We start from the raw sequence: 70,136 nt of genomic DNA on the forward strand, positions 1-70,136 counted from the left end.
ATGGGTTAGGCAGTTTCCAGGTGTTTGGAGATTTCACCATTGTCTTCTTGCTATTGATTCTTGATTAGATCCCATTGTGCTGGAGAACACACTCTGATTTCAATTATTTTTATTTGATGAGGTTTGTTGTATGGCCCAGAACATGTCTATCTTGTATATAGTCTGTGGGCACTTGAGAAGAATGTGTAGGGTATAATGTCATGATTCGGTGGCATGTTCTATCAATGTTGGTTAGATCCTGTTGGCTGAGAGTGTCGCTAGGTTCTTCTATGTCATTGCTTATTTTTCTGTCTAGTTGTTGTATTGTTGGGACAGCAGTGTTGAGGTCTCCAACTGTAATTGTGGATTTCTATTTTGTCTATTTATCTTTTTATCTCTCTAAGTTTTTTTCCATATATTTTGCAGCTCTGGTGGTTCATATACATTTAGGGTTGCTATACATTCATGGTGGATTGACACTAATATAATCAACTGCCTTTCTTTTGATTAACATTAGCATGCTGCATCTTTTCTCATCTTTTACTTTCAGTCTGCTTAAAATGTCATATTCAAGCGAATCTCTTGCAGAGCTAATATAATTCAGTTATGTTTAGTCTACTCTGTCAATCTTTGTATTTTAATTAGTATATTTAGGCCATTTATATTTAATATAGTTATTGATATGTTAGGGCTTAAAGTGGGCTGTCATTTTATCTCTGGTTTTCTGTTTGTTTCTTTCCTGCTTTTTTTCTGCTCTCTTTCCTTTTTTATGACTCCCTATGGGTTACTTGAACAGTATTTTTTTAGACTTCCATTTTGATCTTCCATTTGATTTGTCTATCTTTTAGAGTATGTCTTCTTTGTATACTCTGTGTATTGTTATATGTACACAATTTATCAGAGTCTGCTGATTCACCATTCATCAGTTCAAGCAAAGTGTAGAAAACCCACTTCCATTTTGTCTTTATTTATTTGTTTGTTTATTTGTTTATTTATTTATTTATTGTCCTTATTTATAATACTTTAAAGTATTTTCTGTACAAGGGTAGACCCTTAGACAGTGTTATAATATTTGCTTCACTTTCAATTTGCTTCAGGCACAATTTAGGAAACCTAGAAGGAGAGCAAAATGTATTGCATCCAGTCCATTTTTACTCTCTCTGTTGTTCTTCCTTCCTTCCCGATGTGCCATAATTTCTTCTCATGTTGTTCCCTTTCTATCTGGTGAATTACCACTAGCTATTTCTAAGAGTAGGTCCACTCACAAGACAAATTCTCTTACTTTTTTGCACCTGAGATTCTCTTGATTTCTCTTTCATTCCTGAAGGATACTTTTGCTGGATATATAATTCTAGGTTGACAGTTCTTTCATTTCAGTACTTGATAAATGTTTTGTCACTTCTTTCCAGCCTCCATGATTTCTGATGAGAAATTCACCATCATTCTAATTGCTTTCCTTCCGTGGGAGATGTGTTGTTATTTTCTGGCTGCTTTCAAGATTTTATTTTATTTTTTAACTTAAAAAATTTGCTTAGTTTTCTGAAGGTTGACTTTGATGTGTCTTTGTGTGTATTTCCTATTTGGGTCTCCCTGACCTTGAATTTGTATGTTTAGGTCTTGTCTAATTTTGGAGTTTTTGGTTATTATTTCTTTAAGTACATTATCCAGCTATTCCCTCTCTCCCATCTTCTGGGATTCTGATGACAGAAATCTCCTGTTATCATCTTACAAGTGCCTGGGGCTCTGTTAACATTTTTCAGTATGTTTTCTCTTTGTGTTCAGATTCAGTGATTTCTATTGTTCTATCTTTAAGTTCACGGACTCTTTCCTCTGTCTCCTCCACTCTACTGTTGAGCTCATCTACTGAGTTTTTAAACACTTCAGTTCTTGTATTTTTCAGTTCTAAAATTTCAGCTTGCTTTCTATATAACTTCTATTTCTTTGTTGACACTTATTTTTTCATTTGTTACTAGTTGTTTATCAGAGTATTTATTGATGGCTGGCTTAAGGCGCATGTCAGATAATTAGAACATCTCTGTCATCTTGGTGTTGGCATCTACTGATTCCTCTTATCATCACTTTGAGATCTTCCTGGTTTTTTGGTATGATGAGTGTTTTTTAGTTGAAACTGGGACATTTTGGGTATTACGTTATAGACTCTGGGTCTTATTTAAACCTGTTTTAGGGAGGCCTGGGTGGCTCAGCAGTTGGGCATCTGCCTTTGGCTCAGGGCGTGATCCTAGGGTTTGGGATCGAGCCCACATCGGGCTCCCCACGGGGAGCCTGCTTCTCCCTGTGCCTACATCTCTGCCTCTCTTTGTGCCTCTCATGAATAAATAAATAAAATATTTAAAACAAAACCCATGTTTTAGGTGACTTCTGATACTGCTATGGTATGGGATGAGGGTACCACCTCCTTGTTGTCAGTGAAGGGTAGACATCAGGTTCCCTTCTTGGTCTCTGTTGGCATCTGATGGGGGACTTTCACTGGGTGACAATTCAGGCTTCTCATGTCATCCTTGTTGAGACCATCTGGGGGTCTTGTGGATGAGAATTCTGGCTGCCAGCTTGGCCTTCTCTGACACGTCCCCGACAGGAGAGGGAAGGGGAGAAGAGAGATGTGACAAGGACATTTGGGGTGGGAGACCAATAACAGAAGAGCAAGAAGAAAGTGGAAGAAACAGCAAATAGTGAACTGAGAAAGTAGAGCCCCATTTCTGGATTCTGAGGGAGGTTTCTAGAGAGAAGGTGAAGTCAAGGCACAGAGCATGGAGAGGAGACTGGTTGAGACAGAGACAGTCTACCCCTATTCCCGGGCAGGGGCAGGACAGCAACATGCACTCCTGGGAATGAGGGTAAGCCAGGGACTTTGCTCCCATCCGGGAAGAAAAGAAGGTATTCTTTTCACACAGAGGCCCTATAGGCCTGGCTGGTGAGCTCAGGTCCTAAGATAACCCAGAGTCCTCCAAGATGGTGAGGGTCTTCCTGCTTTATCACCCCTTCCCCACCCACTCATCAGTTTGTTCATTTCAGACCTTAGGTGGTCTCAACAGGTCGGGGTAGCAGTAGCAGGCTGTGTTATATCAGTGGACGTGTCCAAGAGGTGAGGGTTATAAAGTCTGGTGGTTGCAGGAGTGGCCTCCTGTTTCTCCACTACTCTAGGTACCAGTTCATTGTCACCATCATCCTTGTCATCGTCTTTATCATCATCACCATTATCACCATCATCATCACTGTCATCACCATCATTACCATTGCCATCATCACCATCATCATCACCATTACCACCCTCATCACCATCACCATCATCCTCATCACCATCACCATTATCACCACCACCATCACCATCACCATCATCATCACTATCACCACCAAGATAATCATTGCTATCATCACCATTGCTGTTAGCATCACAGCAACAGTATAACAACCATGGTAACAACAAATGTTACATTTGTTGCACTTACATGATTGTATTTCCTTTTAACCACAACACCATGAGGGAGGAGATTTTTGTCTTAATTTTTTCAAATGAGAAAACCTCAAGCTCGGAGGGGTTCAGTAAGTTTCTTGACCTCATTCAGCTAACTAGTGGTAGAGCCAGGATTTACACTCTTAGTCTATCCATTGCCAAAGACTTGGCCCGATAGAAGCTGGTAGTTGAGGCCTTGAGTGGGCTGGAGAGTGCTGGCTTTATATCTCTTGTGTGCTGCCCATAGTGGGGCCTCACTCACCTTTGGCCCTGGATCTTTTCCTGGCCTCTGCCCTACATACACATGCACTGGAGGAGAGAGACAAGAACCAGGTGTTCAAAGTAGGGCTGGCCTGAGCTCATCTTCAGGTGCCCTTGCCCACCTGCTGTCCTGTATTCCTGCCCCCACTGCTGCCCCAACCACACAAATGTTCCCTCACTCTTCATACAGCCAAAGTGCAAGGAGCTAGTTTCCCTCCCTCAGCTCCTTCTCTTTCCTTCCCTATTTTACCCTGTTAAATCCTCCCCATCTTTAGCACATAGTGAGCACCGAAGCCCTCCCCTCCAGACTTGCAGAATGAAGTTGCTCCAAGGGGTGGTGGTACTGTCTGACTAGAGGGGTGAGTCTGTAGCTCCTTGCCCACATTGCAGGGAGATAAGCCCCTTTCTTCCAGGAATGTGTGTGAGGTCTCAGAGAGCTGTCTGGCCTCTGCTTGGGCCATGACACTTTCCCGTTGTTCCAGGGTTGGGATTACTACCTGCATGTTCTGGGTCCCATGTGACGATGGGAATGGGCACATGCCTGGCAGCCCCACCCGGACCAGATGGAAAAAGAACACGCATGTCTCACGAGGTGGACAGACTTGGGCTTAAGCCCTGGCCCCATGGTTTACAAGAATGGAGTGAGTGCCCATGTTATGGGCCAAGGTAGGGACCCAGTGACTGGCACACGTAAAGTGCTCCATGCAAAAGCTGGCATGTAGTGAGTGCCTACTAGCTGCACGTCACCCCTCCTCTGGTCCCTGCTGCATCTTTGCAAGTGCGCAGGGTTGTGTGAGGCTGTCCTGGCCCCGGGGCCCCTTGCACAGGGCAGGAGGGAGCTCCTCCGGTCCCACTTGTAATGTCGAGAGCCACCCCCTCCCATCTCTGGTCACACCTGCAAGTGCCGGAATCCAGAATGCCCTGGAGAGGCCGGGCAGAGGGGCCTATGAATATTTCATGGTGAGATTCTCGAGGAGAGCCGCTTCACAGGCAGCCCCGCACTGAATCCTTCCATCTCAGTGACTTATGTCTTCACCCTCTCTCTCCCCTCCTGTCAACAGCGGACGTTCCAAGGAGCCCTTCACTGCAAAGTAGTTCACAGCGGCAGAAACAGAAAGTAACAGCCGCTGACGTTTGTCCCACACGTCCCCGCACAGAATCCTTCCTCAGCCATTAACTCAATCGAGCCTCCCTCGAAGACAGAGATGCTGGGATGATGATGACACGGGCCTTAGAGACGGGGAGTGGAGGCGTCCACAGTGCCTCTGCCCCAGCCCCTTCTCTGCATGCCAGGAGCCCCGCTGAGGCTGCCAGGGGCCCTGACCCAGAGTCCCACACGGACCCGCTGCCAGGCCCCTGCCCCGTGGGAGGGAGATGGTGCTCCCTCTCTCCCTGTTTCCTCCCTTCACATGTGGGGTGGCAGGCTCCCCTGTGAGGTGCTCGCGGGGTGAGACACGTGCATGGGCACCGTTCATGGCACCCCAACCACTTTCTGGGCGGTACGCTGTTGGCTCATGGGACTGCCCGCCCCGCTGCACGGTGAAGGGCCATTGCTCCGTTTCTAGGGGTGAAAGCTGGTGCTTGGGAGGTGTGAGTGTCTGCGGCATCTTGGAGGTGAGCTCCAGAGCCTGGCATGTGAGCTGTGCCAGGACGGCACTTATCAGCTCTGTCTGCCCTGCCGGTGCCAGGCCCAGTGTCTGAGCAGGAAACGGAGCTTGGGCGGGTGCTTGGGCAGAGGGGAGCTGGCAGGAGAGGTGCCTGCGGTCAGCCAGGAGACCTTAGGGCAGATGAGCTACAAATGGCTTTCGTTGGCTGTGCCTGCACCTGGACCCAATGCCCAGGATGGAGTGGCCCTGTCATCTGTCCCCTGGACCTTCTGCTCCTGTTCATATCTCCTGAGCTCATGATGCATCCTTTGGCAGCTTTATGCACAGAGCTATCAAACCTGTCCCTGCTCCTGTGCCCTAAGCTCTGCAGCTCGGGATGGAGGATAGGGGTCCCTGTGGGGCTGCCTTGCCTTGGGTGGGGAGAGGCTGGCCTTAGCCTAGTTTGGGGACCGTGGGTTCCATGTAAGGTGTGTGGCTAAGTCAGCGGCAGTGCAGAGTCCTCAGGGTGGCGATGCCCCCACAAACCCACAGGTTGACATCAAACCTGCCCGGACCCTGGTCTGCGTCTCACCTGTCGCCATTTCCTCCGCAGAATAGCGACAGTCTCTGCGCTGAGTCCACGGTGGGTGGGACGGGGGAGCGGGGTAGACGAGCTGGTGGGCTGCGTTCCCAAAGCCAGTAGCCTGCAGCCTGCAAGGGAACAACCACATTTTGAGAACATTTGTTCCTTCGTGGCTACGAGCACCCTCTCCGGCGGCTCTGGTACCTGCTGTGTGATCATGGGTGCCCCTGTGTGCGTGTGCGTGCACGCATCGGTGTGTGCATATGCGTGGGCATGCGTTATCAGCTTTCCCTCTGACAGTGAACTGGGCGCAGCCCCTACTTGGATTGCTGTTCTTTGTACACATGCCTTTGACTGTCACAAAATAAGGGAGCCCCAAATCTCTCAGATGAGTAACCTCCAAGCAAGAAACGGACCAAGACAGGACCAAGTTGATTCCCCAAGAAGGACCTAGAAACAGATATGGGGACCTGCCTCGGGTTCAACATTCGTCAGCCAGGAGGGTGATACCTCTCCCACCGATGATGAGCTGCAGGGCTGATGGGAGGCGGGGGGCGGGTGTGGTGGAGGGGACCAGGGCTCCACCCGCTGAGGGGCAGGGGAAGGCTCCGGGGAGGCAGTGTGGCCCAGCGCCGCTGACTGCACAGGGCTCGCAGCCTCAGGGGATGTGTCACAACAAAATAACTGGGGGATCCCTGGGTGGCTCTGCGGTTTGGCACCTGCCTTTGGCCCAGGGCATGATCCTGGGGTCCCGGGATCGAGTCCCACATGGGGCTTCCTGCATGGAGCCTGCTTCTCCCTCTGCCTGTGTCTCTGCCTCTTTCTCTGTGTCTCTCATGAATAAATGAATAAAATCTTAAAAAAAAACCCAAAAAACCTGATGTCCAGCACATGGAGGTGATACCAGGAGGCCGCCAGCAGGTGCTCTGAGGATCGTTGGCCATGGTACGGTCCACGCTGGAAATGCACTCGACGTGCATGGGCAGGAGGGTGCTGAGCGGAGGTGGTGTGGGCTCTGGGCGGCGCGGGTTTGAGCTTCTGGACGCGGAGAGATGCCTGCGGTGGGCACTGCGGCTCGGAAGGGCTGGCCACGGGCAGCGCGTCCCAGATGGGGCCACTTGGTAAAATTTTTTCTCTCTCTCTCTCTCTCCAGCTCTCCCGCTTTGAATCAGAATAATACAAAACACGGAATTTAAAAACTATTTACTATTTAAAAGACGTTTTAACAGCTCCGGGGGGTGCGAGTGCCGGCAGTTTGCTCTCAACATCGTCATTCCTTTAGGACCCGTCTTACTTTTTTATTTTATGTTGTTTGCAGTCAATGCTTATTACCTTAATAACCGTAAAAGTGTTATTTTTATATTTTAAGTGATTCTTTTGCACTCAAGGATGGATACAGGGGCTTTGTTTCCAGAACGCCCCCTTGACTCACCATCCAAGAGGCAAAATTATGCCAAGGACTTACCCACTTACGTCCCATCAGGCGAGGTGCCGAGGAGGTGGGTGTTCTGGAGGTACAGGCTCGCGCCTGGGCGGCAGCTCAGGAAGGCGGGGGTGCATCTGCATTTCAGAGGAAAGAAAAGTGGGGCTGGGAGAGGTTAGAGGCCCCCCAAAGCCACACGGCTGGGGTCTCCCACAGGAAGGAGGGCTCACATGCCGCGCGTGCCCCGGGCTGTTGCTTTCCGGGGGCAGGGGGGCCCAATGCTGCTCAGTGAACATCACCAGCTGGAGGCTCCTGATCAGCCCGAGAAACGTTGGGGAAGGCAGGGGTCACAGCTGCGAGTGAGCGAGGGGGTCAAGGAGAAGAAGGGATGAACCGCCAAGTCTGGGGGTCCAGGTGGGAGGGGGATGGAGGTGGAGACCTGGCTCCGGGCAGTGTGGGCGAGAGGGGACCAGTCCAGGGTCCTGGATGGGAGTCTCCACTTCCCGGGTCTGCAGTTTCTCTGGCGGGAAAATGGGGCCACAGCGCTGCAGACCCCTCCTGGGGCTGCCCGACCGATGCCCACGTACCTGATGGTCACGGCCGCTCTGCCAAGTGGATTAGCGGGTATTGACCACTAGTCTGCAGGCGCTCTACGAAGGACACAGCACAGTGACACCCGTTGTCCACATGCTGCGATGGCCCAGAGAGGCTGAGACGCTATCCCAAAGCCACACATCTCTCCAGAAGCTGCTCTGTGCCGAATGCTGCACCCTGACCCCCACCATTGGGAAACTCTGACTCCCGGTGAGATGACATCTGGGGAGGGGGTTGGGGTCAGAGCAGGTCCCAGGGTGGGTAGATAAGCACCCTCGCCCTTGTAGGAAGAGGAAGATGCATGAGACCCAGCCCAACCCCGCCAATGACACGAGGCTGTGGCAAGGAGTCTGCAAACCGGGACCCCAGCACGCCGACCCCTCGGTCCTGGGCCTCCAGCCTCTGGAGCTGCAGGAGGTGAAGCCCGCGGCCTCAGTCGCCTGGTCCTCGGCAGTCCAGCACCCTGGCTCCAGCCCTGCGCCGTCCGGCCCTGGCGATGCGCCCTCCCAGATACCTCCGAGTCCCTGCCTGGGCTGGCCAGAAGAGGACATGAGCCCCGCGCTCCTGAGCACGTGTCTTAACCTCTCTGGTTTGCAGATGCTTAGCTGCGAACGAGGAGCCGAGCTGCTGTGCTTTCCCTGGTCCTCTGAGCACCGAGTTGGGGGGATCCCGGGAGCACATCGCGTGGGGGTCCCAGGACTGTCATGGCCAACAGGCGGCATACGACAGGCAGCGGGGACTCCGTGTCTCAGGTTCTGGAAGCTTCTACCTCCGGAATCACCATGTCTGCAGAGCTGCGCTCCCCCTGCGGGCTCCTGGGGGGCGGATCCGACCTGCTGCTCCAGCTCCTGGGGCGCGGGGTCCCTTTTGCTTGCTGGCTTATGGCGCCTCCCCGGGCCCGTGGTGTGTGTGTGTCCCTCTCAGTCTCTTGCAAGGACACCGGTACTTTCCATGCTTTGCCTTATTGCTGTAACTTCACTGTGGAATTTTTTTTTTAATAAAATTTTTATTGTAGAATAATGGTAGATTCATAGAAAAAGTTCAAAGACGACCCAGAGTTCGCACATACCCCACACCTTGTCCCTGCTCTTCTTAGCCTGCGCTGGTCACAAGGAACGACTCCACATGGACACGTGACCATGGACTAGGGTCTTGTCCTTTTTCCTAATTTTCTTGGGTTTTACGTGACATATTGTTTTCTGCTCCGTGGTGAGGTTTCCCTGGATTGTGGCGGTTTCTCAGACTTCCCTTGTTTTCGCCGGCTTCAACGGCTTTGAGGAAGTCAGGGATCTCGTGGTGGAATTCGTCTGGCGTGTTTCTCGTGCGCGGACAGGGGTCGTGTGTTTCTGGGAGGAAGGGCGCGCAGGCAAAGTGCCGTCTCATCTCACTGCGGGCGCTGACCCGACTCACGGGGCCCGTGTCGACCTTGGTCACGTGTTGGAGGCTGTGCCTGTCAGGGATGGTCACCTCCCTCCCTGCCCTTCTTTCCAGTGTCCGCTTGGGCAGGAAGGCGCCGTGTGCAGCCCACGCCCAGAGAGTGGGGGGCACGCTCCCCCACCCTGATCCTTGAGGGAAGAGTGTCTATCCAGCTTGTTTGGGATTTTCTGGCCTGGGGGCTTTGTCTGTTCTTATTTATATATTTATTTAGCCAATCGTGTATTTATGTCAATATAGACTCAGGGATCTTTAATTGATTCTTTGGGTGACAATCCATAACCACTTTGTTAATTTTTGCTGCTGGAGCCATCCCACCTCTGGCCGCCAGGCGCTCGTCCAGCTGGCTGTGGCCCCGCCAGTCTGCTTCCGTCCCCACACGGCCTTCCTTGCTGGCACACGGGTTGCCCCAAGGATGGCCCTTGCTCACTCTGAGCGCTCGTGTCGCGTCCGGGTCCTGGAATCGCCCGTTGCCCCCCGGCGCCCTGCCTCTCCTGTTGCAGGAGGCTGGAGGCCAATATCCAGGCGCTGGGTGTGCCTTTAGCTGTGGGAGCATCATGCTCCCGGGGTCCCAGCCGGCAGAGCAGGGCCCGTGCGTGTGCACAACGACTGAGCGTGCACACACACTGGGGAGCAGCCGCCCGTGTCTGCATGGCCTTGACGGGAGCGCACCTGACGCTCCTGGTCTGCGGCCCGAGGTCGGCTCCACCCGTGGTGAGAGCCCAGCTCCCCACCCGTGTCTGCTCGCTGAGGGTCCTGGCCAGGCCGCGGCACAGCAGCTGGTTGACCCGGGCCCCCAGCCCCCCCGGGACCGTGATCCCCGTGGGAGCAGAGTCACGGCGGCACCCCGGCCTCTGATGGGGGTTACTCAGGCCAGCTTCTTCCTCCTCTCACTTCTCACTACAGGTTTTTGATCAAAGATCCTTCTGTTCAAAATGCTGGAAATGAAGAAAAGCACGAGAGGGAGATTCTCAGCAGCATGTGGCCTTCCAGGAGCTTCACGTCTGTGTCCACCCCCCACTCGTTCCCCCGGGCTGTGTCCTCATCTGTTCAGAACGTACTTTCCAGCACTTTATCAGTGAGTGCCATGCCCACTGCACCCCGAGCACAGAGCGAGGGTCCAGAAAGTCCACTGACGACCGAGGGACAGGGGCGTGGGAACAGGTGTGCGTTAGCCTCAAGAAGGAACGAGCACACGGTCGCTCCCAGGATGAACGGCCCCCGGAGCTCTGAGCCCCTGGCAACGTGTCCCTTGTGGCCAGGAAAGCCAGGGGACTTCCCTGGGAGGGCCCTTGGGTGAGGATTAGAAGCGTGAGAGGGGTTGGTGGACGGGGGCGGGTTAGGGCAGAGGTCCCAGTGCCGAGCAGAGAGCGCAGGGGTGGGGACAGGAGCCTGGGAAGCCCGACGTGGCCGCAGGGCCCTGAAGGGTGAGGGCGCGGGAGCCCTGGAAGAGCTGTGAGCAGCAGAGGGGCACCATGCGAGGGGGACTTTGAGGACATGGCCCGACTCTCCTGAGAGGAGCGTGGAGGCTGAGGCAGGCCAGCCGGGAGGTGCCTTCCCAGGCTTCAAGTGTGGGGCCGGGCTTTAGGATTGCGGGCACCCAGACCTCTAGTTGGAAGGCGTCAGCTAGGCCCTTCTCCGCCTCAGGGCCTTTGCACTTGCTGGTCTCTCCACTTAGGTACCCTGACAGAGGCTGGAGACTCTTGGTTTTGACTCCAGGTTCAGAGGAGCCAGCGCTTGGGCTGGATCACAGATGGGACAGGGAACCGGCTTCATTATTCAAAGGGAAACCTGCTGAGGCCAAGGTGGGAACTGAGGGTGGGGAAGGCCAGCGTTTGCTTCTGTCACATCTCAGGGGCCCTCCTGCTCCCTCCCTTGCTCGGTGCCCCACATAAGCAGCTGCTCTGGCTCCTCACGGCTCCGACTGCCTCAGGGGGGTGTCTGGGGTTCCCTGGGGCTCAGGCCTCGGGCTCTGAAGTTGAGGAAATGATAGAACTTCAGCTCTGGGGGGCCTCATGTGTCTGGTGTCCTCCCATTTTATGAAGGAAAACTGAGTCCTGAGGGCTGATAGGTCATCAGCATGGATTTGGGCGCTGAGGCTGCCCCTTGGGGGACCCCTGGGCTCAGGCCTGGTGGGGAGTGAGGGGAGGGTGCAGGGGGAGCCCTGGGCTCAGGCCTGGTGGCTGGAGTCCACCAGGACTTTGTTTGGTTGCTACCGTGACTGGGTCTGGGCACAGCAGCCGCAGGGTGGGCGGGGGGACAACGACCATGTCAGGAGGACTCCCCAGAGGACCCCGTGTCTTCCTGCACACCTCCTCCCCCGGGTGGGTAGCCTCAGGCTCTGAGTTCTCCAGTCCAGTGGTGGGTGGAGGGGACGGCAGGGGAGAAGTCAGGGAGGTGGGGAGGCGGGAGGGGGCGTTCAGCACACCCAACTCTGCTGGGATCTTCCTCAGGCGCCGCCCCATTTACTCCCTCAACCACTAGAGCCCAAACCATCGAGCACCTATTTTGCGCCGGCGGCTGTTCTGGGTGCTGGGGACCGAGCGGTGAGTGAGGCTCCACCCTCCCACCCCATGGCCTGCTGAGGGGCCACGTCCCACACGCTAGAGAATAAAACAGCCACCGGGGGAAGGCGCCCGATGGCCCTTCTGAGGGATGGGGACGTTTGAGGGAGGATTGGCCGGTGAGGGGGTTGGGGGGTGGGGGGTGCCCGGCACCAACTTCTCAGCTGCTCTGAGCCCTCCCGTCCTCAGAGCCAAGGTGGACGACCCTCCAGCACGGGGGTCCGGGGGCAAAGGCGCCCACGGGCAAGCCCAGGGCCTCGCTGGGACCTCGGGCCCACCTGCTCCAGCTTCCCCAGTGACCCCTGCGGGCCGGGCATTGGCCCATCATCCCTCTCGGGTGCACGAGGCTGACACCCAGGCCCACATGGCCCCCGGGAGCGCCGGCTCCGGGCCTGAGCCTGGGAGGCTTGGGGCGGGCACCTTGCAAACCACGAGGACGCCACAGCGACGAGGTGGCAGGTGCCAGGGCTCAGAGTCATCCTCCTTCCTGGAACTGCCGGGAGCGCTGACAGGAAGGACTTCACGATGTCTCCTCCTCCTCCTCCTCCTCCTCCTCCTTGAAGCCTCCCAGCGTCACAGATGAGGAGGAGCTGGCCGGAGTCCTGCAGAAAGTGGGCCCAGATGTCACCTCCGGGCTGCACGGGCTGGGGGGGCGCCCGGAGCCCCCACCTGAGGGCCTCGGCTCCCACACCCCGTGCCGGAGGGTGCTGCAGGACGGCCGCGGCTCCTGGCACCTGTTGGCACTGTGGCGAGTGAGTTACAGCCCGGCCCCGGGCTGGCCAGCGCGACTGGGGATGCACGTGCTCTAATTACCAAATGTCCTGCATGATTAACTAGCAAATTAATAGGCTGAGTACTCGGTCTCCACCTGGCGCGCATCTCCGGAGCCCATGAACATGCCGGGATCCAAATGCTGCTGGTGGCGCGGCCCCGCCCCCTCCCTCCATCAGCTCCAGGCGATTTACGGGCCTTTCCCGAAGGTTTCTCGGTGCCCAACCTCCGTCGGGAAGCCAGGAGCTAGGCCTCAGGGCTGCTGGGCAGGACCAGGCTCTGCTGCCAGCCTCTGCCCTCCGTGCCCTGACTGGGTGCCCCTCGGCAAGTCTGGCCCTGCCTCTGACTCTGTTTCCCTGTTGGCACGGTGCAGCAGTCTTGCCCGGCATGGGCCCGTCCAGACGGTGAGACGAGGGTGCAGTGATGTGTGTGGCTCCTGCCTCTCTTGGCCCTTCCGCGGTGCCCACCGGAGAGTCACTGGCCTGCTGACTGTCCAGGCGATCTGAGTCTGGGGCTTCGGCTGGGTCCTGGGGGCGGCACTGCCCATGTCCCCAGGCCACAGGTGGGCACACCCTCTGGCTACGTGTCCTTGTCCTGCGTGTCCCTGGAGGGGCTTGGGCAGGCGGGGCGGGCCTCCCTGCTCCTTCCCTCCCTGCTATTGGGGCCTGGCCTAGCTGCCTGCTCCTCCGTGCTCACCCGCTCCAGCTGAGCCCGTCTTTCACTCCATCCATGTGAAGCCTTTGATCCTTCGGCTTTTTTACCCTCGTGGGAGGAGCAGAGGCGATGAGGGTGCGAGGGAGGGCCCAGGCCACTGAACCACCACGCTCAGCAGAAGCTTTAGGGCCTGGCAAGCTTCGCTGGGTGGCCTAGAGGGTCTCGGGAGATCAGCTGCCCAGTCCTGGCCTTGCATTTTCCTGGAAGCAAACTGAGGCTGACAGGGCAGAGGTGAGGCCTCTGGGCTCTAGGCCCCCCTCTGCACCCTGTCCCCAGGAGATGGATGGTGGGTGGTGACTGCAGCAGCTCCAGGCCCGCCTGCCACCTCCCTGCTCTGCCAGCAGAGGCACTCTTGCCTGGGGCTGGCCGGCCCTGGGGAGTCACGCAGAGGCGGGCAGACCTGGCCCTGAGTCCCAGCAGCCTGGCCTGGGGTCCAGCGCCACCACTCACTCCCCCTGTATTCATCTGCGGGGTGGGCGATGGTGCCGCTTCCGTGCAAGGAGGTCGTGAGCCGTGACCGAAGTCCCGGGGGTGCAGCGGGCATGCTCCCTGCTCGGGCAGCTCCTGGGGGGGCCGACACCGCGGGCCGGGGGATGGGAGCCAGCAGGGGTGAGGCTAGAGCTTCCGGGGGGGGGGGGGGACAGGCCAGGAGCAGAATGCAGATGGAGGAGCCTGAGGGGGGAGTTCCTCACCAAACATGCCACATTAGCTGCAATTTGGCCCATTTTGAGGTCATTTTCTACTTTTGCACATTTCGAGGATTTTAGCCCATTTGTTCTCTGGGAGCTCATTCTAGCTGCTGGGCAGGGAGAGGTTGGCAGGGAGGGGGCAGCGCTGGCAGGGGCCGGGGGGGCCGGGACCTGGTGGGGGGCGCCCAGGAGAGGCTCGGTGCCCATCGGAGGTCCCTCCTCTGCGGAGGTCAGGGTGGCAGGCTCACCCGCCTCCACCACCTGCTCACAGAACTGAATTCCGTTGGGATTAGCATTAAGTATATTTAAAAAAAAAAAATCAGGGCCCAGAAAAGTGAGAATTAAGTAGAATTTAATATTCATCATGCCTCAGGAGAGGGAAGATTTCCTAAGTTTAGAACTAATACAAGGAATCAGGAGAGAAAATATGGACAGATTTGACTGCATGAAAATGAAAATCTTCTGCATGTCAGAATTAAACCACCAAATAAAAAGGCAAAAAAAAATTATGGCCTGGGAAATATATTTGCAGCAAATATGACAGACGAAGGCTTAATTTCTTTATTAAATAAAGAGCTTATAAGAATATCTGCAAAGACACAGAGATGCACAGGATGTAAAGTTTAGTATTTTTTTAGGCTATTTGAGCAGTAAGGGGAGAGCGTGGAGGGGGCAAGCGTGGCCATGGCGAGGTCGATGGTGAGTTCCAGGGAGGGTTTCGCTTTACACACTTGATTCTTTTGTCTTCCCAGATTTTTCACATTTTTAAGGACTGTTCTTACCTTAAAAACCATGTGCTGTGAGTCAATTGATATTTTGACTCATGATCATCATTATGGGTAGGACTGTGGTGGTGGCCAGGGCGTCGGGCGCATCCGCCCAGCCCAGGCGGGCGCACAGCTCTTACGGGAAGCGCTGTCAACCCATCGTTTGAGCGGCCCAGCGCCTGGGGAGCCAGTGGTCATGGTCTTCATTTTAAAGATATAAAAATAGGCTCAGGAGATGGGGTTTGCGTGGGAGGCGCTGCCCCGGAGTCGTGGGGGGACGTGAGCCGAGGACAAGATCCAGGGAGGTCCCCACCCCCCACCCCCTGCAGCTGTGCCGGGGACTCAGCACTTACCCCCCCCTGGCGTGCGTGGACAGCACGTGTCACTCTGGAGGGCAACGCGTCCCATCCTCAGACTGTCCCGCTCCCCTCGTGACAGCACAGAAGACGCAGGAAGGCAGCGCCGGGAGCGGAGACGGCATGGGGGGCGTCAGCAGGAGGCGAGCGTATGCCGCCTCGCACGTGTGCTAAATGCTTATTAGAAATATGAAAACAAGGCCGAGGTATTCTTAGACTAATTGACTGAAAATCCTTGAACTTGACACAAGTTGGAGAAAAATAATAGAGCAAACATGCAGAAACGCTGAGAAGGAGCTAAACTCCTGTTACCGGGATGGCACATGCTCCATTTGGTGATTCCCGTTACAGCCGCGCTGTGGAGGAGGAGGCAGCCCAAGATGGATCGTCTAAAAACGTCCTTGAAAACCTGTGCAGGAAAACAAACTACGGGATGGGAGGCCCCAGACAGAGAGCCCGGGGTGGACGCTGAGGGGCGAGTCACCCACACAGAATGAACCCTGCGTGCTGCCCCGGGGCTCACAGGCAAACGTGGCTCAGCCCCAGGGTGGCATGAGCCCCGCCTTGGCACACGGGAGGCCTTCACGGAGGAGGCGTTTGTGTGACTGAGCCTGGAGTGGGAGGAGGACCCAGGACGGTGTGAGGCTGGGATGCAGGGAGGATTGGGATGACGCAGTGGGTGGTCTGTTGGGCGGCATTCGGGACCCCGGGGTGGGCAGGGGGAGCAGTGGGAGGCTGCACAGGCAAGCAGGAGGCAAGTGGGCTCTGAGGATCAGAAATGATCACTGTGCCTGGGCCTCTGGCCTCTAGGGGACGAGAAGGTGGCCCAAGACCTCTGAAGTTTGCTTTGAAAATCCCAGTGTCCAGTCAGGGGAACTGAAAGGAAACATCCAGCCATAAGGGGGTGGGGGTCGTGGGGAAAGGAAACGCTGACCCCTCCTCTTCTTGCGTCCCCTCCCCCAAGGAAGCTGATTGTCCCCATTTTACAGATGAGAACACTGAGGCTCAGGGAGGACACGGAGCCCAAGCCCAGGGCTGCCGGGCTCTCATTCCTGTGGCCCCAGACCACGAGCCACCATGCCCTCCTGGGGCCCCCTCTTTCCTCCTTCAGGACTCAGGCCTCCCAAGGGCTCCTGAGAGCCTGTTTGCTCCCCCCTGGGCCCATCTCCAGCCCCCCAGGCTCACAGCCAACCCTGGGGGCTGGGCAGGGCCAGGTGTCTTCGTGTCTGAGGCCCTGGCCCTGCGCCTGCATGCAGTAGGAGCTCCATGTGTGCTCTCGAACTGGATCCATGGACCAAGTGCATGTTAGCCGGGGGGATCTCCGGTGTGGGCTCCCCAGCTCCAGGTAAAATTGACGCAAGCCCCCCAAAAATGTCGTTCAAGGGGATTCTCAGAACCGGCCTCACTTCTTGCAGCCCCTGCCTTCGGCTCAGCCCCAGACCTCCCCTCGGGTGCGCACGCCGATGCCTCAATTCAAACCAAATCGGGCCAATTTACCTTCAATTGCGTTCTATTGGATTCCTTCCGTTCAATCCGATTTCCTTTCCTCAATCCGGTGAAATTCAATTCCTTCAATTCATTTCAATTGTCCTCAGTCCCAGTTCTGGACTTTAACCCAATCCTGGCCGACACTCCGGCTTCGATCAATCTTCCAATCCTTCCTGAGACGACTCTGCTCGCCCCGGCCTGGGGCCAGTCCCTGGGGTCCCCACGTCCACCTTCCCGTGTCCTGACCACCTGAGCCCCGCCGGGCGCTGTGCCGGCCCTGGTGGGAAGACAGGGAGCAGCCCCCTCCCCGCCTGGAGAACCGTGTGGGAACATCGCGGCTCAGTGTCTGTGGCCTGCGGCAGGCCTGCGTGTTCAGGCCGTGGACCTGGCTGTCTGATGGCCGAGCTCTCAGTGGACGCTTCCATGGGAAGTTAATACCTCGTTACTCAATGGTCTTTTTCAGCAATATCAAGTGATTCCTGTGTGCTCATCATTGTTCCAGGTGGTGGGGATGTAGCTGCGAGGGCTGGAGCCACGGTGCTAGCCCAGTGCACCTGCGGCCCAGGTGTGAGATGCGACCACAAGAGCAATGCGTGGTGGGGGGAGGGGTGGCCCAGGAATCCGTGGCACCAAGAGCGCACACAGTAAGCACCGGACAGACACTGCAAGGAAGGAAATAACGGAGTCATGACCTCCCCTGAGTATCAGGGCAGTGATCCTGACCTGGTGCCAGGTCCTTGCTGGAGCCTGGACTACCGCACTCCTGCCCAGGGGTCACCGAGGTGACCGGGGCCGCCATTACTTTGGTCACGGACTTTGTTCTGTGTGGCTTCTCTGCTTCCATTCATACCGCACTTCACTCACCTGCTCCTTGTCACCCACCTCCCCTTGTTCTTGGCAACAGTGTGGCCACCATGGCTTCAGCCTTTGCTGTCCTTCTGGGCTCGCTGGCCTCAGCTTCTCTGGCTAACCCCTGTGCCCGCCCCAGCCCCGTGCGGTGGTCATCTCATGCCTTTGCCTCCCCGGATGACCCTGGTCCTCCAAAAGCAGTAGGACCTTGACAACGGAGCATAAGTGCACAATTAGAAAGGTGGAAACAAAGGCTTGGGCGTCGGTGAGGTAAAAGTAGAAGTGGAGTGAGGGCAGTGGGAAGAAGGGGCCAGAGGGGCCGCAGGGAGAGTCTGGGGACTTCGACCTTTCCTGGGGGAAGTGTGCATCCAGGCCAGAGTCCAGGGGTGGCCCAGCATCTCCACCCCCGATCTCACCCGCCCGGCGGTGGGCGTCCTCTCTGCCCTGGGGGCTCTTTCTGAACTTCTCCTCCCAACACGGAAGAGCAGGTGCTTCAGCGCCCGCACCCCAACCCCGCGGTGCCCTCTCCCTCCACACAGCCTGTTCATCTCATGGAGACTCTGGCCAAAGGACCACTGAGAGACCCCCAGAAAGGGTATGATTCCCCAGAGACGGGCGGAAGGGGATTCGAACCCAGCTCTGAGCAGGGGCGTGACCCCGACCTGCAGCGCCCCGCCTGTCACAAGCGGTGGCTGTGATGAGTTAACCAGGGACGTTTGTCAGGTGCTTGGCCAAGAGCAGGGCTTCCACAGCTGCTCGTCCCCTCCTTCTGAGGAGCGTGTTTCCGTTTTTCTGGGGATTCCTGATGCCTGAGCCAGATGGTTGAGGGGCAGACGGCACGGCAGGCCGGGGGTGGGGGGGGGTGCATCTTTAGCCAGCTCCGTGCCAGGGCTCGCCCGCCTGGAAGGCTGAGCAGGGCCTCTGATGTGACAGCCTCCGGGCTCTTCTGGGAATACGGGGATCCCGAGGGTGCATGCGCGTGTGTGACGTGGGTTCTCTGGAGGCAAGGCCTGACCCTACGAGGTGCACAACTAAAGGTAAGTTTCGGGCGGTGTGGGCAGACACTGGGGACGCTGGAAGGCAGCTTGCCTCCGCCGTCACCGCTCACTGGCGGCCTGCCCGCTCCTGAGTGGCGCTGGGCCCTTCTGAGAGTGAGCCCCCGGGCCCCGTGAGAGGCTAGCACAGACCCCCAAGGGGGAGGAGCACTGCCTGCCGGGGACGCACCGGGAAGGCCCTGCGGCCGGGTCACGGCGCTGGTGGGGCTCCAGGGAGGTGTCGAGGCTCAAAATTCCTCTGGTCCCTTGGCCCAGCCTCCTGGCTTGGGGGCATCCTGTCTGTCTTGTCCACTGCTGTCGCCTCTCAACCAAAGTCCTCATTGTGCGGCTGCCTCCTGTGCTGGCTGGTGCTGCCCAGCTCTTGTGGCCTGGCCTCTGTGCCCTCGCGGCTTGGCCTCTGAGCCCTTCCAGCCACTGCCCAACCAGCATGAGGACCCAGGATTTCAGGGCCGCAGCCCCACGGACAGCACACCCCCTGCATGCACGCCTGCAGGCACACCCGGCTCCCACACCCTGCACTTCACGCCTGCCTGCCTCGACACAACCTCGGGGCCGGGCATCGCCAGGCCCGCCTCGCATCAGCTCTCAGGAAGTAGCAAGAAAGCGCCGGCACATTCAGAGCTCTGAGCAGGGCAAGCCACGGCTGCCTTTAGGAAGCCAGGTGGTCCTCGGAGCTTCAAGGCGGGCACGGGGTGAGGGGTGGAGAGCTCAGAGCCACAGCAGGTGCAGGGTCCCCCAACCAGAGATGAAGGGCATGGGCAGAGGCGAGGAGAAGCTCTCACGGCCAACGGGAGACCCCGATTTCCCCGCCACCCTGGGCGCGTTCCGCAGGCGGGGCGTCCGCCTCTCCCGGATTCCCCAGCCGGTCAATCCTCTCTGCATGGCTGCGGGCGGGGTTTCTGCCGTTTGCAACCACAGGGCCTGGGCAGTCAGACATCCGGGAACCGGGACAGGCCTTCCCCTCGGAGCCTCAGGGTTTTCCACTCGCAAAGTGGAGACGACGGGAGGGAGCACTGGGCTCCAGCCCTTGCCGTGTGCGCGGTAGGGAGCCTTGCTCAGGTGCCAGCTGCCCCTGTGGCCGCGGGGAGTGTGTGCGGGCCTGGGACCTGGGCCGTGTCCCCCCCCCAGGGATGGCCTGGTGGGAGAGGAGATTCGCCCCCCTCAGCCGCAGCCTCTCCACCTGGCAAATGCAGGACTCGGTGAGGTCAGCCTTCCCCTCGCCCCTCGGGATTTCTGCGGGAACCCAAACGAATGCTCGTCACGCTCGGAGTGCAGAGTGCGTGCAGCTCTCCTGTTTGCAGAGCACCTGGCTCTCCCTGAGAACCGGCCCAGAAGGAGGTGAGCCAGGCCACGCACCCTCCATTCACGTGCCGGGGGTGGCTCTGGGGGGCAGCCGTGTCCTTCCCGCGTCACACAGCAGGTTTGTAATCAGCCCAAGACCTTAGCTCGTGCTTGGGCCCCTCTGGGAACGCCCCCACCCCCTCATGAATCCCCACGATGCTGCAGCTCGTCCCCTGACATGCCACCTGGATGCCAGAGCTCCAGACTCCGGCCAGAGAGGTGAGTTCACGAGTTGGGCGTCGCACCGCGAGCTGGGCGGAGAAAGGTGAGGCCAGCACTGTGCTCTGCGGAGTCAGCAGACACGGCCCCCAGCCCGCAGGCCGCGGGGGGCCCGGTGGCACGTCACGTGGCAGGTGCGGGGGGACACGGAGTGTTGGGGGGGGCGGGGAGAGCCGGTCCCTGCTGCTGGGCCACGTGCTGGTGTGTGTGAGAGTGACAGAGATAATTTCCTAAACACCATCTGAGCTGAGTGCATTTTGATGAGGATGATGATTTTTTAAATTTTAAATTAGAAATTACATTTTTTTTTCCCCTGCCAAAATAAAGATGAGAAATCAGAGGAATCTGGTTCAAGAAGGGGCTGGAATGGGGAAAATGTGTCTGACAGACTCTCTGTTGAACAAACAGACCGGGTGCCAAGTGTATGCCTGGGGGTTGGTCCCTGGGACCCTTGGCTCCCGGACCCCGCGTAGCCGTGCCGGGAGCCGTGCGGGCTGGTGCTCGGGGCCGCAGCCCCGGCCCCTCGCTCACGGGTGTGGGGAGCTGGCTGGGGCTCGAGAGGCTTGCGCGTTCTTTCCTAAGCAAGCAGGCTTGCGAGTCTCTTTTTTAGGAATCGCCGTGGATGAGCGCGTGGGACGCACGTGGCCAGCTTGCTTCCGTTTTGTCATCGTGTCTCTTCCCGCGCACCTGCAGCAACACAGCCCCTGGGCGCGGGGGGCTCGGGGGGCGCGGGGGGCAAGCAGCTGTGTCCCAAGCGGACAGGTGGCATCTGGAGGGGTACAGCGGCAGGACAGGGCCCCCGAGAGGCGGCGGCCTGGACAGCGGCAGGGACTCGCTCTCCCAGGCTCGGGGGGCTCACCCATCTGAACGATGGACCTCGGCAGTGACCCTGTTCCAAATGTGCCCCCATTCCGAGGTTCTGGGGTGAGATTCTGGTGTAGCTTCTTAGGGTTCGCGTCCGCCCATACCGAGGGACCTGCCCAAGGCCCGGCTGGAGCGCGGCGGTCGGAGGGCCTGAGCCCACCTTCTCCTGCCTCCCTGCGGGACGACCGTCCCCTAGAGGCCTGCTTCCAGCTTGGGACCCCAGGACCCCTGCGTGGGGCTCGGCCTGATGCTTCTCTGGGTCTCTTCCTGCCACGGAGCCCTGGGTCTGGGCACCGCCGCCCCCTGCCCCTCCCCCTGCCCGGGCTCAGAGGAAGCCCCCTTCTGGCTTCCTGCGGCCCCCATCGGCCCAGTGTCTCCACAGGGGCTCATAGGGACCCATCTCGAGTGTGGCTGGTCTATTTTTCTGGGGGAAGAAAAGGAAGAGCACTCTTTGATTTGGGGTAGAGAAACCCCGGGGGTCAGGTGCATGGCGGCTCTGGCCGCAGACAAACCCTGGCTGTCCACGGGCAGCCTGTCACCCAGGCGGGCTCCCCAAGGCTCAGAGGCTGACGGGGGGACAGCAACAAGCCCAGGACGTGAAGTCATGGGAGCGACCCCTCCTGCCCCACCCCGCCGTGTCCCCCGCGCTTGCCCAGCCCCTGCCCCAGCCCCCAGCGCTCCTGCCCTGCTCGCCTCCTGTGTTCCCAGGCGGCTCCTTCCGTGGGGTGGGCAGCCTTCAGTCCCTCTGCCCGCCCCCGCCCCGCCCCAGGTCCGAAGCTGGCACTCAGCAAACGTCGGTGATGTCGCTGTCACAGACGGGAACCCGCAGGAGGACGGCGGGCTGATGAAATCCGGCTGGGAGACGCAAAGGGCATCAAGGCACCCTCTGGGGACGGCTGGGCCTCGACTATGCCCAAGTTCACGAGGCCCAGGAGGGGTCAGGGCATCTCGGAGGGAGGGGACAGCATAGCAGTGAGGCCTCGTCCTGGGGATGTGTGGACGGCGGCGGGTGTCAGGTGGCGTCAGGCTGGGAGGCGGGTGATGGAAGAAGCGGGGTGCGGGGCGGGGAGCTGGGGTGCCAGCCTGCAGCAGGTGGGCCCTGGAGACCGGCCAGCGGTCACTCCAGCCGCCAGCGCCCGGCCAGTAACAGAGGGGCTCGGGGCGGGGGGCTTGCAGAGGGAGGGGCTGGTGCAGAGCCTCGGTGACTGCGGGTGACGGCGGGAGAGGAGGGCCCCCCCCTCCAGCCCCGAGGCACAGGGATAAGAGGGTGTGCTCATTTGTGACTTTAATCCGCTGCTGTGATCTTATCTCTGCACGAGAAAGCTTCCTGTCCATCGATCCTGCGCCGCATCAGCAGCGGAGCCTGGGCTATTAGTGGCGATGGCTCGGGGGCTGCGCATCCGCTGGCAGCAGCCGCAGAGCCCAGCTGGCCTGCCGCGCCCTCCCCGGGCCGGCCCCCCACACCCAGCCCCGCTGGGACAGAGCCCCGCCGTCCCCGGAGCCCGCGCCCGCCTGCAGGTGCCCCACGGCTCTCTTCCCAGGGTGGGACCCCCTGTCTGGGTGGGGCGGTGGAGGCCCAGCCCGACCCCCGAGGGGCCCAATGTAGAGGCCCCCCCCCCCCCCGTTCCCTGTCTGGTCTCCAGGGCATGTGCTCAGAGGCTTCAGGACGCCCACGGGCTGCTCGCTAAGCGGTCGCCGGCTGGGGATTGGTGAGGTCCGCGTCCTCCCCAGAGGACCGTTAGGCGGCCCAGCGCTGGGCTCGTCCCTCGTGGCAGCTGGGTCTCCAAGGCGGCAGGGCCCCCTCTGTTGGGTCTAAAGCTCCCCCTGCTTCTCTGCCCAAGACCCCTGAACTCACATGGCCCGTCTCTGAACCCCGGGGTTCTCTCTGGGAGCCCGGGGGTATTGGCCATCTGACCCCGAGGCTGCTGCTCACACCAGGTGGCCTGACCTGACGCCCCTACCTGGCGGACTCCCTGTGCCTCTGCCTCCCCCACCACTCCACACTGCTCTGGCCCTAAGGCCTAGCGGGAGGGTCCCCCTCCTCCAGGAAGTCTTCCTGATGGCTGGGTCGGAGAGCTCCGTCCTCCCCAGGGGGCTGAGTGGGCCTTGAGGGAGGGTCCTGTCCCATCCTTCCTGGGCCAGACGCCCCACCTGGTGGCGACCCGGCTGCCCTCAGTGAAGGCTGGCTTCACATGGAGGGGACACAGCTTGGGGCCAGTCACTGGGGGCTGTTTATGCAGAAATTAGAAGCCCACGGAATCCCTCCTCAGAGCGGGGGTTCTGGGAAAGGGCTGCTGGGCCCCGGCTGGCAGGACATATGGCCCCGGGCAGGAGTGTGGGGAGGCCGTGCCCAGCACAGTGGGCACCGGGCAGGGATGCCAGCTGGAGCCATGGCCAGATCGGCCTTGCCCGATCTGAGCTCCTGCCCTCGGCTGGTGCACTCCTTGGGGACCTCAGGGACCTCGGGGTGGACAGAGGGAGCCCCCGTCCAGCTGCCAGACTTATGCCCAGACTCCAGGCCCAGAAAGGAGCCTCTGGAAGAAGATGACGGCGGGCGTCGGGGGCCCAGCTCCCTGGCGCTGCCGAGACCCTGCTTCCTTCCTCACGTGCGGGGACGTGAAGCCCGCCTGAGGGGGCTCTGGAAGGACGGAACAGGGCCTGCAGGCCTGGGGGCGAGGACACTGGTCGCGGAGGGCTGCAGCGCCCGCCTGAACTCCTGGTCCTCACGCTGGCTGCTCACAGGGTGACAATGGCCAACACCAGCCTCCATCGCCTGCTCTTGGCTGGGGCTGCGGGCTCATCCCTGAGCCAGGGAGCAGCGGTGACTGTCACCCTGGAGGAGGACCCGCCTCCCTGCAGCCTCCAGCGGGCCTCAGGGGATGAGGGAGGGAGGACAAGCTCCGTCTTTATCTACAGCCTGAGGCGGCTTCCCTGGCGCAAATGCCTTCATCCCGTCTGGCGGGAGCTGCTCCCCGTGGACAAGTCATTCTGGGCTGTTCCACGCCAGCCCCCGCCAGTTACGAGGGAGGGGCAGCCTCCTTCCTGGCCGCAAAGCTCCAGTGAGTGACAGAGGCTCAGACCGGGCTTACGGGAGTTTGCCAAAGCTTAGAGGAAAGCCGGGCTCAGGAGTCGACGGCAGAGGCCATAATAGTCCTCACGGCCCTGCCCTGGCGCCCCTGCGGGCCTCACTGAGGCTCAATGGCGCTGGGCGGGAGGTGACCCAGCCTCCAGGGACCCCTGACCTCGGAAGGACCTGAGACAGCGAAGGAACTGACATAACAAAGTGAATCCTGACCTGATTATAAGCTGAGCCTGACCCTGGTCACACCCTGAGCCCTGACCCTGGTCACACCCTGAGCCCTGACCCTGCTCACTCTCTGAACCCTGATCCCGTTCACACCCTGAGCCCTGACCCTGGTCACTCTCTGAACCCTGATCCCGTTCACACCCTGAGCCCTGACCCTGGTCACACCTGAGCCCTGACCCTGGTCACACCCTGAGCCCTGACCCTGGTCACACCTGAGCCCTGACCCTGGTCACACCCTGAGCCCTGACCCTGGTCACACCTGAGCCCTGACCCTGGTCACACCCTGAGCCCTGACCCCTGGTCATACCCTGAGCCCTGACCTTGGTCACACCTGAGCCCTGACCCTGGTCACACCCTGAGCCCTGACCCTGGTCACACCTGAGCCCTGACCCCGGTCATACCCTGAGCCCTGACCTTGGTCACACCCTGAGCCCTGACCATGGTCATAGTCTTGGCCCTGACCCTTGTCACACTCTCGGCCCTGACCTCACTGTGTGACCTGAGCCCTGACCCCAGTCACACCCTGAGCCCTGACCCTGGTCACACTCTGAACCCTGACCCTGGTCACTCTCTGAACCCTGATCCCGTTCACACCCTGAGCCCTGACCCTGGTCGCACCCTGAGCCCTGACCCTGGTCACACCCTGAGCCCTGATCCTGGTCACACTCTGAGCCCTGTCCCTGGTATAGAGCCGCTGAGAGGAGGTGATGGTGCCCACCAGGCCCTGGCTCTGTGCCTGTGGACTGGCCGTGCATCCATGGGGAAGCAGAAAGCAAACCCCTTCTCTTGCTTCTCTTAAAACCTCAGGACTTCACGCCCCAGGGAGCTAAGGGTGGGGGGTCTCTTCTCCTGCTCAGGCCTCCAGTGAACAGGGGCCTGACCCTCAGAGACACAGTTCATGGTCCTGGGCTCTGCCCACAGGAGCTGGGCGAAGCCGTACGGGCACAGATGTGCCATCTGAGCATGCCCAGGATCCCCACTCACATAAACACACAGCCTTTAAAATTTAATAAAAAACATACCAATTATAAAAGCTATTTACACAGTCAAATCAATCACGGGCCCTGGCGTGTTTATGCTCTAACACCTGATTTCAGCTCATAAGTCACTTTTATACCCTCTTTAGCGCCTAACTACCCAAATGAGCTCTCTCAGGAGTGAGGGACCCACCTTTCTCATCTCTCGCCCCCAATGCCCCAAACTAGGTGCTGGCTGGCCTCTGGGGAAGCCAGGATCCCCGAAAGTCAGACTCACTGCCTGAGTGAGTCCTGTCGGGGGTCCTCTGCCCTCTGCAGGTAGGACAGCCAAGCCTCCCCTCCTCCAGGAAGCCTTCCACGCCCACCTCCCCTCAAAGCCTTCCGCCTCTTCCCGCAGACCGAAAGTGCTGGCCGTCTCCACGTTGACGAGACACGTGCTCACCCTGTTGTTGCTCGCGGCCGTTGCCGAGGGCCTGCTATGGACACAGCCCATTTCCAAAGCGACTCAGAGGCTCAAGAAGTGTCTGAGCCAAGGTGGGGACAAGGAGGCGTGGGGGCCACAGGCCACAGGGGAGGCGAGATGGCGAGGGGAAGGGCTCCTGGCCTGGCTGGGGTCTGCTGTTCCATGAGGCCGGGCACGGGCCTGTGAGTGACCTTTGGCAGAGGCGTCCTGACCTCTGGGAGCCCCGGTCTCCTTACCTACAGGAGGGTGATGGTCATGAGCTGGCCGCGTCCGCCCATCCAGGCAGGTACTCCCGCTCCCTCACGACATCGGGACCCCTGCTTTCTGCTCTCACCTGCGCTGTTGTCCAGGAGGCACTCTGGCCGCGGGCGGCGGGGGGCAGACCTCGATCCCGAGTCCACTGGGCTTCCAGCTCCGCCTCTGGGCCCTGCCACGTGACGCTGCACAGGCCACTCTCCCGGCACCTCTGGGCCACACGTCCCCAGGGCGACCCAGATGTCACGACCAGCGCCTCTTGGGGTTGGACGTGCATCGGGGGATTTGCAGCTGGTGGCACGGCACCTGCTGCCTGGTAAGGCCACTGTGGCTCAGCCATCAGGTGCTTGCTGCGCACCAGGCGATAAGGTGAGCAACGTGCACATTGCATCCCGTTTCATCTTTTCAACTCCACATTGGACTTTTGTAAGGAAGCGTCACCAACATTGCCCACTTCACCATTTCCAGCTGGACGTGGCAGGAAAGTCAGAGGGACTCACAAATAGCCATGGCCTGGATCAGAAAGAAGCTTGTTTCTGCCTTTCTCGTGCAGCCTGGAGGCAGACTGCCCGGTACTGGGGCCGTGGCTTCGCGCTACAACCACAAAGAAATTTCACCCCTTAGACCTCCTCTCATCTTGGCGGTCCAGCTGCCATGGCCTCGGTCCCCAAAGCCATTTTGTGGAGCAAGAAGGATGCTGCAGTCCCAACCATCACATCTGCATCCCAGGGTTCAGGAAGCGAGAGGCAAGATGGGAGCGATGGCTGGCTTTTAACGTGGGCCCTGAAACTATCTGCTGACGCTTCTGCTCACATCTCACCGTCCAGAGCTTTAGTCTCTTTGCTCCATGTAGCTGCAGGGGAAGAGGGGATAGGACTCTTCTTCTCTTGACTTTTTCTCTTTTTTTCCTCTTTTGTCTTTCTTTGCTCCTTTTTTCTTTTGACTTTTGGCTGTGTGTGTCCTGAGACACATTCTCTTCTGCTAGGGGAGAGTGGGCATCGTAGGACAGCCAGGCGTGCCCGACACACCAGCGTTGGTGCATCATTTTAGCCAGTTTATCTGCTGACCCTTAATCAGAAGCAGGATTTCTTAAGTCTGACACCATCAGTGTTTTGGGCTCTGTGATTCTTTGTTGTCAGCGGGGGTGGGCGTGGGTGGGGTTCACAGGGCCTCTGTCATGCGTTGTGGGACGTTCAGCAACATCCCTGGCTCCACACAGATGCCAGTCGCCTCCTGTCCCCCGGGTGCGATGACCAGAAGCCACTATGCATCCCCCGGGGGAGGCCGCCGTTGGCTGAGGAGCCGTGCTCTGTGTGAGTTGCAGCGTACACGACTGGGGCGTGAGGCCATTCTGGGGGAAAATGACCCTAATCAGAAACGCAGTGGGGGACAGGGAAGCGACCTGCATGTGCACGGACGGACGGCTGGATGAGGGGACCGTGGCCCCATCCAGACAGGCAACAGTGACTCAGCCTTGAAAATGACGAAGGCCATCCTCACGCCGTGACCGTGTGGATGAACCCGGAGGGACGAGCTCGGTGCCATGAGACCGACACAGAGGGACACTTGCTGCACGATCCCACGCCCAATGCCCAGAGCTGTCCACTTCACGCAGAAGGGAAGCAGAATGGGCTCCGGAGCTACAGTGGGGAGCGGGGCAGCGGCATTGAATGGGCACGAGGAGCATTCTGGAGGCGGACGGTGCCATGGGGGGCACTGAAAGCCCCTCGATTGCACATTCCCAGGTGGTGGCGGTGGTAGATGTTACACCGTGTGTATTTTTCCATAATAAAACACCCAGGGAATGTGCAATGGAGACGTGGTGACAGTTCCTCGGGCCCGGGCACCAGCGTCTCGCTGCCCCCACCCCCACTGCCTCCTCGTCCCCCCGGCCTAGCCTGGAGCACGGACCGCTCCCCTTCCAGGGAGTCACAGGCAGGGTCCGCGCACCCATGTGCCCCCGGGGGCCGAGATCACGCTGTGAAAACACTTAAAATCAGCCAAACTCTTGAGCCAGATGGAACTGAACGCTCCTCGAAATGTAACAGGGGAGGGCACCTTAAGATGAGAAAAACGATCGACAAATTCGCCGAAAGGACAGGTTGAGTCCACATAAACACGGGAAAATTCTGCATCCAGCAAACACAAGACAGGCCACACACACACACACAAAAGAAAAAAAAAAATCAACGGAAACCTGGAAAAATACTCCCAGCAAATACGACGTCCTAACGGGTAATATCTTCTGTGCGGAGAGAGTTCATAAGAAGGGATAAGCATCACGCACGTCCTCAGATTATTGGTCAAAGTCCACAGTTACCCAATTCACAGGAAACCTGATTATAATTAGGAAAAGAAACATGGGGGGAAAACCTCCCTCCCTGGTAATAAAGGAAACACACATTAACACAAAGTACCCCTTCTGGTTAATAAGGGGACCAGACATTAAAACGCGGTAATGTCCGGAGCGCGCCGCGGAGCTGGCATCCACGCCACCACGGCCGAGGGGGACGCAGCCGGGCGGCCCCGAGGACGGGCGACGGGCGCCGCACACCACACACCCCAAGACGCGCGCTTCCGCCCACGGTGTAATTTCTCGGATGCTATCCTGAGGAAGTGATCCTAAGTGCGAAAAATAGACGTATTTTTAGCAAAATAATTAGAAACAACCTAAGTGCCTGAACACGGGGAATGTTTAAGTAAACTGTGGTCTATCCAGTCAGAAGAATATTACAGCCATTAGGAATAATGTTTGCTGAGAGTACGTGCAGAGGATGCGTGCGGGGAACAGAAGGCAGGATCCCGACAGGTACCATAATATCATATGACTCCAACAATGGGAGAAGAATCTCACGTCCATATTAAAAAAAGAAAAAAAGTCTGTGAAAAAAAATGCATCTAAAAATAATGCCCCCAAATACCAGCAGTGCTCGTCTCTGTGTGTTGAGGGTTATCGGCAAAGCCTTCCTTATTTTATTCTGTTACTTTGCACACTTTCCCATACTCGATGGTTGTGGTTTTTATAAGACAAAGGTTTTGCAAGAGGCTGGAGAAGCCCAGGAGAGGTGGTTTGGGCTGGGTTTTTAGGGGATGACCCAGGATTACTCTAGGATCTTCGGTCGTGAGGGATAAGTGACGACAGAGGGAGAGTCAGGCTCGCCGGCGACCTTGCATCTTCATCCCCATGGGCCCTGGGGTGCCCTCCGTGGTGGGGGCGGCCGGCCGCTAAGGTGTGAAGGGGCCTGAGAGATCCACACTCGCACGGGGCTGCCCGCCACTCGGGACGACGGGGAGAAGGACTCATGTGCACAGGGCACACGCACCGAGTCTTCTGTGCCTAACGTAAATTTGATAAATACTTGCGCAAAGGCCGTCACCCGGGGCATCAGGCCGGGTACAGTCAGACATGACGTGAGCGACTCAGCAGCGGGTCCGGAAGTCAGCCTCTCTTGTCCTTTCTGTCTGGAGGGTCATCCGAAGTCCCCTGTCCACCTCTGGCTCCTGCTTCATTATTAGTGGTGTCCCTGCTTGGATGGGAAGTTACAGGGTCACTCAGGGTCGCGCCCTCGGGGTGGGTGCTGGGGCGCCACGTGCTGGTCACCCTGGATTTGCACACATGTCTTCACCTGCTACTCAGAATCCAGGGACCTCTGAGCAGGTCTACAAGCAGCCTGATGCAGCCAGGGGCCGCTGTGGGGTATCCTATGGGGTCAGCAGAAGGGCCCGGGGCCACCCCTAGGGTCCTGGGGCCGCCCAGGGATGTACCAGCTTCTTGAGGGAATCTGTGTCACCCGGGGGCCACCGCTCACTGGAACGCTTCCCACAAACACGGCTCGGGCAGTGGCCACGGGGACCTGGCTCCGTAGGCCCAGGGGCTTGGAGGTCCCCTCCTTCGGTTGCGGCCTGGCCTTCTCCAGTTGGCGATGCACTTCCCACCAGCACCAAACGCCCCGACGCCTCAGGGTCGTGGACCCCGACGCTCGGGCTCTGTGGCCACCCCGCTCCGCATGGACGCTGCGTCCCTTGGAGGACACCTCCTAGCCTCCAGGGAAACCGGCTCCAGGGAGCACGTCTACCGTGTGCAGGTGGCAGTTCCAATGGGGTCTTTTGAGAAGTGAGAACGCAGGTCAACGCTCCGAGACGTGCACTCCCGAAGGTCATAACGTAGATGAGGCGCGTGCGTGTGATGTATGTGTGATTCGTGCGGCGCTCCTGTGCTCGTGCCTGGGGGCCTGAGCACCCGAGCCTCACACGGGCCCCTCGTGCAGCAACAGGGGAAGCGGCCTGCTCTGGGTGCCTCGGATCCCCTTGGCTGGGTGGCCTTGTCATTTCTTATCCAAATACGACATGGTTGAGGTGAGTCCACCCAGGCCTCACGGCCACCTGCCAGGGAGGGAGGCTCGTCCCTGGTTTGCAGACAGATATGTTCTGGCGTGAGAGGCTGGGGCGCGCAAGCTGAGTTCGCAGCAGGAATCTGAACCCAGGGCAAGGGAGCTTGACATTTCGCCACAGGGCACCTCCCACCCCCTCCCCGATCGTGCAAGTCCCATAAAGTGATGGTGGCAAATGTGGCGACGTGCTCGGTTCATATTTTAGAGAGATGCATTATGACCCGATGGACCCTGCGGGTCCGGGGCCTGGGATCAAATCAGACCTTCCCTGTCTGGGCTGCTGGGGGACGTGTGGTTTCTCTCCCTGCAGGGTCCCCGGGTCCCCGACTGTCTGTGCCTCCGCTTCTGGAGTGTCTGAGCGTCTCCAAAGGTTTAGGTCACTGTTTGTGGACTTGTTAAGATAAACACCTGCTTGGGCTTCAGGGTTTCAAGGTGCTGGGGGCGCCCGCATGGCTCCCAGCGCCCTCCGTGCCCTCCAGGGCCGTGTGCCGTGGTGGGTGGGGCTGTCACCTGTTTGCACGCTGGGCACACCCTCGGTGGGCAGCACGGTGTTGGCGCTGGGCCGAGCGCCGGGTGGAGGGAATGCAGGATCCTGGGCTGGGGATCCTCAGCTTCCCCAGCTGTGACATGGATGACACCCTGGGGGTTGTGCTGACTGTTCTGAGAGCCCAGGGGGAGGGGTGCTGAGGGCCTGGTCCATTACTAGGAGGGTGAGAGTGGATGCCACAGACATGCAGGGGTGTCTGGGAGGATCTGAGAGGCACCCTGTGTGACAGGTGGGAAACGGGGTCAGACTGAGGGGGTGGAGTGGGGGAGGGGAGAGGCTTGAGCAGAGGAGGCAGAGGCCGTCCTGGGGCCTGGGACGTGCAGCACAGTCCACCCGTGGCATCTGCTGGGGGGGGTGGTATCAAGTCTGGGTCTGCTAGTGGGGCCAGGCAGTGGCCACCCCCCTACTGTCCCCCTGCACAGGCCTGGCAGCGGCCCCCCCCGCCCCCCCCGGAACAGTCCACGGGCAGCCTCGGCCATGTGGCCACAACGAACTGCCCGGGGGGCCGGGAAACGTGTCCTAGCAGCATGGGGAGGGGGGTGGGGGCTGTCGCCGGCTCCATGACGACGTCCCGCACGCCCAGAAGCCTGAAACAACACACTTTTATTCTCTATCACTTCGTGGGTCAGGAGCGCGGGCTCGGCTCACCTGGTCCTCCGCGCGGGGCCTCCCCAGGTGTGGGTCACTGTGGTGGTGGGGCTGTGTCATCGGGGGCTCGGGGGTGGGGGGGTGGGGCCTGTCCCGGGTTATGCGACTTTTGGAGACCTCCTTTCCTGGCGGCTGTGGGGCTCAGAGTCTCTTGCTTGACGTCTCTGAGCTTGGGGACCGCCTAAGCCTCCTTAAGGCGCTCTTCTGATGAGGCCTGGCCCACCCGGAATAATCTCCCTTGGGCTCCACTCAAATCCAGCTTCTTAGCGGCTGGTTCTGCAACACCCCTTCCTCTGCGCCACATGGCGACCTAATGAGGCACATGCATCTATCCCATTTGTAAGATGTGATGCAAATTGACGTCTGGGGAGAGTCGAGGGCCTGTGGGGCAGGCAGTGATCCAGGAGACCCCGGGAGAAGAGGTGACCTGGGACCAGCCCCCCTCATACCAGGCCCTGCCCCTGCCCGGCCAAACCCTGGAGGCTTGTGTCCAACGCCGTAGACAAGGGAGCGCGCTCTTCCCCCATCGTTTCGGGAGGAGGTCTCCACTCCGTGGGGGGCGGCGGAGCAGCGGGTGACGGAGCAGCCTGCTTGCCCGTGCTGGCAGCAAAGCCACACACCGTAAAACAGCATAATGACCCCGGCCGCTGCGGCACGCACCACACCCCCTCCCACACGGCGCCCGTCGTGGCCTCGGATTTACGTGCCTCGGGCCCGCTGGGCTGACGGCCTAGGAAACCCTGGCTGACCGGGAGCACCCCGTCCGGGGGTTCCCTCCTGGAGCCGTCACCTCCTTCCCGTCTCCCGCTCCGCCCGAGCTACTGACAGGTGCTGAGAGCCAGAAGTAGCCCCATTTGTCTCCTGACGGAGCCTTGAGAAGGGAGACGGTGACAGATGTGCCTCAGCTCCGGGAACAGGGGCCTCGCGCGTTTCCCTCCTTCCCCTCCTCCCAGAAGACTTTCTGTCCTTCCCGCCTGCCTCTCGGTGGGGAAAGATGTAGTTCCCGCCTGGCCTCGGGGACACCTCATGTTAACACCCCGTCTGGTGCAGGAGAGGAGGACGGGGTGCTCCGGGTTCGTCCCCGGGAGGAGGGAGCTGCATCAGTGGCCGTGGCTGGTGCAGGCCCGGGGAGAGGGCGGGCACTGGTGGTGATGCCAGTGGCCGAGGGGGCGGGAGGGGGACAGCTCTCAGGGCAAGAGCAGCCTCACTGGACACACAGGAGCGGACGCTCACGAAGAGGAGGCCATCACGGGACAGGCCACACGGCTTCCGAGTCAGGTGGCTGTGTCCAGCTCGCTGCAGGAGCTGTGGTCCCAAGAGACTGCCCCCCACGGAGGAGGCCCCCGAATTCACCGCGGTGGCTTGCCCCAGGCCATGAGCGGAGCCAGCGCGGAAGCGAGGCTCTGGGCCCCAGCACGGTGCTCGGTGCTCGGTGCTCACCGCCCTGCGTGCAGCTGCAGGTCACGCCCACGAGCGCCCGGGAGGGGCGTGTGCTCCTGCGCCACCCACCCCCTTGGCGCTTGGAAACTGAAGCCAAACACAGCCAAGAAGAAGGCCGGGCCCCCAAGAGCCACGTGCTGGCACCTGCTGCGGCCCAGCTGTGTGCGGCCTCCCCAGGCCTCCGCAAAGCGCGGCCTCGCAAGGCTGGCGCGGGGAATTGCGCGGATTATCAAAGAAATAAGACAACAACCTCAGAAGTGTTTTGCGGAAAGTAAATTTCCAACAAAATATGGGCTGTTTCTGATTTTATTGCTTTAACAGCTGGGGTTTGGGGCTGTTTCTGAATTACTCTGTTGTCTCTGCTCATCCAATGGCCCACTGATTTAAAATAATTTATTTGCCGCAGAATATATGGTGCGTGTGTGTTGAGGGGGGCCCTGAGCCCACTCAGTCAAACCTGGGTCTTGGCCTAGGTGAGGATGAAGATTAGGGGAACCTGAGGGAAGCCTGAGGCGGCAGCGGGGTTCTAGGGGATCCCAGAGTGGAGCCATCCGGGGGCATGGCTCACACCGGGTCTGGGGGGAGCCCAGCGCTGGCCTGTCAGCCCCTCCGTCCGTCCATCCTCTGGCACCGGCCCTGTCCTTCCAAATGCCCACCTTGTCACCCTCTTCCCCACTTGCACCCCTTCCCTGGTGCTCATGACTGGATACCAAGGTCGCCCGTGACCCCTGTGGCTCTGCTGACGGGGACCTGCCCTTGGCTGCCCAGAAGTCCTGCTTGACCCGTGCACCTGCTGACGGCCCTCCATCCCCCAGGCCCGGCTCGCGTGGGAGCGCTGCAGGGATCTGGGCGCTCCTTTCCGGAGCCTTCGTGGCCCCGGGTTCCCCAACCATCCCGTGACACCCCGGACGGGCTGGCGTGTCATTTCCTTCTTCCGCAAAGAGCTCCCGAGGCCAAGGTGGGCTGCTCTCAATCCCTCCCTCTCTCTCCCTGCCTGGCAGGGCCTAGCCGCTCAGTCATGGGGTGGAAGGAGGGAGGCAGCGGGGCGGGGAGGGGCTTTTGCGCGGCGTGTTCTGGGGTGGTGGGGCCTCCTGGCAGCTCCCCCAGGACGTGGCACCGCTGCCCTCCCTCCCTCCGAGGCCCCTCGGGCGACAAAGGAGAAAACACTGGCATTTCCCACCCGCAAAACGAGGGGGCGGCAAGGCAGTCCCCAGGCCTCCAGCCCTGAAATCTCTTCTATTTATACCCGAGCCCTGCATCGGCAATTGCTATTCAACTCAGGGGAGGCTGTGAAATAAAATTGTGTAATAGAATTTATTCTTCCCAGTCCTCTTATTAAATCTCACCTTAGAACATGCTCCCGCCAAGTGCGGGGACGTCTGGGCACCCCGGGGGCAGGCTCACCCGCACCCTCCCCACCCGGCCCCTCCAGATGCCCGGCACGATCCTCTGCTGCCGCCATCCAGTCTCCCAGGCAGCGGGATTGTGGGGCTGAGCAGGGGTCCCCTCCCTCTGTGGGGAGCAGGGGGTGGGCGGGTGCGGGGCCCCGGCTGCACGCCGGCCTTTCCGGACCCCAGGGCAGGTCAGCCAGAGGGGGGCTGGTGGTTCCTAGTGAGCCCCTCGCCCTCATTCACCCCTCCCTGTGCTGGAGCTGGCCTCACCCCTCCGTGTGCGGGAGTTGGCCTCACCCCTCCCTGTGCAGGAGCAGCACCTCACCCCTTCCTGTGCGGGAGCTGGCCTCACCCCTCCCTGTGCTGGAGAAGCACCTCATCCCACCCTGTGCGGGAGCTGGCCTCACCCCTCCCTGTGCTGGAGCAGCACCTCACCCCACCCTGTGCGGGAGCTGGCCTCACCCCTCCCTGTGCTGGAGCAGCACCTCACCCCTCCCTGTGCTGGAGCTGGCCTCACCCCTCCCTGTGCTGGAGCAGCACCTCATCCCACCCTGTGCGGGAACTGGCCTCACCCCTCCTTGTGCTGGAGTTGGCCTCACCCCTCCCTGTGTGGGAGCCACGTCTCACCCCTCCCTGTGCTGGAGCTGCACCACACCTTTCCCTGTGCTGGAGTTGGCCTCACCCCTTCCTGTGGAGGACCTGGCCTCACCCTTCCCTGTGCGGGAGCCGCGCCTCATCCCTCCCTGTGCAGGAGCTGGCCTCACCCCTCCCTGTGCAGGAGCTGGCCTCACCCCTCCTTGTGCAGGACCTCTGCTCTCTCAGGAGCTCTCTCCTCTCTGACCCTCAGCCTCTTAACTCCTGGCCTCTTGGAGCCTCAAGCCAAGACTCCCTTGCTCTAGGATGTCCTCCCCTAACCCCCATCTCACCGGTGCCCCCAGATTGCCCCACCGGGAATACTCAGGATCCTTCAGGGGCTTCATGGCTTCACCTCTGCAGGCACGTCCTAGGTGCTCAGCAAATGTGTGTAGGAGACTGGGTGGACCCAGTATGCCTCCAAAGGCCTAGAGCCAGACCGGGGAGGCTGATCCAGGCCATCGTGACCTTGGCCTCTCGCAACGGCTGGGACTTCTCACCTGGTCGGCTCCTGCCCATCAGAGTGTGTTTCCCCTGCCCCTTGGTTGGTGGTGCTAAGCCCGACCACGCAGCCCCATCGTTCAGCCCCTCCCACTTTGCCCCTCCCCCAAGCCCCACTCTTCTAGGGAGCCTCTCTCTCCGGTGGAGCCTGTAGCCCTGCCAAGGTATTAACTGGCAATGTCTCCAATCAGACCCCTGTGTCAAATCAATAGAGTGGGGCTGTCACCAGGCTGGGGTGTGTGGTTTCTGGCCTTGGGGTCCTGGCACCGTCAGCTCCTCCTGTCTGTCCCCAGCTATGCCCCAGCAGGGCCTGAGTTCACACCCGAGATGGGGGGGGGGTCTCATGACAACCATTCTTCTGAGCTCCCCCTCCCAGACAGCCCTTGGGGCCCTTGGAGCAGTGCCAGCTTACATGCAGATGAGGGAGGCAGCCAGCCACCCACACAGCCTGCTGCTTAGCGAGTATTTTTAGAACAATTTCTCCAATATTTCCCTTGATAGAAAGGGGATTAGGGGGGCTCAAGATGGGAACTGGGGTTTGAGGAGGGCCAGGCTGTGTGTGTGAGCCTTTTCAGATGCAGAGCCCTCCTGCTGCCTCGTCATAGGGCATGGAGAATTCCTCACCCCATTCTACAGGTGGGGACACTGAGGTTCAGGGAGGTCCTCTACCTCCCAAGGGGTGGAGTCAAGGTTTGAACCCAGGAGCTCCTGGCCCCAGAGCCCCTGCCCCGGGGCCCACCGTCTCCAAGGGGCTGGAACGCCTCACCCCATGGGTACATCGTGTGGGGTGAGGACAAGGGGTGACATGTCCAGCAGTCCCCGTGGAAACAGCGTTCCTTCCTGTTCTGGGAGGGATGGAGGCAGAGCCCCGGCCTTTCAAGAGCCTGGACAGGGGCGCGTGGGTCGCCTCCCTGTCCCCAACGCGGAGCCTGGGGACAAAGTTTAGAAAGTGCCCTCCCCCGCCCCTCCCCGCGGTCTACCATACACCGGGTCTCTGGGGTTTTTTACTTTGTTTTTAGCTGCTCATATAATTCTCCTTTGCGGTCATCTCTGAGGTATGGAAGTCAGTGATAACGGTGCTGGGAATAATGGTAGCTGGGCAGCACAAGGTTCAGGACCAGGGTTCTGGTCTCTTCTGTCCCCAAAGTCCTGGGAGCTCCACTTCCAGTGGTGAAGGGGCCAGGATCCTGAGAGAGGAAAGCTGGGGGCCAGGAGCTGGGGGCTGGGGGCTGGGGGCTGAGGGCTGGAGGCTGAGAGCTGGGGGCTGCGAGCTGGGGGCTGAGAGCTGGGGGCTGGGAGCTGGGGGCCGGGAGCTGGGGGCTGAAGGCTGGGGGCCAAGAGCTGGGGGCTGCGAGCTGGGGGCCGAGAGCTGGGGGCTGCGAGCTGGGGGCCGGGAGCTGGGGGCCGGGAGCTGGGGGCTGAAGGCTGGGGGCCGGGAGCTGGGGGCCGGGAGTTGCCCTGGCATGAGCCCAGTGCAGCAGCCTGAGAGACGGGAGCGGCCCTTCCCACTGTCCCCGCGATCCTGCTGTGCCCTGGGGCAGGTCCCCACACCTTCAGACCTCCATTTCCCTGCCTGTATCCACTTAGTTACACCTGGTGACGGCTGAGGTGCCGCCCAGCCTAGGACTAAGGAGGGGATGATTTGTCAATGAGCCTTGTAAACTGTGGAGGGAGTGCCTAGCGGGGAGCCCAGGGGTGTGAGGAACCAGGTGCTTTCTGAGGAGAATGAAACTGAAAGCCAAGGAAACGGGGGGGGGGGGGGGGGGGGGGTGGGGGGTGGGGTGGAGCACATTCTGTGGCGGAGGGTGTTGGGGATCCTTCTGTAGTCAGGATCTCCAGAGTGACACATTTGTCAAAATTATGACCCAATTAGGCAGTGATAACCGGTGTGCACGACTGCAAGGCATGTAATCGCTGGTAATATCACTTAGCGATGAGCAGCTGAGTGATGAGGCCAGGCTGGTGGGGGGAGGCTGGAGAAGGCTCGCCGGGAGGGTGGGAGCGTGTGGGTCCCAGCGCTGGCTTCCAATGACACCCTGGCACCGGGTGCGTTCGTTTTTAGATGGGTTGGCTGGAATGACAAGCTCCAGTCCTGATTCTGACACCTCCTCCATCACCCCTGCACCTTGTGAGGTCCCCCGGGGTCTCCCATCCACCGCACACACCCATCGCCCAGCTCAGCTCAGTCCCCCCAGAGGACGGCCCCCAGGCTCAGGCATGGAGCCCTGAGCACTCTTCCCGCCGCCCACCCCGCTTGGGGTCTGGCCTCCCAGCTGTGGGCTCGCACCCTGCTCAGCCCCGGCGTCACCTCCGGACGCCTCCCTGCTTCCCCAGCAGGTCGGGACACAACCCAAACACCGCCTCAGAGTCTCTGAGTTTCCCATTGGCCTTACCTGAGGAGTAAGGCCTCACCTCTCCCATGTGAGCCTGCATCTGGGTTGTGGTCCCAGAGAGCAGGTGACAGGAGGGCCGCTGGGAGGGGGATGCTGTCTGGGGGCCTGGGGACTTAGACAAACTGTTCTTGAAAGCTGGGAGGGGTCTGCAAACATCCTGTAGCTGGCGAGGTGGGGAATATTTTTGGCTTTGTGGGCCATACAGTGCCCGTCCTAGTGACCCCGCTCTGCTAGCGTATGGAGAAAGCCACCATAGGAACTATTTGCAAAAACAGGTATTTGGCCCCATTTGAGGCCTGGCCATTTGCCAACCTTTGCTCTAAAGAATCAATGGTGTCAGGGTCGGGAAGACCCTCATCAGATTCTCCCGAGCTCCTTATTGGAGGGCGTGGTTCTGACTCAGGCCCCCTCCTCCCAGATGTGCGGCTCTGGTACGTACGCACGTCCATGGCCTTCCTACCTTTCCAAGGAGTTGAACCCCATCGCCCCACTGGACAACATAGCAGCTTAGGACAGGTGTTGGCTCAAGTTTGCCTTCCCCTTTTCCAGGTGGGGTTTGCCGGCAGGGGGAGCTCAGGTCTGCGGGGGACCCAGGTAGGGGCGGGGTCTCGGCCCTCAGCCCACTGCCCCACTCTGCGCCCCACAGCTTCCCTCTGGGCGCCCTACTGACCCTGCCTCAGCCTCAGCCCCAAAGACGGAATCAAGGAGGACGGATCCCTCTGCTGTTGGTCGCATAGCGGAGGGAGGAGGCCGGGTTACTTAGCCCTCCTTAGCCTGGGGGTCGATAGATTATTGACGAATTGGAGGAGGTTCAAGCTAAGTGCAGCGGATCCGGGGATGGACAGAGGGGGTGGAGCATTGAGGGGAGAACAGACTGGCCACTGGGGCTCCTCGGCCTCATGGGGCTCAGGGAGGTGCTGCCCCGGGGCCAGACATCAGGCATCAGCCTTTACACCTGCAGCCTGATGTGTGACACGGCCCCGGGTCTCTGAGCAGATGAACACAGTGAGGCTCCTGGAGGTCACCGAATTTGGCCAAGGGCACAGAGGGCTCCTGACAAGCCGCGCTGATTTGCTCAGTGTACGGCACGTGTTCGTGTACAGCTGGTGGTCAACCAACCCCAGGGCCCCTGCTTTGGACTTCAGTTGTTCATTCTGTGCACTGGAGACATAGCGATTCCACCCTCCGGGCTGTTGATGCAGCTCAGAGGACTATGGGGAACCAAACAGAAGGGGCCTGGCTCAGCCTTGAGCTGGGCTTTGAAGGGTGGATAGGAGTTTCCCAGGTGGAAAGGCAATGGGGCAGAGCTCGGAGGAGAGGGGGTGGACCCGGAGGGTGGCTTTGGGTGGCTGGTTGTGGTGGGGGGCAGGGTCGTCTCCCGAGCTGGGCCCAGAGGCCTTCCTTCCCACAGGTGCCCAGCCAGCAGGCCGGAGCCCGCGCCCCCGAGAGGCCTGCCCATTCCCCAGGGCCAGGGGGCCGGCCCGGCCCAGCCGAGCTGTCTGGCCTGGTGTGAAAATGAAGATTGATCATCACAGAGAGGCAGAGCCCGGCTCCGCCGAGCCAGCCGGGAGTTGCAGAAACACGGAGCTTCATTATTATTTTAAGCGTTACTCAGCTGCTTTATTGAATTCTCCAAGTCAGGAAAAATTCTGGCGAGATAAGAAGTTGACATTTTCAGAAGCAGCAGTGAGAACTGCGCGGGTGGCGAGGACAGAGCTGTGCCAGCTTGGCGCGAGAACGCCTCAGCCCACGGCCCACACCCACAGTCACACTCGCGCGCGCTGGCTCCGGGGCCTGCAGCTTGAGCCAGCCCGACCGGGAGCCACCCGCTGGGAGGGCCCAAGGCCTCTGTCCTCCCTCCTGGCAGCCCTCCCTCCCTCCCCCTGCTCCCTCGCCCTCTCCCTGGCCTCTTCCCCTCCCCCTGGCCTGCTCCCCCACTCTCTCTCCCTCCCTTCCCTCCCCCCTCCTTGATCACCTACTATGTTCCAGGCCGGGGCAGCAGACTGGCTGAGCTACGACTCTCCCCTTGGCTGCCTCGGTCTCATAGTGGACGCCACGGCATGTGCCGTTCACAGTGCAGGGGCACAGGGGCGTGTGCAGGGGCGCCGGGGAGGGCTGCTACCCCCTGCGGCGGCCTTGCTCACCTCCGACCTGGACCTGGACCGGAGCCCTGTGTGGAGCAGATGGCCCACAAGTACTTGTTAAGTGCAGGCTAAAGGGATGTGTGGATGGAGGAACAAACGCTTCTCTCTGGGGGAGGTTTAAGAGGGGCCCTGTGCCCTGGGTCTCAAGGGGAGTCTCCCTGCAGCAGGACGTCCAGGAGGTCTGCCGGATGCTCAGCCGGATGGCCAGGAACTGCCGTGGGGTGCGGCCAGGGGGTTGAGGAGGGCGAGGCTGGGAGTGGAGGCCGGGAGCTGGAGGCTCATCAGACCACAGCTGGTGGCTGGCCCGGGGTCTGGGACAGAGTAGGTCCTGAACCCCTGTTTCATATGAGGGAATGAACGAATGGGGGTGAGGCAGCAGCAGGGGCCATGATCCCAGCCCCGGGTTGTGAGGAAGGGGAGCCTGGGGAGACCAGGCTGCAGCCCGGTCAGCGCAGAGGCACCCCTGGGCAGTGGCGGAGCCCCGGCCGCACCGGGGACAGGGACACAGGGATGTGAATTTCTTTTCTACAGGGTGAAGTAACACGCACATCTGTTTAGTGACAATGACTGTCATTTTGCTATTATGCCTTTTTCTATGGCGAACTAATGTATTCCCTCAATAAATATGTATGGAGCAGCCTGTTCTGAGTGGCAGCGATGGGGCTGGGCCTCCGCAGAGCGGTCCAGACAAGGTGCCCCTGGGCCCCAGACACGCGCACTCCCTCCCGCTGCCCTGCTCTGGTCCCGGCCACCCCTGTTCCTCCCCTGGGGGGCCCTGCGACCCCAGAACTGGGCTCCCTGACTCCCCTGAAGCCAGCTCACCCGCAGCTTCAGGTGGGGACGTGTCTTAGCTGCTGTCACTCCCCCGCCTTCCGGGGCTCGTGAGCCCCTCGTGGAATCTGCTGGGCTTCCCCTTTCTCCCTGGGGCCCTCCCTACCTGCAGGTCTCCATCCTCCAACTGGGGCTCTCTGGGGTCCTCCTGGCCTGGGCTGTCAGAAGGGTTCTTGTCCACCCCAAAGACCCATCCCCCACCACCTTTACTTTGGGTTGTTGGTTCGATGTCTGCCTCTCCCCTTTGACTTGGTTGCCTCGGCCACTGGCCCGTGGTAAGCATTCAGTGAGCCAGGTAGCAAATGGATTATTTCTAGCAGTCACTATGGTCCCATCAGCGAGACGCTAGCCTCCCCACTTGACAGATGGGAACACTGAGTCTCCTATGAGGTCACACAGCCCGGGCCTGACTGTGCCCAGAGTGGGGGGTCTTGATTGCTGAGTCCACTATGCGAAGCCGGTGGAAGTCTTTCCCCTTTTGGATTCGCAGTAACAAGGACGAGCACGGGGGTTGGAGGCAGTGTGATGAGGTGGGGCGTCTGTGATCCGGGAAGGAGGTGACAGTAGAAGTGAGCGCCGGCAGCCAGGAGGCGGCCAGGCCAGTGTGGGAAGAGGAGGGAAGGCGGAGACTCAGCCAGTCCAGGGAGCCTGCAGGGAGAGAGTGTGCTTCGCCGGGAGCAGGGGGAGGTGGGTGACTGGCACCCCTGGGACACCACCATCTTAATCCTTCCCGTAGGTCAGGTGCGATGCGGCCAAAGCACGCACATTACCTGACTTATCCTCACAAAGCCTGAGGGAGCACCTGTCTGCGATTCACAGGGGAGAGACGGGCTCAGCAGAGGGGAGGACTGCAGAGGGACCCCGCAGCTGAGGCTTGGACCTCATGGGGTCTGACCCCCTTGCTGCCTGGGGGTGGTGGTGGGGTGAGGGGTCAGGCTGGGCGCATTTCCTGGCAACAATGAGGCAGAGAAGATACAAGATCAGGTTTTCTGAAGCCAGGGGTTCTCAGAGTGTGGTCTGGGTCCTCTCCAGGGAGGTCCTGGGTTTATCTGCATCCACTTCAATCAAAGCAACATGTCCCAGCAGGCTGAAGGCAGGAGAGGAAATGGGACTCCTGTGGCTTCTATTCAGCTGGACACAAAAGAGGTTTGTAACAATGTAGCAGCATGCCACGCCTCTTATATATATATATTTTTTCTTTTTTTTACTGATTTGGGTAAATGCAGTATTTTTTTCATAAAAACATGTTACTTATGTTAGTGTGTTTGGGTTTATTTTTTTTAATGAGTTCACATTTTAAGTGTGAATTTAAAATGTATCATATTTCATTTCTAATACTGTCAGCATTGATAGATATGACTTCCACAGCAAATACTTTCTGGGTCCTAATACATTTTAAGTGTAAACTGACCCAGGGTCCTCAAAACAGTGTCTCTGGAGCATTGGAAAACCCCATGGAGGATAAAAGTCCCTGGAGTCCAGACTCTTCCCATCCCTGCAGACTGACCTGACAGCTTGTGAGCCCAGAGGGGACATCCCTCTGCCACTGTCCCTGCCCCCCATCTTTGGAGGTGCTTCTCCCTTGGTGGCGCCTGGTGGCTATGGTGCTGGGAGGCTGGAAGGGGGGACTCAAGTCCTGGTCCTACCCCAACTTCCCTAAGTGTGACCTTGCTGGGCCCCCCATCCTTCTGCTGGAGTAAGCACGATGATTGAGAGCCCTCTTGTGCCAGGGGCTCAGAAAGTAGGGCTCAGTGGTGAGTGAGGCAGACTCTGGGAGTGGAGGGTGTAGAGGGCAGTTGTGTCCAAGTTAGATGGGGAATGCGAGGGCAGTAGGGCCAGGAGGGTGGTGGTTGGGAGGCAAAGGAGGTGCTCCTGATGCTCCCAGCCCAGGTGCTGGCCCCCAGCTTGCCCTGAGATTGCCCCCTGAGGACTGAGGGCTGGAAAGGGAACTGTCCAGCCCAGGGAACTGGAATCTGCAGGACGCTGCACCTCTGGAGGTTTTACGAATGGTGGTGTCATTGTCCCAGCAAGGTGGATCACCCAGGGCAATTGCAGGGAGCTCACTTCTGCTGCTGATGGCTCCAGAGATCGTCTCCCCCGGATATTGACAACATAGTCTTCAGGGATTTTAATATCATCACTCTGTGGGGACACTGCGATGCCTGCCATTACTCAGCAGTTCAGCATCTGCAGAGGCCAGCGTGGGAGGAATCCCCTCGGCTGTCCATCTGCTCTTCCTTACAGCAGCTCACTCACTCATTCACTGACTCATTCATCCATCCCACCACTCTTTATCCACACACCCATTCATTTGTTTATACAGCCATCTACCCCTTCCTTCATCTGTTCATTCACCCATCTGCCTACCTGCCCATCCACTTTATCCTCCAACAAGATTTAATAGTGTCTACTCTGTGTCAGGCTACGTGTCCAGCTAGACAATGATGACTCATACTTGTTCTCTACCTGCAGGGAGCTTGAAAGTTCAGGAGGGAAAATGATGATGATGATGATGATGATGATGATGATGATGATGATGGTGATGATGATAATGATGGTAATGATGATGATAGTGATGATGGTGATGGTGATGATGATGGTGGTGATGATGGTGGTGGTGATGTTGGTGATGATGATGATGGTGATGGTGGTGATGATGGTGATGATGTTGGTGATGGTGGTGATGGTGATGATGATGGTGATGATGATGTTGGTGATGATGAAGATAATGGTGATGGTGGTCGTGATGATGGTGGTGATGTTGTGGTGATGGTGGTGATGATGATGGTGATGGTGAGGATGATGGTGATGATGGTGGTGATGATGATGGTGAAGATAACGGTGATGGTGGTGGTGATGATGGTGATGATGATGTTGGTGATAGTGAAGATAATTGTGATGGTGGTGGTGATGATGGTGATGATGATGCTGGTGATGGTGAAGATAATTGTGATGGTGGTGGTGATGATGGTGATGATGATGATGGTGATGGTGGTGATGATGGTGATGATGATGTTGGTGATGGTGGTGATGGTGCTGATGATGGTGATGATGATGTTGGTGATGATGAAGATAATGGTGATGGTGGTGGTGATGATGGTGATGATGATGATGGTGATGGTGCTGGTGATGATGGTGAGGATGATGGTGGTCATGTGGTGGTGATGGTGGTGATGATGATGGTGATGGTGAGGATGATGGTGATGATGGTGGTGATGATGATGGTGAAGATAACGGTGATGGTGGTGGTGATGATGGTGATGATGATGCTGGTGATGGTGAAGATAATTGTGATGGTGGTGGTGATGATGGTGATGATGATGATGGTGATGGTGGTGATGGTAATGATGGTAATGATGATGATAGTGATGATGGTGATGGTGACGATGATGGTGGTGATGGTGAAGATAATGGTGATGGTGGTGGTGATTATGGTGATGATGATGGTGATGGTGATGGTGATGATGGTGACGATGATGGTGGTGATGTGATGGTGATGGTGGTGATGATGATGGTGATGGTGAGGATGATGGTGGTGATGTGGTGGTGATGATGGTGATGATGATGATGGTGATGGTGGTGATGGTAATGATGGTAATGATGATGATAGTGATGATGGTGATGATGGTGATGATGTTGGTGATGGTGAAGATAATGGTGATGGTGGTGGTGATGATGGTGACAATGATGATGGTGATGGTGGTGATGGTGGTGATGATGGTGATGGTGGTGGTGATGATGGTGGTGATGGTGGTGATGATGGTGGTGATGATGATGATGGTGGTGATGATGATGACGGTGGGTGGTGATGATGGTGGTGATGATGATGACAGTGGGTGGTGATGATGGTGGTGATGATGGTGGTGATGATGGTGATGATGATGGTGATGGTGATGGTGGTGATGATGGTGATGATGATGGTGATGGTGATGGTGGTGATGATGGTGGTAATAAAGCTGATGCTAGTGATGATGATGATGGCGTTGATAGTGATTATGTTGCTGATAGTCACAGTAATTAATATTTTTTGAGCACATAATATCTGCCAGGTAATATGCTAAGCCCTCTGCACACATTAGCTCACTTAATCCTCACAACAGGCCTACGATGTAGGCAGTATTCAAAGCCATGTTTTATAGGTGTGGAAACTAAGGCATAGGCTGAATACTGTACATGAGCTCACAGACCCTGAGTGCTCAAGACAAGTTTTGCCCGTTGGCAGCTGGGAGAACCCCTGGCTGCTCATCACAACGCAGGACAGCAAGGCCCCTGGTGGGCGTCTGGGCGAGCTGCTGGTTTTCCGAGGGGAGAGAAGTCAGCTCTGCTGGGAACGGGGAGGGGAAGGCCTCACAGAGGAAATGGCATTGAGCTGTCCTAAAGACTGAGCAGGAAATTGGCAGGAAGAGAAGGAGGGGACTCTTCTACCAGAGAGAAGGTGGATGGTGCAGAGAGGCACAGGGTGTGAAAGCAGGGATGTTGAGGTAACAGCCCGTGGTGTGGTGGGTGGTGAGCCCAGGGACAGTTGGGAGCACTTAAAAGTCAGGGTACTGCAATCCCAGAGGGTTGTGAACGTTCTGCTCGAGTCCTGTGAGCAGAGATCAGGGAGTGAGCTGTCGCCGGTGGGGGCAGCATCAAGACAAACCCAGTGCTCCAAGCTCTCACTTGCCCTGGGCTGCCAAGGTCAGCTGCATGTGTGATGGGGAGGGGCTCATGCCGGGGGTACTCACAGTGTCCAGGGGGTGCTGGTGTCCAATCATGCTTCAGGGAGGCTGGAGGAGTCGCCCGGGGGCGGGGGCAGCTTCACAGGTGAGATGAGAAGAGAGGCCTGACCGTGGCCAGCTGGGCTCATGCCCCAAGGTGCAATGAGCCCCAGCCAGAAACTACAGAGGGCATATTGAGCTGGGGTCAAGGCACGGACCCCCCAGGGGCAGTGCTGAGAAAGGCAGGTGGGGGAGAAGACGGGGACCCAGTCGGATGCTGGACCTCAGTCCCATGTTGTGGACCAGGTGAGCGCTGATGCCTCAGTGGGCCATCTGCACCACCCATTCAGAAAAGCTGTTGGGACCTTGGGGTGCTGGGTGCTGTCCCGTAGACCCAGGACCAGTAGTACCTGCTGGGCCTTGGCTTTCTCATTCTAACACCGGGGTCACCTGGATCCACACTTGGGCCACCTTGGGACTGGGGAAGGGTCAGCGCCGGTGGTCTCGCTGCATGAGTAGCCTCTTTCTTTAATGGGGGATGCTGCCTCAGTTTTCCCGAGTAACGGACACACCAGCTTCCTCTGGAGCCCACATCGTCCCTGACTCTCATCAGGCCTCCATTTGCCCATCTGTTAGATGAGAGGTTTCCTCCGCGTCCAGGATTCTCTTGGGGCCCACAGAGGAGGAGGGGCTGTCTGCACTTTACAGACGAGCGTACCGCGGGTCCTCAGAGAAGCCCATCACCCCGGCTCCCACAAGTGGCCCTGGAGAGCTTGGGGATCCGGGAAGCCTGAATCCACTTCAGGTTCTCACCGCCAGCCGAGAGGAGGGCTCCCAAACAGAGGGGAATATTGACACGGTTATTTTTAGCATTATTAAAATAAGTCTGTTTTGCTCCTTTTCCGCGCTCCTCTCCCCGGCTCAATCTTTGCTTCCAGATTGAAAGTGCGCGCGTATGTCCAGGCCGAGGCGCCAGGGGAGCCAACGCTGCAATCAAAATGTTAATGAGATCCTGATTGTGTCTCTTGACGCCTGGCTCCCGGGTTCCTCTGCCTGCCCCAAATGTCCCTGGCTCTTCGTGGAGCCCGGGAGGGTAACCGTTTTCTTTGAAAGCGAGACCCCAGCTTCATGCTCCCTGGGAGCAGCCCTTGGGAAGCTTGGAGAACGTGGGGATAGGGCTACAGGTCTTGTCTGTGGTCCCGCCCAGGGCTTCCTGCGGGTCAGACTCAGGCCAGTCCACCGGTTGAGGAAGAACCGAGAAACCACGGTCCGCAGTGCTTGCTGCAGCGCAGGTCCCTGACCCAGGTGGTAGGAGCTGACGGGATGGACCTCCAGTCCCAGACGGAGGGTGCGGGCCCCACCGGGGGCAGCGTGATCGGGGGAGACGACTGTGCACCCAGGGACGTCCTGGGTCTAACAGGCTGATGCGTTGAGCTGCGCCCTCGGGGCAGGTTGCCCGTGCTCTCTGAGCGCCTTTTTGCCCCGTTCAAATTAAAACAAAGAGATCGTCCCCTCCCGGAGGTTTCAAGCTTCAGTGCAGAGTGTGTGATGCCCTGGCTCTTGGTAGCTGGTCAACCACAATCGCTAGTGTTTTGTGAAAGCCACGTGGTAGCCCCTAGACTCCACCTTTACTGCCTGGCGGTCAGGGTGACGGTCCTCACCTCCTTCCCCTGGACTGTCTGCACAGCCCCACACCCAGCGACTTCAAGAGGACACTTGGGACCCTGCCCCAGCTGAGCTGCGGCCCTGCTGTTGCCAACACCGTGGGTGTCTCGCCCTGGACGTGATCCTGACCCAGCTTGGCTTCCGGGAGCCCTCGAGGTTCCCCTCTCTGCCCAGGGGAAGCATCAGCAGCTCCGGATCCCGAGCCCACCCACATATGCAGGGCAGGGTCACGGCCGGCAGGAGCAGAGGGCAGAGGGCATTCCCGGCATTCTTGTCCGTGTTCCTCGGGACAGGCTCGTTCTGCGATTCACCCCTAGAGCAGGGAGGTTGTCCTGTGCCACAGTCTGTCCACTGATCTCCGTCCCATCAAGTCCAGAACAAAATCTGCCCGAGTCCTGTCCACGCTGATGGGCCCCTGGGTGCCCGCAGGTCCGCACCTCCCGCCCCTGCTCTCTCTGGCCACACCAGGGCTCTCCTCACCCTGACCCCTGCTCTGCTGTGCCTCCCTCCTGGCCCTTGCTCCTTCCCAGGAAAGGCCTCCCTCTGTTTCAGAAGGTCCGCCCTGGAGGCACCACCTCTCCCGCCTGGCCGGGTGCCTCCCTGCTCTGTCCCTCCATCACCCGCCTGCCCCTGGGGCTGGGCGCCCACGCCTGTCCCAGCCCACGCGGTGGCCCTGCCTGTGGGTGGGTGAGCAGGACGGACGCTGATCTCACTGTGGCCCCTTCACGGCTCACGGCTCTGAACGTTCCAGGCCGTTGGCCTCCCTGGCATCAGGGTCCTTCGTGGTCCCCTCCTGCCTTACATTGCCAGGGCTCCCCGGTCCTCCTGTCTGCGTCCAGGCTTGCAGAGACGCGCCCCTGGGCCCCGTGCGAGCCCGTGCCCGCTCACCACTCCCGCCCTGCTCTGGGCTCGTCTCTCCGGGCGCTGCGGGTCCTGGCCCTGTGCCGGTTCGGCCTTGTGCTCCCATCCAGAGGCAGGGTCGGGGAAGCCTCACCTCCCATCCGGCCAGTTAACAAGTTTCTCCAGCCGCTGCTGGACCTGGGACGTGCTGGGGCTCCCACGGTGGGAAGACGTGGACGCAGGCTCTGGGGGAGACACACAGGTGTCAAGAGCCGCACAAACTCGTGAAATCACACGTGGGACACGCGTGGCTGAGGGGAGATGTCTGGCACCGTGACAACGTGCCATGGGGGTCACCAGGCTCTGAAAGTGCTCTGCAGGTGCCTCAAATGGGCCAGACGGGGGCCCTCCGATCCCGTAGCCGGAGAGCACTGTGGACCCTGGCCCTACGAGCTGTGTGCGGCAGGTGCCCGGTGAGCCTCAGCATTCCCATCTGTGACACGGGTGGACTCTGGGCACCGAGCGGTCCCTGTTGGTTTGTACTTGGTTTGTTACAGGGATGGGGGGCATGGTTTCCTCTCTCCTGGGGCCCCTTTAGTCCCCTCATCCCCTGGCGAGGGGAGCATACACCCCAGGGCACAGAGGGGGATGAGGGGCCCCAAGATAGCGCCCCTGAGCCAGGGGTGGGGGCAGCTGCGAGCGTGGTCCACAGAGTGCCATGATGAGACCCCAAGCCCAGTGGGGGGCAGCACACCGGCTCGGTCTTGGGGTGGTCGAGGGCTGAGCGTTGCTGTCCTCTGTCCTCATTCACACGGTGTGCTGGCACCCTTGTGGGAAGCAGGCTCCCGGGTGGCCCCGGGGCTGCAGGACGTGCCGTCCTGGGTTCTCCGTGGCCTCCTACACGTCCCCCCTCCCCACTGTGTGGAGCATGTCCTGGTCCCGGGAGCAGGGCTGGAGGGCGGTTGGCTCAGGCCGCCCAGCTCTGGCTCCCACTCTCGGCTACGGGCACCTGTGTGCATGTGTGCATGTCCCCTGCACATCGTCTCACTCTGAGTAGGTGACGGCTGTGCTCTGGCTCCTTCGGGCTCTGGGGTTGGAGAACCCAGCGGGGGAGGGCAGCCCTGCTGTGTCCTGGCCTCTGACTCTGGGCCGAGTGTCAGCTTCTGGGGCTGGTTCATCACCCCGGGATGGGCTCCTCGCGGCTCTGTCTCCGAGGCGGGGGGGGGGGGGGCTGGTGGGGAGGGAGGGCATATGGTGCTGGAAGGGGGACACAGGTGAGGGCCCTGGCCATGCTGAAGGGGGCTCCCGGCCTGCACCGGGTGGGGACCGTGTGGCCCGGAGTGGCCGACTCCAGGGTGCACGGAGCTGTGGGGCCCGGAAACGGAGGAGGGAGTCATGCGTGTGCTCAGCCTGCCCTGTGGGTCCCCGGCCCCGGAACACACCGGAACAGGGCTGTGCCCGCACCCCCTGCGGCCACGGTGGCCAGCAACCGGCCCCCTCCCATGCTCACTCTGTACCTCTTCAAGGGACCTTCAGGGCTGGGTCCTCTGAGTCTGAGACACTGGTCCCTGGAAGCCCTGGGAGCCCCATGAGGCCCCGTGCCTGGGACTGTGGGTCTGGGATCGGGCTGTCAGACCTGGGTGCCCCGAGTTGGGTGTCCGAGATCCTCTCAGGCTCTCTGGTTGCTGCTCCTGCCCTTGACCACCATGTGCTTCCTGCCAGGCCCCTCCCGGACTGATCCCCCCCCACCCCAGGCGTCCCTGGAGCGGGCCACCCCCGAAGCCCCATGTCCTCCATCACAAGGAGCCTATCTGTCTGCTCCTTGAACCCCGCGGAGCCCAGGCCATCCCCAGAGAGGACTCCCTGCCCTTCACAGAACAGGCAGGAGCTTCATCCTTGGGGGGCCCGGCTGCCCCTCAGCGTTGAGGCTAAGTGGTTCTCAGGAGCGCGGCCACAACCAGAGGAGCCAGGCCGTGATGCACGCCTCGTCCTGCCGTGCAGGGGCTCTGGGCAGGGGCTGGGCCAGCCTCGGGGACACCGGGTGAGCCAGGACCCCGCAGTCTGGCGCCAGCAGGGAGCCCCGTGGGACAGGCCTGTTGCCCATCCAGCTGTCCTCCAGGTGACCAGCCCACCCTGTACCCCCACCCCCCCCGTCCTCCAGGCACAGGTCCCCTGGCGAGCCCCCTCTGGAGGCCCCGAACCCACATGTTCCTGTGCCCCTCCTCAGGTCGCAGGCGGGGCTTTCCCAGTTTGATCCTCCACCACCTCGAGGAAGTCAACTTCTGTGCCAGGAGGGGTCGTCTCACGTGGGGGGCTGCATTCTCACAACACCCCGGAGGTCCCTCTGCCTCTGCGCAGGTGACCCCACTTTATAGCTGTCTGAAGTCCGGACCTAGACTTCCTCGTAGCTGTGCATGTAATGGACGCCGTCCACATTTATGGCATCAGGAAGTGGGCCCTGGCCTCCTCCTCCCCCACCCCGCTCAGCGTTTGCTCCGAAGTCCCAGGTGCCGGTGGCATGTGACCCAGAGGACGGACGCGATGCCCGGTGAGGAGGTGAGGTGGGCGCAGGCTGCCCACGGGGTAACCTGGGGGTGAAAGGTGCTCTGTGGGTGGTTCTGAGCATGCTCGTGGGCCCTTTCTCTAATTCAGCAAGCATCCGTCGAGTGCCTACTGCATGCAGGGCTCCGTGGCGGGGGTGTGTGCTGTTTTACAGGCAGGGAGGCTTTCGGGGAGGAGGACAGATCTCTCCCCTCTTCCCAAACCCCCCTGTTCTGAGCACCCTTCGCCTGGCCCTTGGCACCTAGTAGGGACCCTGGAAAGAGCCCTTTAATTGGATGGGTGGGAAGACGTGCTCTCATCGCTAAGGCGTTGCCATGGTGACTGTTCTCTCGCTGCCCTCTCTCCGCCAGTCTCCAGGGAGCAGGGTCCCCCTGAATAAGCTCCCCGGGTAGCCCGAAGGTCCCCGTTATCACTAGGAAGATGCCCCTCACCCTTTGGAACCTCAACCCATCAAAGGAGCTTCCGACTGCAGGTGAACGCAGGTGATTCTGCAGCTGCGTCCCAGCAGGACGGAGGGACCGGGAGCCCTGGAGAGCAGAGCCCCCCAGCTCCATTCACAAAGGGACCCCAGAGGAGCCCGGTGCTGCCCCTGGAGGTTGGGAGCGGTGGACGGGCTCCACAGGCAGGAATGGGGCGGGCGGCGCAGGAAAGCCAGGAGGGCTTGCAGCCTGGGGGCGACGGTGCGTGTGGGCAGGTCCCCCCGCCCCCCGGGGCAGCAGCCCCTCCAAGGGCGGACAGGCTGGCCTGGCCATGGATCCAGGCGTCCGAGTGGGCCTCACGCTGATCCTCTGCCAGGTCACCATAAACGGGAGGTCAGTGCAGGGCCCCCGGCATCACTCCAGGGCACGTGTGTGCAGGCATGTGCGTGTGCACAGGCGTGTTGTGTCACGTATGTGCCTGTGCTGCATGCACGGGTGGGAGGGCAGCCACGACCCCGTTGCTTGGAAACTCCGCTCTTAGAAGCGCTGCTCTTTTGTGAGGTTTGCAAGGTGGGGAGCCGCGTCTCGTGTGTCTGGAGCCCACGGCAGGGTCTGTAGAGGCCGGGGGAGCACGCGCAGGGGGAGGAGGGCATGAGGCGGGGTGAGCGGCCACATCCCTGGAGCCCAGGTCTACGGGGGAGAGCTGCGGAGCCACTCATGTCACACTAGCCACGATCAAATCGCCACGGTCACGTGGTGTCCCCTGCACGTGGGCATCAGAGAGTGTGGGCTGGTGGGGGGCGGGGGCGGGCGGACCGGGGCCTTGGGACCAGATGCCCTGGTGAACAGTGCTGGCCTGAACCCCCACCGGGCAGCCCTCCTGCAGGCGGGGATCCTTTGCTCCTTCCAGGGACCCCACGAGCCCCGCGGTCTTGTTCACACCCGTTAATGCTCCCGGCCTCGAGATCTCGGAGAAACCCTGCAGACCCCTGTGCTGTGGGGGCTCCAGGCTGGTCAACACCCCAGCATCCCCTGCAAGGTGTCTGCGGCAAGAAGAGAGGCGTCAGCGACTCGGGGGGGGGGCCAGCCCCCTCCCTGCAGGGCAAGCCCCCTTTCACCCTGCCCTTCCCATGCCCCCCTCTGCAGGGAGGGTGTCTTCCCTCCTGCGGGTTCCTGGCAGAGAGGAGACCCGAGCTGAGGCTTGCAGGGGGGTCGGGCAGGCGGGCCTCCCGGATGGCGGGGTGAGGGCGGGCAGTGTGGACGGCCCCTGAGGCCCTTCCCACCCTGACCCTGGGAGTCCTGCGGCCACGGGCCGGCCTGGCACTGTCTCATTCCAAACGTCAGCAAGGAAATGCGAGCTCCCTGCGATGAGTGTCCCGCCGTGACTGATTAGATCACCCACAGTTTAATGAGCACGTGGCTGCAGCCCCCTAACCCCACAAATTGGGCCTCAGATGGTCAGGAGGGCATCTCGGAGGAAACAGAATAATCTTGTTGGACAGAGGACCCATGTCTGTGGGCCATCGCCAAGCCCTGGTGTGACCTCCGGAGGCTGTGGGGGCTCCTGATGGAGGGGCTCAGTCCCTCGGGCCTGGCCGCACACAGCCGAGGACACGGAGCGGACTCCTTAGCTGGGTGGCCTGGGCCAAGTGGCTTCACCTCTCTGTTCATCGCCCATCTACACGGCCTCTCAAGGTTATGGCAGGGCGCTGGTGTGGACTGGGAAGGAATGGAGGCCAGGGGCTCAGGACACAAAGCCAGAGGTACGTGGGGCTTGTCCCTGGCCCGGGACAAGGTAGGGGCCTCAGTGATCCTGTCTGTGCAGTGGGGACCCTAGAGGCCTGACTCAAGTCTCCTCCCTGCACTGCCGTGTGCAACCGTGGGAATCTTCCGTGGCCTTAGTGACCCTGGGGTTCTCAGGTCCACGATCTTGGTGCTCTCAGCACGGGAGGAGTGAGGCTCGTACACTGTCCCCCACCCAGTCCTGTCCCAGGTCCTCTGGTCACATCTGGGAGCCTCTGGTCCTGTCCTGGGCCCTCTGATCCCGTCCTGGGCCCTCTGGTCCCATCCTGGACCCTCTGATCCCGTCCTCGGCCCTCTGGTCCCATCCTGGACCTCTGATCCCGTCCTGGGCCCTCTGGTCCCATCCTGGACCCTCTTATCCTGTCCTGGGCCCTCTGGTCCTGTGCTGGGCCCTCTAGTCCTGTCCTGGGGCCTCTGATCCCATCCTGGGAGCCTCTGGTCCCATCTTGGGGCCTCTGGTCCCATCCTGGGAGCCCCTGGTCCCGTCCTGGGAGCCTCTGGTCCTGTCCCGGGCCTCTGCCAGCCGCCGTGTGGAAGCACAGGGCACGATGCCCACGTTAACTTCTGAGAGGCCCACCCGCTCTCCCCGAGACATGAGGCCATAACTCATCCTGCAGCGCAGACGGATGATTTTTAATAAAGCAGCCTTTTCGGGCCTGAATCACTGGAAGTGCGGCCGTGAGGGCAGATTTACTCCCCAGCGCCCTCCGGGGCCCCCCCCCCCCCGGGGAGCCGCAGGCAGCCTGCTTGTTTAGAACAATTTGTTGCTTCGTTTGTTTGTTTGTGGGTTCTGTTAAGCAGAGGTCTGAGCTTGGGTTTCCTGTCACTGGGGGGGGGGGGGGGCGGGGGGTGGAGGCCCCCATGCCTCATCTGACCTCTGACTGCAGGAAGTTCCCTGGACCCTGGCGGTGGTGGAGGGTGCGCTCAGGCCATGGGGTCTCACCTGGGGTTCCGTGCTTCCCAGGCGCTGCACCCGGAGCCTGTGATGTGAGCGGGGTCCTCCCAGGTCAGGTGTAAGGCTGTCCCCCACCCCTGCCACGCCCACGGCCCCCACCTCTGAGGGCCCCCAGCTGCGCCCAGACCAGGGGCCGTCCTCGGGCTCTGCAGAACCGCCAGGCCTCAGGATGTCGTCCTCCCCACGGACCGAGCACCCCAGTGACCGAGCTGTGTTTGTGGACCCTGCGTTCCTGCCTTCTCCCTCCCGTGTAGCATCTCCCGCCCGGAGCCCTCACCAGCCCCGAAACTGAGGCTGCCACCCCGCCTGGAAGCCCCCTTGTCCCCTCCCAGAGACCACCCCCTTTCTGGGCCCCGAATGGGGACCTGCCCAGGCCCGGGAAGAGAGAGGCCGGCAACCCTCGCCCCAGCCACGGGGCCCCGCACGTCTGCGGGCTCCTGGTGCAGCCTCTGTCCTGGCCCGGCCTGGAGGCATCGCCCACCGGACCCCTGGGCACCCCTCACCCCAGCGGGCCACCCCTCCCTGACCGCCCCAGGCTTAGCCCCCACGTCCCTGCTCTGCCGACCCAGCTAGCTGCAAGCACGGTTGCCTGTTGGTTATTTGCTCTACCGAAAGGCCATTTTGGGGAGACGGACGGCTCCTCTCAAGCTCCTCGCAAGACAGGCACAAAAATCACACAGGCAGGGTGATAGCTGGTGACCCAGGAGCTCTGCAGGCTGTCACTCGCGCTCGGCCTCCCTGGTGGGAACATGGAGGGGCCGGGCGTGGGCCCGCGGATACCGCACGGTGGACGGGGAGGCGTGGCCCGCCCGACAGCAGAGCCCGCAAGCGCTGGTGACCCCGCGACGGTAAACAGGCTGCTGGTCCGGTCAGGGTTCCCAAGACCCAGGTCCTAGCAGGGAGCAGTTGGCTGACCCAGAGCCCCCTGAGGGCCCAGTGACCAGGGATGATGCTCCTTCACGGAGGGACGGGCAGGAAGCTGAGGGAGGGGTGGGCACGGAGCACCCGAGAAGGTGGGGGTTCCTAGGGAGGGCCCCTGCCTCGTCTCTCATGCTCTCCTCCCCACCCGCCCTGTCCTTCCCCTCCAACCCCCAACTGTAAACCCTTCTCAGCACAGCCCCACGTGCCCCCACCTTCCCCTCCAGCCCCTCTGCTGGGGTGGCCAGTGCGAGGAGCCCCATGCGCATACTCCCTCCTAGTGGGGGAAGAGCTGTGGCCTTGGGGGGCCTGCTGGCCTTCCAGCTCCTCCTGGGGGGCCTGTGACGGCTCCCCCACTCACCCAGGTGGACTGACGGGCAGGTGGCAGTGTACCAGCCTGGCCCTGGGGATGGATGCTTGTCTGGGGGATGCTCAGGGGCTCACCCCTGGGACCAGGGTGCCCACAGCTCAGGCCGGATGCCCCGAGAGGCCGCCGGGGCTGGGCTGGCTCCTGCCAGCGCCCTCCTGTCTGTCCTTGACCTCCGGGCTCAGAGCCGTGCCTTTGGTCCCCGAGCCTGCGTTTTCCTACCTGCTCGTCACACTAGGAGGGACGCGGGGCTGGCTGCGTCCATCGATGGGACACCGGGGGGCTGCGCCCGGCAGTCACCTGCCCGCCATCTCTCCGCTTGCTCTGAGCAGCTCCATGTGTGAATCGCTCTGGCCTGCCGAGAAGACCCAGAGAGGTCTCATGGGCTTTCTCAAGGTTGCACAGCTAACTGGGAAGGCCCTTGGGGTGCACCTGGGCGTCACCCCGCTTTTACAGGTGAGGAAGCTGGGCAGCAGAGAGGTGAAGGGATTTGCACAGAGCCACTGGGTGGGGGTGGGTGTGGGTGTGGGGGTGGGGGTGGACCGGCAGGGCGGGCGCGGGCATGGCTTCCCTTCCGTGGTCTCCACCGGGTCCCCAGGGCCTCCCCATCGCAGCCAGGCCGCTGCAGTTCCGTCTCCGGCTCCCAGGGGGCGCTGAGGCCCCGCAGCTGCTCCCCACGCGGCCTGGAACCCCCCCCCCCCCCCAATGATGTGCACACTCGCTGGTGCCGTGTGTTTTCCAATCAATAGAAGATGCTCAGTCCCCGAGATGTCGCTACCGGAGTCTTCACACATCTGCATCGGAAGGATTCCAAATGAAAAGTCTTTTCCTGTCGGGGGAAAAAATGGAAAAGGAGAAAGGGAGACTTTGCCTTGACACATTAGAAAAATTTCCACTTCCCGGCATCTGAACCAAGTATTTGCGCTTCTCGTGCCCAATTACCCAGGCTGTAAGAGGAGAGCGGGGTGAGCTTCCGCGGCCCGATCGATCCCGGCCCAGGAGGCTGCGGGGAGTGATGGGCAGCCCCCAGGCGGGGACACAGGGGTCCCCCTCCAGCCCCGCCTCCGCTCCGGCTTGACCTTGGAGGAGCTCCCTGGTGACGATGCGCTTGGCTAAGGCCCCGTCGCCGCGATGCCGAGAAGGCCAGAGCATTTCATCCGAAACATGCGGCACTTACACATCAAACGGATTAATATTTTTTACACTAATTGGAAGTTTCCAGAATGCTTTTGAAGTCTGACTTCCTAATCAGCCTTGAGAGGTGGGGATGAATCCCACGTGCAGGCAGGGCAGCGGGAGGTCACAGGGCGGGGCTCGAGAAGGGCCACGCGGTGGCCGGCCCAGGAGGGGTCTTCTCTGAGACCCAGCCCGACCCTCCTCAAGGGCCCAGCCACCTGGCGCCAGGCCTGGGGAAGTCTCCCCCGGGGGGCTGGGAGGCTGGGCCTCCGTCAGGGGCCTCAGGTCCAGGGGAGTATATTTGTGCAGATGCAGGGGCTAAGTCAGTGCCCGGCTTGGAGGACATCCTAGCAACACTCGTCAGCTGGGTTGCTGAAGGGAATCCAAGGAGACCAGCAGGGATCACCATGGGAGACCAGGCTCCCGGCGCGGGGGGCGCGGGGCAGGGTTTCCTCCAGGCAACCCCGGCTCATGTTCCAGACGGATCTCCTGGTGCTCTTGCCCCTACGTCAAGCCCGTTCCTGCCATCGCCTTCCCCATCCCCAGGGCTCGGCTCCCGGCCCCGCACCCAGGCCCCCAACCGGCCGTCCCTCCTGGCGCCTCCTCCCCGGCTCTCCCCATCCGTTCCAGCCACCGCCCAGTCCTGCCAGTTTTATGCTGTAAATCTCCCACTTGTGCCCATATCTCTGCCTCCCAACTGCTGCCACGCACCGACCCCCACCCCCGCCCTGGGGGTCAGCACTCCCCTCCCCACTGCCGGGGCTTCCCCTCTCTGCCTGCCCCACCCCCCAATCCCTTCACTGTGCAACAGGCAGGGTCACCTTTTGAAAACCCAGATCCGACTGAGTCACTCCCTCACGGACCTGCAAAGCCCACGCGGTGCCTCTAAGCCGGCGTGACGCAGCCCCTGCCCACCTCCCACCCCATCCGCTGTGGCGGCGCCTCTGGTTCGGGTCGCTGCAGCCACCTGCGTGAGGCTGGAGCGCTGTCTGCTTCTCCACTTCCTTCATTTCTGTGCCCCTGAGGTGTGACAGCTCCCGGCATGTACTAGGTGCTCATTAATACTTGCTGGCTGATGAGTGAACTGGCATTTGGGTGGGGTCTTCAGCTAGGAACTGCTGAAAGGAGGAGAGTGGAGGCGGCACCCAAGGGAGAGGCTAGAGGAGGACAGAGCCCACGTGTGGGGAGGGCCCGGGGGAGAGTGGGAGGACGTGCTGGGCCCCGGGGTCCTGCCCCCTCAGCAGGTGCGCACATGTGGGGAGGGCCCTGGGGTCCTGCCCCCTCAATAGGCCCTGGGGATGCCCTGCACAGTTTAGTCCCAGAGGGCTGTCTCTCCGGGTCAGGCTGACCAGCGTGGCCTCCCTGGGTGGCCGTGGGCAGTCCCTGAGCATCTCTGTGCTCCGATCCTCGTGGGCAAACGGTCATAACACCCCCTGTCTGCAGCAGGGCCAGGCACAGCGCCTGGCTCTCCCGGTCTGCTTCAAAGAACCGCCGGGAGGACAGAGGCTGGAGGCAGGGAGGCCAGGGTGCAGCGAGGGCTCAGACAGCAGTGACTGAGGGGGAGGCGGGGGGGGGGGGTGAGCTCCAGAGGCGCTCCGCTCCCCTGGAGGGTGACGTAGTGTGGATGGCTCTGTGCACCCCTCTCCCCTCCTCGCCCCCAATGGCAGTCATGTGTCCTCCACGGCCTCTTGGCCACCTGCATTGGGCGGCACCCGTGTCCAGCAGCTCCTGGCGGGGAAGGGGGTAAAGGGGGGCAGACAGGAAGCACAGCTCACCACCTGTCCCAGCTCAGGCCCTGGCTCTGCCCCCCAGGTCACGATGTGCCTGGCACAGTCTCCCCCATCCCACCCCTGCCCCAGGGGACAGCAGGGCCTGGGCGTTTCCAGGCAGCCAGCTCCGCTCTGCACGAGGGATCCAGGCCCGGTCAAGCCTGGATTTCAGGGGTGAGTGAGGACCCCAGGCGCCTGCGGGAGGAGCCAGCTGTGTGCTCCCGCTTCCCCAGCAAGCCCGTGCCTCTCTAGAGGAGTGGGGAGGACCCCCCCCCCCACCCACACACTCTGCCTTCTCTGGGGAGCTCCCAGGCGGAGACAGAGCCACCTGTCAAACCCATCCAGGAGAGGGAGGGGTTTGGGGAGTGACTCATCGTGCGCAAGGACCGCGGGAATGTCTAGTGGCCCTTGAAGGTGGCCCAAGAGATTAGCCTCACTTGGGGGCATTGTCGCGCCCTCTGAGCACTCACGGCTCCGGAAGGCTCTGTTCCTCCACCTGCAGCGGGGGAAGAGCCAGGCTCACGGGCGGGCAAGTGGCTCTGATGGGCCCGAGCTCCCCCAGGCCGTCCCCAGCTCCTGCTTCCTTCTCCCCTGTCACCCGTGGGCGCTGCCGGTCCGTTCCGCACCTCGTACCCAGCCCGCCCTCCCTCCTGACCCCAGAGCGTGACCTTGGAGCCGCCGGTCCCTCCCCAGCCTCCAGGCCACCTGGCTGCAGCTCTGGACTGAAACTAGTCCAGTTGAACTTCCCTCCTTCCTCTCCTCCTCCTCCTCCTCTTCCTTCCTCTTCCTTTCTCCCTCTGCTTCCTCCTCCAGCTGAGAGCCCAGCTCTGCGTGTTTCCAGGGAATGACTCACACATTTGCCTCCCACCTGCGCTGCCAGCTTTCCGAGTCTTCATTCAGAAGGGTCCCAGTGCCAGCAGCCTCCGGCGCCCAGAGGTGTCTGGGGATGCGAGGGCGGCGGGCCAGGCGTGCTCCCTGGGGGCGGGGTGCTCCCCTACAGCCTGGCAGCCTGCCTTGGTTTACAGATTGCTGACTCTCCCGGGCCAGTGCAGAGTCCACTCACCTGATTCGAACGGACTGCTCGGCCCGGAGCTGGTTCATCGCCTTTCTAGGCTCCAGTCCCCAAGCCCAAGACGCACACGGCTCACACGAGGGCCCTTTGCCACGGCGCCCAGAGTACCCTGCCGTCTGTCGCACCTGGACGCCTCCCCTCTGCTCCAGGGGGCGCACAGGGCAGGCAGCCCCGGGAGGGGGGAACAGGGGGTGGGCGGGGGTGCAGGACAGTTGGGGGGATGGCGCAGGCACAGTGCTCCCCCCCAACATGGGACTTGGCGTGTCCTGCCCGTCTGCTCCTGGCTTCCCTGCCCCCCTCGGCCCACGTGCTTGGGGGAAGTTAACATCCCCTCCTGGACCCTGTGACGCGGGCCTCAGCCAGTGACGGTGGCACAGTCCATGGCCACAGGGGTTGGTTGAGGGATGAGCGTGTGCTACAGCGGAAGCCAACGAGAGGCCAGGGGCTCCCTGAGGCTGGCTGGGCCTGGGCGGCCTGGGGGGCCCGGGAGCCGGGTCTGTGTGCTCCTGGCCGGCACCTGCGTGGGGTGGAGCTGCGTGTCCTCTGCCCGCCAGGCAGCTGGTTGTGGCTGTGGCTGTTCCCTTCAGGGTGGCCTGCGGCCTGGCCACAGCGCCCTGGCACGTGTGAGCTCCATTCTGGGTGCAGCCTGGCAGGGAGGGTCCCATTGCCGCTTGGTGCAGGGGGAGCGGCGCCCGCAGGCCGGGAGGCTGATGTCAGTTCCTGAGCTCCTCTCCTGGGGCTGGCGCGGCAGGTGTGAGGAGTTGGCCCCGTGTGGCCCCGTGTGGCCCCGTACCCGCCTCCTCCCCCAGCAGGGCATGCGGGGTTCCCAGGGGAGGAGCATGGAGTCCTCCTTGGGGCCCAGCTGCGCCTAGGAGCACGGCCAGCACACCTGTGTGAGCCCGCGGGGTGTCCGTGGCAGCCCTGCCCTGGTGACACGCCCCTCTCCCACGGTCCCCTTCTGGCCCTCACCTGTCCCGGGACCCACGCCCTCCCCTCTTCCTGCCCCGAGCCCTCTGCGTGGACCCCGCTGTCACCCCCGTCCTGCGGGAGGCCTGGCCGTCCTCCGGCCCTGCCGGCTCCCTGCTCCCCGGCCCTGACTGCACTTGGGCTTCTGGTTTCCTTGCTTGCTGCGGCCTCTCCTGCAGACTGGAAGCCTCGGGGGGCTCGGGCCGGGTCTGTCTCCTTCACCTCCACTTCCCAGCAGCCCGCACACAGCAGGTGCTCAGTAAGTACACGCTGAGTGAACAAATCAGAAGGTCGGTGAAGGTGCTGGGGCGGCCTGACCTCTACCTGGTGCAGCCCCTGCAGCGCGGCGGGGAGGTTGGGGGGGCTCCCTGGAGGAGGCGCTTCCCCAACCCAGGGCTCGCACGGCTTCCTGAGGCTGAGTTTAGGGGCCCGTGATGCCCCTTCCTCCTTCACGAGGACTCTGCTGGTCCTTCCGGCACCGACCCTGGTTAGGAACGCTGTCCACTGCCTGCTGCCCTCCACTGTGCGCCTGACACCTGCTGGCTGGTGGAAGGGGCCCGTCGCTGGCCGTCCTTCCTTCCCTGTCCCCGCTCTGCTCACAGTTCTGGGGGGATGGGCAGCCAGTCAGCTCAGAGAGGCAGGACGAGGGCTCCAGTGTGGGCTGGCTCCTGCCCGGACTGCAGAGGGCTGGGGAGGGGCAGCAGGCAGCGGGGGGCCGGGTCCGCGACCCCAGGTCCACGAGGCGGGGGGAGGACGGGACCTTTGTATTGTGCAGGTCACGTGGCCAAGGACGTTGATGTGTGGCAAAGGAGGAACAGCGCGGCCAGGCCAAGAAAGGTGTGGGCCCCCTAGGGGTCCGGGTGCAGGAGCGGGAGGCGCTGGGCGTGGGGGAGAGGGAGGAGAAGACCCAGCCTCTGTAGCTGAGTGGAAGTTTGGGGAGGGGCTCTTGGGGTGGGAGGGAGGGATGGGGCCGTGAAGAGGATTCGGGGTCCCAGAGGCCCTCGGCTTCCCCCCAGGACATGTAGCCCGTGGTGACTGGGCTCCCGGGGGTTTGGGTGCCTGCAGGGTGGTGCCCTGGGCCCCAGGCCAGCCTTAGCCCAAGCACCTCGGCATCCTCACCGGTCACACAGGGGATGCTTCCCTTTCTGGGTCCCACATGGATGGCGGCAGGATGAGCAGGGCGGCAGGGGCGCAGGCTCGGCTGCTACGGGTGGGGCTTGCGGGAGCCGGGCGTCTCCTCGGCTCCTCCTGGGGGGGGGGGCAGCACAGAGAAGGGGCTCCAGACCATGTGCTCCCGCGAAGCTGCTGACCTCTGACACATGGTGGCACCACCTGAGGCCTGGTCCCCTTGTCCGTCGGCCTGGGGGTCCTGGGTGCTCGGAGCTGGGGTGTGTCCACCCAGGCCAGTGGCCCCGAGCCCCCCACACCACCGCCCGATCCCCGTCCACCGGGAGGGCTGGGATGGGGGTGGGAGGCACCCGCTCCAGAGGGCTTCTGTGCGGGCTCACGCCCGCTTCGTTAAGGGGCCATTGCTGATCCTCTTACGGCGTCTGCAGGGCGGTGGGCTTGTCAGGCGGGGTGGGAGGCGGCGGTGCGGAGCTGCCCCCCTCGGGGAAGCAGGACACGGGCGATTTACATATTTATGAAATCCTTTCCATTTTGCCCGGGCCCCGCGAGCACTAAGAGATGTCACATCTCATTTTGGGCTGGGAGTCTGTGCTCCAGGAGTGACAGCTCGAGCCGCCCCTGGGGCCTCAGGGATACGTGGCCGCGATGCACAGCCTTGGCCTGGGTTCCTCCCCGGGCCTGCAGGGACCAGCTGTGCAGCCGTGGCCAGGGCACTTGCTTCCCCTCATACGAGATGACCATAGACAGTGTCTGTGGCAGGCGGCTTCTGCGTGGCCGTGAAGGTCCCCCCACCTGTGCTCACGTTCTCCCCCGGTCCTCTCTTCTTGAGTGAGGACTGGTCTCATGACTCACTTCTAACGGAAAACAGCAAAAGTGAGGTGCCAGCACTCCCAGTGCGAGGTACGAAGACCAGGACTTGTCTTGCCCTCTTGGTCACTTGCTGTGACAAAGCCGTCGCCATGTGCCAGCCACTCGCAGAGGAGCCCACGTCCACGTCCACGAGGAGCCGCATCCACAAGGAACTGTGTCCTGCCAAGGTGCGTGAGGCCGAGGCACTGTGGCTGCAGCCCCAGTGGCCGTCTGGACAGCAGCCCGGGACAGACCGAAAGCCAGGACCCAGCCACGGCACGTCCCTTACAGATCACAGAAACTGAGAAAACCAGATGTTGAGATGTTGAGTCACTGCATTTTGGGCTACATTGTTATGCAGCGGTCGGGAGCTGACACATGGTCCCGGTGCTTGACTTCGAGGGTGCATGTGAGCACACCAAGAACAGCACTCACACTTCGTGGGTGTGCAGAGGAGATGCCGGACCCATGTGTGAGCTGTGAAGGGTGTACGGGGGACCCAGCACGGGGGCCCAGCATGCCCCAGGAGCTTGCTCCGTCCTCGCGATGACGGGGGCGGGGGGCGGGGGTAATGCACAGATTGAGTCGGCACAGCCTGGAGGCACAGCAGTGCTCCACGCCCCAGGCCTTGGCTTCCTGCCGGAGTCCTGCCGCCACGCTGGGCCCCCGGACCAAAGGCCTCCTGTCGCGGCTGAAGACGCCCCCCTCCTCAGTTGTCTGCCCACCTTGCTCGGGTCTGTCACCTTTTCACTTTACAAACAGAGGAGGGGAGCCAACTGCCCCTGAGGTTTTTCGAGTTTGGAGGCCGTGCCCGGCATCACTTTGTGGTGTCGTGGCACTTGGTTCAGAGCCTGGAACCCAGCAGCGGCGGCGCAGGAGACATGCGGGGTGGGAACACCTGAGTGGCTGGGAATGGAGTCAGACCTTGGCGATTTGATCTGAGAGTGGGCGAAAGTTCAGCAGAAATCTCCCCTCTTCCCTGCTGGTGCCTGAAACGACCTCCCACGGCCTCTGCTGCCCTGAAGACAACAAACCACCAAAAAGGCGAACGGATTAGTCGCCCGGCCGACATACCCGCCCTCTGGCCGTCAGATCCTGGTGCACAGTGGCTTCCGGTTCGGGTGACCTGGCGGAGAGGAGGCGTCGCCAGTGGGGGGCCTGGGGGGTGGTCAGCAGAGCCCGACTGGCCTCCCTCCCGCCCGCCTGGAAGGACTGGACGGCTGTGGACGGCCCAGGCTCGCGTCGGCCTGCAGGAGGCGGAGTGGGGTGTCCGCCACGGCGAGGCCCCGGGCCGTCCTGAGATGGCGGGACTGTCCCCTCTGTGCCGCCCGCCGTGGCAGCCGCTGGCCTCACGTGCCTGGTGATCTCTCCAAACGGCCCTCGTGACGACGGACCAGTTTGAGTTTTATTTATTGCTGGCTGCTTTACATTAAATTGGAGTAGCCACGGGGGGCCCTTGCCTCCGTGGTGGACACGGAGGGTCCAGAACTAAGACGGCAAGGCCGGGGCCCCTCGGTCTTTACGTCTGGAATCAGATCTTTCCAAGAACACCAAAAATAACCCTTAAGAAAGAAGGAATACTGAGCGAGGAATCTCGCCGGGCTGTGAGGGGTGGGGAGGGGCTGAGGGCCTCCATCTGTCCAGGAGCCTGCTTGAGGGGAGAGAACATTCTTGATTCATTCCTATTTTTAACAGTGTTTATCTTCAGATCCCGGAGACGCCAAGGGATAAATCTGCGATAAATCCCCTCTGCCCTGTCGTCCTTATTTATGGAGATCGGGCTCTGCCCTGGACCCAGCGAACCGGCGCTTTCCACCTTAAAGTCCACGGCCGAGGCCCTTCTGGGTGTGAACAGGGTGGCGGGGGGGCGCCCCTCGGCCGCAGGCGCCTGCCGGGTCCGGGCCTCGAAACGCTCGTGGCCGTCACACCGCTGGTTCCGGCATCGCCACGACCAGCCCCGCTGTCTCTACGGCCCACCGTGACCCAAGCCAGCACGTCACCCCCCACACGCACATTAACACCCCCAGGGCCCCGCATCTTCATCCGCATTCCTGCAGCCGCATGACCAACTCCCCTTGATCAACTGGGACCAGCCCTGGGGCCATACAGAGAAACCCCAAATGCCCCCAAGGGACCCGTGTGGAGCCGGGGGTGGCCCTGGGGTCGTGGGAGGGAGGAGCAGGGGCAGGGAGGCCAGAAGGCCTACCCACCTCACCCCCGTGGGCCCCAGACACCGTCCCCTGCACCTGCTCCCCTGCCGTGGGTGGCCAGGGCGGCGCTTACCCTGACCCCTTGAACGAGCTGCGCCTGCAGCCTGGCTCTTTCTCAACAAGCAGGGGACAAGCTCTCCTGCTGTGACCTGCAGTGCCCCCGTGCCCTGAGGCTGCCCCAGCTCACGGCCGCTCGCTCCATCCGGGCCCCACACTCCGGGCCCCACTCTCACGTTCATGGCACCGCGCCCAGTGCGGGCGATATTCCAGAACCCCGTTGTTACTGGAAGGTTAGTCCAGGCGATGTCCTTCCTAGGAGCGGGGCAGGGCCGTGCGGGGCCGTATCTGAGGGGTGTGTGCCCGGATGGTCCAGGCCTCGTGAGTCCGTCCAGTGCCGAGATGAATGTCGGGGGGGGTGGGCAGGGGGAGGCCGCAGAGCCTCGGGGACCCCACAGGCACAACTTCTGGGTGCAGAGTCAAGAGTGGTCAGCCCTGGACTGCTGGTCCCCGAGCCCTCTCCTGGTCAGCGCCCGCTGGGTGCCCGGCAGCTCCAAGGCTGGCAGGTAACCCGGGTCAGGGGGAGGGAGGGGGAGTGGAGACCAGGTCTTGGGTTCTGGAGTCAGCAGAGCTGGTCGGGGACCCCCAACGCTGCTCCTACCCGCTCTGGGATTCCGGGCGGCTTGCCTCACCTCTGCGGGGCTCAGATCCACAAGCAGGGACAGCAGGTGATTACAGGTGCCCCCAGTCGGGGCCTCAGGGGCTGAGCCTGCAGCCTGGGACGTCGGAAAGGCAGGGTACCCTGTCGTAGTGGCAGCTGGGGTAGAGGTAGTAACCGATATTATCAGGCATCTACACCCTTAGTACTTCATTTAATTTTCAAAATAACCCCAGGGTGGGGGGGCTCTGACAATCCCCAGTTTATGACGAGAAGGTGGGCTCGCAGAGGTCAGAGTGCTCAGGGCCACTCCGCTCCCGATGGACGGTGTCGGGCACACGTTAGGACATGATAGAAGGTCGGCAAACGAACAAATGAGAGAAAGGCTGGCAAAGACCCCAAGCCCATGCCCGGGCATCCTGCCTGGAGCTCCAGGGAGGCCTGGACCCCAGGGGACGCCTCGGGAGGCCCGGTGGCTCTGCAAGCCCTGTCCACGAACCTGCACAGCGTCGGGCTGCTGGCTTCACGTGAGCCTGGCTTTGGAGCTCAAGCTGGATGGACCCCGACTCCACCACTGCCCAGATGTGTGGACAAGTTGGAAGTGGGGCACAGAAGCCACTTCCCGGGCCGAGGCCAGGCGTCCATCTCCGGAGACTGTAGCAAGGGGCCAGCCTCGTGCCCAGCAAGGAAAAGGGTCCACATGGCAGGAGGCTGCACGGGGAAGTGGTGGGTGACTCCACAGAAGCTGGGCTGCAGCTGGCCGGTCCGACCACCTGCCCAGGCCCACAGCTAGCAGGCAGCAGAGGTCCTGGGGGTCCTGGGACTGATGGACAGATTCCCTCCCGGGCAGCTGCATCTGATGCCAGTTTGGGGGACTGTGTGCAGGTCGGGGGCAAGAAGATGATCAGCCACTGAGCTGAGTGCCCGGCGATGCTCAGCCCAGTACTGGCCCATGGCTGCAGGTGGCTGGCTGTCTTCCCCACCCCCAAGCCCCGAGGTCAATGACTAACTGCAGGACCCCCTGAGAGGGGTATGTGACTTCTTCTGTCCCCACCCCCAGACACCAGGAGACAGGGATTTCACAGCTCTCGTCCACACGGGCAAACGGAGGCACAGAGAGGCCCAAGGGCCGGGTCCGGTCCCGTGGCTGGTGTGTGGCAAGGTCCCGCCCCTCCACTCCGGACCCCGGTCCCTGTGGCCTGTGTTGGGCCGTGCCTCCCTAGAGGGGCTCACCTCACCCCATCTCCCACCGGGGAGCCGCTCTGTTATCATGCGGGGCAGGTGGGGGGGGGTGGCTCCCGGGCTGCAGAGCTAGGAAGTGGGGCCCTGGGATTCACGCTGAGCAGTCGGGCTCCAGGGCCAGCGCCCTGTGGGCACCTGCCCACTCAGGCCCTGCTAGGCCCAGGCCGGGAGGAGCCCAGAGGACCCGGCGGGCATGGGGCAGTCATCTGCAAGAACTGAAAGCTTGCACAGTTCTGGGGGCAGAGCACCCAGGATCTGGTCCTGCCTTGGAGTTGGGGTTACGGCTGGGACTAGGGTCTGCCTGGGAGGCAGGGCCTTAACCAAATTGTTTGGCAGTTCAGCAGGAGCCCAATCCCTGCGTGAGGGGCAGAGAGCTGTGGGGCCCAAGAACTGCTCAGCCCCTGCTTGGCCCCTGGCCCGGCAGCCCCGGTGGCGTGGGGAGGCACCCTCAAGCTGGCCCTTGTGTCCAGGGAAAGAGCCAGGGGGCTCCCAGGGGCAGGCAGGCTCCTCTCCCTGGGCTCCTGCCTCCTGGGGCTGCTCCCCGTGTCGGGGAGCTGTGGGGAGGCTGCTTGGGACTACCCTTCAGCACCCCCCCCCCCGCCCCGGGTGCCCGGGCTCCGCTCTCTGGGTCGGGAGGCGCGCCCAGCCGGGCCTCGAAGCAGTTCCCTGGCACCGCCCCCGGCACCGTGTCTCTACCCTCCCGGGGTCTCTCTAGCCCCCTCCCAGCTCCTTGGGGGCCAGGGCTCTGACCCGGGGCCCAGACCCACAGCCGCACCCCCTCCGTGTCTGGGTGCGGGGGCCCCATGCGGTGGGCTGCTCGGCCGGCTCGGGCGTGGGGGAGTGGGAGCTGGCGACGACCAGGGCCGCCAGCAGCGACGTGGACACTAGTGAGGAAGTGAGTTCTCCAGCGTGGCGGCCGCAGGACGCGGGCGCTTTGATGCCTAATTGCTGCTTGCCTGGCTGCCGGCCGTTCAGAGCAGGACAGAGAAAGCTTCCTTCATTTTATCTCGGAGAAGGCAGCAGCCTTTTCTGAGATCACAGTGAGGTGGCAATTAGACCCCAGCCTGGGGTCCGCGTGGCAGTGTCCAGGCCTGGCGCAGGCACGCGGCTCAGTGGCGCGGGACAGCCTCCCCGCCGCGCTGCAGCCCTTCCCTGTGGCCGCGTCTGCATTTCAGGAGGTAGCAAGCCGCTGCCTGGGCAGGAAGGGTCCTCGGGGCTAGGGTCCTTGCCTCGGAGCGTCTGCATCCCCTGCCCACCCCGGCCTCCCGTGGCTCCTGCTCCACTGCCTCCCGGCCTCACCCCTTCCTGCCCCTCCATCTCCGCCCCGGTGTTAAGGCTCAGGTTCCAGACCAGGTGGCTCCCCGTTCTGCACTGGGGATGTAACGGCCTCACCACCGCCCCAGGGGCTCTGTGTGTGCCCTCCTTCCACCAGTGCCCTCGTGCACCAGTGTGGTCACGGACCTGGACTCTTATGGGCTCTTCTCACGCCCAGGTCCCTGTTGTGTCCTCAACCTGCCTCTGCGCTCCAGCTGCTCAGCCTGTTCCTTTCACCCCCAGGCTTTGGGGGCTCTTCCCCAGGGATCTCAGCACCAAGGGTCTCCTGGTGCCCTGCCATCAGCCCATGCCAGCCACCGTCCCATCCCAGCACCTCCCTGTCACTCTTCGAATGTCACTGTCCCATTTTTACTTATCTCACCTCATGAGGGTCTGGAGGACAGGACTGTCACCTAGTTCCCGGCAAGAGAGAGCCCCTGGTGCGTGTGAGTGTTCACCTGGGCACGTGTGCTGACATGGCAAGGGGGGAGGACGTGCGAGGGTGCTGTGCCCACCTTACCATCTTGGCCTCCAGCAGGACCCTCTCCGTCAGCCAAGCCCACTCCTTATCTTGGACCCACGTCTTCCTTCCCGCTCCCAGGGTGATCTTGCCTGTCTGTGGAGAGCTGAGACCTGACTCTGCCTAGGACTTGGCCCAAGAGCCTGCTGGACATCCAGGCAGGAGGGCAGAGGGCCCCATTAGGAAGGATCCCTTCTACAATGAAAGGACAGACCCACAGAAGGGAGGCATGTGGGGCTGGCATGCTGAGAAGTGCGTGTAATCTGGGGTGCTAAGGAGTCTACACAGGCAGCCCAGAGTCTGAAAATGAGGCTATATTGGGAAGGGTCTTGGGGACCTCCCCAAAGCCCCTGCAATGAGAAACTATCTACTCTGTGCTGGGGTCAAGAGACCCAGTCATGAAGAAGGCACAGTGCCCTGCAAGGGACACAGAAAACAAGCAAATAGTGGCCCACATGTGCACAGCTAGTACAGGAGGAGAAACATTGACCTGGGCTTCCTGGAGGAGGTGACCCCCACTAAAGTGATAAAACACAAGGTGAGGAGGGTTTCTGACAGAGAGCACAAGGGAAGGAATGGGACAGGCAGGTGTTGCTGGTGGGAGTTCGTGCAAGTCACAGACTCTGGTCCTGGCAGGCCTCAGGTGCTGGTGTCCAGGCAGCAGCTAGAAAAAAAGGTTAAATCTCTTTTAAGGAAAAGAAACAGAGCAATGAACAAGCTGAAGCCATAGGGGCACTGGGCTCAGGGTTCAGAAATGGGCAGCAGGGGCTGGATGCTCGGCTCCCATAGGTAAATGGCGCTAATGGTCTCCAAGGGACAGCAGGACCAGCCAGCTCCTCGGCTTGATGCCAGGGCTGCCCCTCCCTCAGCCTCCCCACCTGTAAAAGGCCACAGCAGACAAACAAACAAGACCAAGGGTAGCCACCTGGGGCCCCGGATGGGCCAAGGAAGGGAAGTTCGATGCAGAGAAAGACTCCCCCAGGAGGAGCCCAGTCCCAGAGTCTAGGAGGGGGACTTGAGGGAGCCCCTGCTGTCAGGACCCTGGCTCTGGGTTCTGTATGGGGATGCCCCAAAATACAGATAGTGAGAGAAGAAGAAAGAGAGTAAGAGGAAAGTAAATTAAACAAAGACCCTGCTCCTCTCTATGAGACTGCAAAGCAAATTCCAAAATGTGCAAAGAATGCGATGCTCATAAAGGCAGCTCAGTACCCAGTGTGAGTGGCTCTGGACAGGACAGATGTGGGTGCTTCCCTGGCCCAGGGGTCAGAGGGAGCAAAATGGGATTTGGGGGCAATGCAGAGGATCTGGAGGCTCAGTGATCATGGAGAGGAGGGAATGAGGCTCATGGGTGTGCTCTTGATGTCTGGCTCCTGAAAGAGGGCAGCAACAGAGGCTTAACCATAAGCAGAAGGTTTGGTTTATATTGTGGGGCTGCCTTTCTGCCCCACTCCTGGTGTTTCCTGCAGATAGGGAGATCTGAATGATATTGGGAAATCAGGAAAGATAACAGAGCATGTTCTTTGCCTTTTTCTTGGGACCATTCTCATCTGTCCCCCATATGGTACCTCTTCCCCAGTGGCCTTGAGGTTGGAGGGTCTACCTCCCAGGGCAGTGCTTCCTGCAACAGGGGCTAGAGTCTGCCTACCACTACACAGCATTCCCACAGTGCTCCCAATAAGTTTCACTCTCCAACTCAAACTTTCCCAGCAAAAAAGATGATAGTTTGGTCTCCACAAAAAAAAAAAAAAAAAAAAAAAGTAAGTGAAAATATCAACAATAAGAATGTGAATTCATTCCAGATAAAATTAACTTTATAGAACAGTCTGAGGAAGACTTACATTCAGGTTACTTAAGGAGACTAATGGAGGTACAATTCTTATTAAGAAAGAATAAGAAATTATTGGGGGGGGAGCAGAAAAGAAACAAGATCAAATGGATATGTATAACCAAATAAAAATCCTGGATATAAAAAAAGAAAGAGTCATCAAAACTGAATGCCACAGATGCCATAAACCTCCGAAGGGATGTAACACAGAGAGAAGTAATGAGTCGGATGCTGGTGCTGGAGCTCACCGA

Source organism: Canis lupus, chromosome 13 (genome assembly GCF_003254725.2).
Source record: "Canis lupus dingo isolate Sandy chromosome 13, ASM325472v2, whole genome shotgun sequence".
Lineage (NCBI taxonomy): Eukaryota > Metazoa > Chordata > Mammalia > Carnivora > Canidae > Canis > Canis lupus.